The following is a 72,089-nucleotide window of genomic DNA, read 5'->3' as shown; positions in this document are numbered from 1 at the left end:
CACACTGTCTACCAGGCAGCTGGCTACCAGGTATATTGGCAAGCTCTTGGACATGTCATTCCTTCAACGTCCAATGATCCCCTCGTTGAGTTCTTATTAAACCCATATAGACAATTAATTTCTCTGCCTCCTCGCTTTTCTTTTCCCTTGCACTTTACCTTTGCGTAAGCATGACGCCTCTAAACACATCCGCTCATTATAAGAAAAAAAATCCCATTTTTGGTTCCTCCATAATCAAGCAATTAACACTAATATGTTGCGGTGCTGCCATACTACGTTGGTCTGTACAATATTGTTAGTTAATGAAGGTTCACTAGTTCTTGTAGCTCATTTCTTTTCATTCTTGTGGCTCCAACCAAATGCTTGTCTATTTTGATTCCAAATACAAAGAGCTAAGTTAATCACGCCATCCCAAAATATAATCATTTCTAAAAATTTGAGGAGAAATTTAAGGAGCAATTCAAAAGCCTACCTTTCCCCTCGTTAAGGCCCTATTTGACCGGGTTTTTCCCCGTGGCTTCTCTACTAGCTTAATAAAAAGCTCTACCAAACAAGCACATTAGAGAACGGCTTCTAAAGCCAAACAAAAATGGTGAAGTTAAAGCCGTTGACATAAGTCTGAAGCCACCAAAACATAGCTTCTCCTGTCTTCACTGTTTTTTGAGAAATCCAAGCCCTAACAAATAGGCTGGAATAGTATTGACTATCCAATTGATAGGAGGTTTTTTTTTTTGCTAACTCACGCTGTAGGCCCTATTTGGAACCGTTTGTCTAAGAATCGATTTTAATCTAATCATAACTTTATGATAAGTTGCGGTCTAAATAATGTGTAGTCTAGAGAATATGGTTGTTTTGCAATCTTGATATCGCCAATAAATTCTCTGTCTTGAGTGTAAAATGACCTATATGCCTCTAAGGCTAACAATAGCTCATTTGTTGACTGAATATGAGTTGAAAGAAACTATGTTAATAAATTTTTAGTTTGTTCAATAAAAAAAATTATAATAAAAACTAACTTCTCCGTCTTAAACTAAGTGTACTTCTAGCATTTGAAATTTGTCCCAAAATAAGTTTGTACGGTCCATCTAGTCCTAGTAGACTTGTTTTTTTTTTTTACTTTTTCTATCTACTGAGAAAGTGCAATCGCTACATGCAGCTATTTTATAAGGAAAATATGTAATTTCCAAGCATTGATCTCCTGTGAGATTTCTACAAGTGCACTACTTATTCTGAAACAGAGGGAGTAATGCCTAAGAAATCATGAAATTAACAAAAAAAAGCCTATTATTTTCAACTAGAAGATGCCATTCATTGCTCAGAAGATGTCATCTAAATATCTTTTCAATGCCCTGGACAAGAAGCATCAATTAACTGGAAAAGAAAAGAAAGGCCACCATCCTTTGGATCGTGTTGTTGACGCCGGATTGATCCTGGATCACACACCAACAAGGGCTAGCACGCCCGGGCCGCCACAGACTGAAGAACGCAGCGAGGATGTGCACTCTTTTGTGGTGAAGAATGGAGAGGTTTACACGCAAACCACCAAAGAATAACCAACATGCTTGCGTGACGAAGAACCGGCTAGTTTTCAGGCAAACTAGCAAAGAAACCATCGAAGCTCTCGCCCAAGAGAGACCCCATCAGGGCAAAGACGTCATCGGGTTGCCCTAGGTCAGCTGGCAAGCCTAGGGCTCTATCCTTGGTCGTCGGATCAAGAGATGAACAGTATGGGGTTAGAAAAGAGGGTAAAAGGGTTGGAGTAGATAGATTTTGACGATTGGATAGTTGGGGTCCTCAATTGGCCATGATCCTCTCGTTCATATGGAGGGGGTGGTCTTATCCCATCCCAGTAGAAAACAAGTCCCAAACTTAATCTCCAAGTTTTCTACATCCAAAATAGGTCCAAAACCGACTTGACAGCAAAACCGGCTCGGAAACAGCGGGAGTCGGCTTAACCGATTGGGGAACTCGGCTAAGATGACTTGGCGCTGGAAATTCCGATTGAAAAGCTTCCGAAATTCATAATTAATTCATCCAAACTCCAAACGAGGTGATCCACATATGTTTTTCGATCAGCTCAACGAGGGGAACACAATGATGAAGCTCATTCTTGCATTTGAGAAAGTTAGTCCAGTCGGCTTTGCCAACTTAGGCTCTGGCTGATTCAGCACCCGAAAAGCTATTGTCTTCGCCTAAGCTCTAAATGCGATGATCCAAGTATGGTTTTTGACCTTCACAGAAACATGATGGTAATGTCCATTATGCACTCTGGATAATTTTTGGTGTCTATGCCTGTCCTCTGGGATAATTAACTTTTTACCATTATAACGTATGAAACCTTCTGAGATTGCACTCTTAGAATTGGCGCTCCAGTTTTAGTATCAGACACAGAAAAACAAAACAAAATTGCCACTTTTGCTCGCGTGGCACGCCAGCACCTCACGCCAGCGCGGATCTGAGTCAACAGCCCCATGTCAAATGACCGCCCCTGCCCCTGGCGTCTTTCTTCCCCACCGCGTGGCCCACTCATCTCTCCCACCCCCTTCTTTCTCTGCTCTGCAGGACGCACGCGGCATCCGCAGGACCTTCGAGGAGTGCAACGCCATGAGTGCGGCAATGGAGGCCCACGACGTGAAGGTGATTGAGCGGGACGTGTCCATGGTCTTGGGCTACCGCGAGGAGCTACGCCTGCTGCTGGGTGGGCGGGAGGTGCGCGTGCCCGCTGTGTTCGTGTGGGGCAGGCACATCGGCGGCGCCGCCGAGGTGGCAAAGCTAGAGGAGGAAGGTAAGCTAAAGGCGCTGCTGGAGGGCCTGCCCCGGGCGCGGGTGTGGTGCATTTGCTGCGCCAGTGTGCCGTTCGTCGTGTGCCGTGACTGCAATGGCAGCCGCAAGGTGCCCGACGCCGAGCACAAGGAGACGACGCTGTGTTCACGTGGAGCTCCTGCCCCACAACCACAAGCGTCACCACGCGGGGGCATAGGACACGCACTCTGGGCAGGAGCTCGTCGCTGTGTGGTTGCCGTTGGCGGTCTCGGACAACGGCTGCCACGACGAGGCCGTCGAGGTCGGCGGTGAGCTGGACACTGACGACGAACCCGTGGATGACGAGGAGTTTGACAGAGAGCTGGACGCTGACGACGAAGCCAACAGAGAGCTCCCACGCAGCACATGTGCAGACGTAGGGGCGCGCGCTTGGGTGAGGTCACACTCTGCTCCTCCCGTCGCGCTGCCAAGTGCCGACCCGAGCCAACTCCATGTCGCTATCAGAGAGGTAATTCCGGCAGCCTTGCCCGGCCGTGCCTGAGCTCCACCGCCGCCTCCCTACCCGTGCGATGCCTCGCGCCGTCACTGTGCACGCGCCCACGGGGAAGGCCGCTGCTGGCCAGGCCAATGCCCGCCGCTGCGAGCGCGCGTGAGCAGCCCGCCAGCGCCCTCGGGAGCAGCATCGCGGCCAGCGTGCCCCCGACGCCGGCGCCCGCCGTGGCGTTGAAGAAATTGGCTACACGCGCGTCAGGGTCCCCCGCGTGGGCCCAACCACCGCCAGAAGCGCGTCGCCAGGGCCTGGCCGCACCCGTCCTCTGTCCTATTGTCCTCCGTGAGGGGCAGGCCCGGCACCGGAGGCCGGAGGTCGGACCCCGGAGCCACCCACCCTGGAGTGCTAGGCACGGACCCAGGTCGGCGTAGGTCGAGAGTAAACCTGGTAATGGTCTCAAGACCAAGCAATACCCAGACCAAACTTTTCTAAATTAAACGTGAGCCCACTCTGCCCAACACCATTCATCTTTTCTCCAAAACCGGACTCAACCAGACCGCACGTATATCCAAAACCATAGTCTAAACTATTTCATCAAACGATGGTTCCAGACCAGGGTTTACCCTACCGATATTTTTAAAATCTCGGTGGTCACCGATAAACAGAGATATCGGATATATCGGAAATCTATGGGCGATACAAAAATTTTTCGAGAAAATTTAGACAAAAAACAACTCATTTTGTTCAGGAAAGCACATAGATCATTCATAAACCATTTAACATAAACAACTAAACAAACATATTATCAATTGCCTATTCAATGAGGAGGGCAGCGACGCCGCTGGAGCGTGCAGGTGGGTGTATTACGGCGGCGGCAACTTGAACCTAGAAGAGAATAGGAGAGAATTTCAAACATGGATTAAGGTTAGAGTATAGGGTTGACTTTTGGCATCTATTTGGGCAGACAAATTTTAAAAATTTTGGGTGATAGGGTAAAAATTTCGGACCCAGCTAGTAAACGGGATATCTCGGAAGTTTTGGAATATATCGGCCGATAGTTTAAACCCTGTTCCAGACCATAGCAAAACCGTGAACGAACCTTTCAATGGCCGCGGCGACGTCAGGTTCCTGAACAAGCTCTTCCGCTGCGGCCGCTGCCTGTAGCATTTTTTTTTTTATAAAGGATAGTTCATATCTGGCTTCATCTATCTACCGATAGAATCAGGCCAATTATTACAAAGTTCGGCCCGTAGGCTAGCACACGAGCTGTAAAGAGTCTCCAACTTACAGCCAAACACACGAATGAACAAAACGAAATAGAAGTCTTGACTAAATGAGACCAATATGTCTATTTGACAACCACCCATTGGAGCCAAAGAAATGCAAGGCCGACGTCTCTAGATGCTGCCCTGCTAGGATCAGCTGGTCCCGTCGATCATCACACCACTGCAATCTTGCCCATTGCCGGAGCCAGTGAGTTCCCCTGAAAAGAAGCTGCAAAAGAGATTTCGGTCTACATTTGTCAAAAACCACCTCGTTTCTCGTTATCCAAACTGCCCAACATAAAGCCGATGCTGCTGTTAGTAACAATGAATTATGATCGTTAGTAGCCATCTTTGACCACCTATTAAATAGGTCATCTATGCTTTGGGGGGGGGGGGGGATATTCCAAACAGTAGATGAACAGCGTGCCACAAGAATTTAGCATAAAGACAATCCAAAAAAAGGTGTTGAATGGTTTCGGAAGAGTGACAAAAGCTGCACCTCGTGTCACCATTCCAGTTTCGCCGGGCAAGGTTGTCCTTAGTTAAAATCACACCCTTTTTTAGGTACCACTAAAATATTTGTATTCTCGTAGGAACTTTAATGTGCCATAAGTCTTGTGACACTCTCACCCCATTGTTAATCAACGCAGCATACATGGATTTGACAGAAAAACTTCCTGATGAATGTAGCGCCCAAACAAAAGCATCCCTTTCCTCTTGTAAGTTTACATCGTGTAAAGAAGCAACAATTCTGTGCCAATCCCTTAGGTTCGTACGCACTAAATTTCGGCGAAATGAAATATTTAGTGGGGATGAACTAAGAACCTATGCCACAGAGTCTTGTTTTCTTCCTACAACATTAAACAACATAGGAAATTTATCTTTAAGAGGTTTATTTCCCAACCAAGTGTCTACCCAAAACCGGGTTTGCGACCCGTCTTTCACCTTGAACGAACCAAAGCCCATAAAGTCTTTGACATTCATCAAGCTTTTCCAGAAATGAGAGTCTGCTGTTTTTTTGACACGACTCCCTAGAGTCTTATCTTTTATGTATTTATTCCTCAAAAGTTCCCGCCACATGTCATCCTCATTCAACAATTTAAAAAGCCATTTGCTCAACAAGCACTTGTTTTGTATATCCAAATTCTGTATACCTAAACCACCCTGAATTTTTGGTTCACACAAAATTTCCCATTTGGCTAATCTATATTTCCGCTTGTGTTGGTCGTTTTGCCAATAGAATCTTGATCTAAAACAGTCAATTTTTTCTAACACACCTCTTGGGAGTTCGAAGAAAGACATCATAAACATCGGTAAACTAGAAAGCACCGAGTTTATTAAGACCAAACGACCTCCAACCGAAAGCATTTTACCTTTCCACCCACTAAGCCTCTTTTATATTATGTTCTCAATCGTTTGCCAATCTTTATTGTTTAGTTTCCTAGTGTTCATAGGTAAGCCAAGGTAACGAAAGGGGTACTTCCCAATCTCACATCAAAACAGCTGCGAATAAAACACTTCATGGTCTTTAGCTTTACCAAAACAAAAGATTTCACTTTTGTGGAAGTTTATCTTAAGCCCCGATAGTTGTTCGAAAGTGCTAAGTATTAGTTTCATATTTATCGCCTTCCCAACATCATGGCTCATAAAAATCACCGTGTCATCCGTATACTGGAGGATAGACAGACCATCTTGAATAAGATGAGGGATAACCCCTTCAACTTGACTTGCTTCCTTTGCTCTAGCAATCAGTATGGCCAGCATGTCCGCCACTATATTAAATAGTATTGGCGACATTGGGTCATCCTGCCGTAAGCCTTTTCTTGTTTGGAAGTAGGATCCTAGTTGGTCATTAACCTTAATATTAACATTGCCACCCTGCGTGAATTGTTCCACCCATGTGCACCATTTGTGTGAAAACCCTTCCATCCTTAGAGTTTGTTGTAGAAAACTCCATTTTACGTTATCATATGTGTAACACCTCGGTGTTAAGCATGCATTAACATTCCATCTCATGAGCATAATCATCATTTCATTATGCATAAGGTGCATCTATGCATTCTATTCTAAAGAAAGGAAGTGTCATTTCATGTGGTGCTGAAATTGAATTGAAATTCATCATGTTTAAACTATTTGAAATGCCATGCTCCTGTTTGGGTGATATGATTTCTTGGTTTGATCACTAAGATGGCATATAAATATTTAGGATACAATTTGGAGCAAAGTTTATATTTAAAGTTTTGCCAAATTTTGCTGTTAAAAATAATTCTTCAAAATTAGGGTTTTGAATTAATATTGATTTTTATTTTGTAATTCAAAATCTATTTGGAATTTGACTTTGGTCATAAAAGCAAAGTTGTAAAGAATAAATTTTTGAGCAACTTTTATTATTGGGCCAAAGTTTGAAACTGCTTTGAAATTGCTCAAAATTTGCATTGAATGAAATAGGAATAGAAGATAATTTGAAAAATCACATTTTCACCTTATTGGGCCGCCACCTCCCTTTCGGCCCAGTTCGCGAAGCCGGCCCGGCCTGCCCCGCACCTCCCCCGGTCTGCCTCCACGCCGCGCCTCGCCCACGCGCTGCGCCCACGCTCCGACCGTGCCAGAGCGCGCATGCCGTGTGGCGGCCATGCACCGGCGAGCACGCCGCGCGGCACCACCGGCCTGCCCGCTCCGACCGGCCGCGCTGCTTCATGGCTGTCCGACCGCACGCACGCCAGCCCACTCCACACTCCATCCTGTCTCCTCCTTCCTCTCCATTTTGAAGTCCCACGGGAGCTCGCACCACCGAGCGCCGCTGCTACTCCGCCAGCGACGTGCCCCTCCACCCGCGCCTCTTTCGTCGATTCCTCTAGCCAGCAGCTCCACCTCATCAAGCTCCTTCGTTTGCGCCCGTGTGCGGCTACCGTAGTCGAGGTGAGAGGCTGTGGTGGCCGATTTTCTTCTCCGCACCGCCATGGCCGAGCTCGCCGGAGCCCGTGCCCATGCAGGTGACCCACTCCGCCTCCTCTTTTCCCCTTTTGCTCTAGCGCTTCGGCTTCTCTTTGGCACCGCAAAGCATACGCGCCCCTCGCCTAGGCTTGCTGTGGACGCGAACGGCGGTGAGGCTGCCATGTAGCTCCGTCGCTCGTCGGCGTAGCTCGCCGGGGTGGTTAGTGTCTATCCGCGCTGCCCTTTTCTAGCTTGCCGTGCTCGCGCTGCCAAGTGGAATCCGTTGGTGCCGGTGGCACCACCGGAAGGCTCGCCGTCGGTGAGCTCCGGCCGGCGGAGCCTCTTCCCCTGTTTTCGTGCGGCTGACCGGTGGGCCCGGTCGGCTCTCGGGGCCCAGTTGCAGCGACAGGGTCCGGATCTGGTGCACGGAGCTGGGTGCCCGTAGCGTTTTAGATCCGGTTTTAAAGAAAAGGATTTCTAAAATGATTTCAAAAATTGATTAAAAAGCTTGTAAAATGTCTAGCTCGAGTTATGTTGCTCCAAAATTGATGAAACAAATTTTGTTGTGTTCCTTGTCACCAGATCTACATGATAAAAATATTGCATGACATTTTTGAGATACTTTAATGTAGAGTTTTATTTAATTCTTGATATTGCTGATATCTTGTGAAATGTTTAGTAAATCCTATATGTATCAGAAAAATATGATTCTAGTTTGGTTGATCTGTTCTTGAGATGTACTTTCTGTGAAAAATATATGTCATGCATGTTATGTGGAAAAATATGGCTAGGTATGTTATGGGTATTAATTGCTGATTTCTTGTAAAATTGCTAGGGCTAAAAATATGAATAATACATGTAGGTGAAACTTTTTGTACAGTGATTGTTTACTGTGTAGAACATAGGAAAAATACCAAATCTGTTGTTTGACACTTTTCATAGTACAAAGTATTTTCATGCTCATAATTATGCCATAGCTTGTCATTTTCGTGTAGGCTATTTTACTTATCCAAATGCCCTGAAAACTTTATGGTAGTCTACTTAGAGTAGTACTATACTACTGTAATTTTCTCAGATTTTTATGAGCACCAGAAATATATGTTGTTGTTGTAGCCCTAGTTTAAAATGAAATAAACAAATCTTCTTTAATGCATGATTAGTTAATAATTTTTGCGTTGGTGTCTCTTTGAAGCATCTTAGATTGCTGTGGTGACTTGGCATGTTATTATAGTGGTTGTAGTAGTAGTATAGTGGTACATGTTCTTGGATGATGTTGGCTACCTTGTAGAAGGGCTTTACTTCTACTATGTCCAATAAAGTTAAACATGTTCATCTACATTTCATGCCTCTTGATCATTACATGTCATCTCTTCGATGCACCTATGCATTAACACTCATATATTTGCATCATACAGGATTGTAGGAGGAGTTGCTAGCAGTAGTCCAAGAAGAGCAGACCGGGACAGATCCACAAGAAGTCCAGGCACAGGAGGTGCCAGAGGAAGAGGAGTCGGGAGAGGACTTGCCTGAGTGCGTGGATCATCACCCTAGTTCGTTCGAACGAGGCAAGCCCTGGAGCATTCTAAGTCTCCTACTTTATAAAAGCAATTCTTTCTATATATACGAGTTTATATATTGCTGCATTAAGTTGTAGGAGTTGATTGAAACCGTTGATGCATTTATTACTATCCTTGCCTACCTTATTACCTTATTATCCTGTTAGGTCAGGATCGAATAACTGCTTAGCCTTGCTTAGACCGGTAGCGATCAGTGATTTCCGGTCACCTACATTTATAGGTGGTTACTGGAAGAATTTAGCTATGAAAAAAATGATATCCTGGAATTAACCATGTATGATGGATAATTGGAGACCGGACGGGAAAAGTTGGAGGCAACCAGACAGGGTTCTGGGGTGCTGTTAGTTTCCGTCTGTGTCGATTAAGGACCGATCGTTGCTCGTCCCTCTTGTCATGTTGAACGCATGCCTCACGTTTAGCTGGCCGAATAAAGTACCTTTCGACCACGAAGCTAGTGACACTATTTCGAGCCGGGATAAACTTGGATTGGCAGACTGGTGTTGAAGGGGGCCTGATGGGGACACGAAGAGTAAGCCCACGGTGCGTCCTGGCAGTCGGGCGGTCCCTGGGTAGTGCGGTCCATGACTGTTATCCTGCGGCTACTTGGAAAGTGTCATTGGTGATCTGTAGCTCACTTGATCGGGTGAGTGTGGTTTGTGTGAGGAATAAATCACCAGCTGGTTAGGAATTGATTCGAATCGCCATCGCTCCTAGATAGTGAGCACTTGACTCGAGCTACAGCATCGTAGTAATTATGATGGAACAATGATGGTTATCTGGATGGTATGAGATATGCTAAATCTAAGTTGGTAACTGGATGTTATTGGTTAATCAAGTGATTGCTATAGTACAGATGCTTACCTAGATGGATAGGTTATAATAAAGATGATGCAAAGTACTTAAAATGGTTTCTTCATGATAGCTTATGCTTTTCGCAAACAAGTCCGCTAACCCACTAAAGAAAGCCTTGCATAATCCTTGGTGTCGCTTTATTTTGGTTTAAGATGGGTAAGTCTAGCTGAGTACCTTCTCGTACTTAGGGCATTGTTTCCATTGTTGTTGCAGATGGTCAAATATACTACGGCTATTGCATTAACTGCCTGTACCCGGCGATGGGTGACAACTAGGACCAAGGGCAATGGTCACCCCGTATCTCTCATCTGATGCTTTTGTTGGAGATGACTACCTACTGGCATTGTATCTAAACTAAAAGTGTGTGTGTGGCTATAAAACTATTTGCTTCCGCTATTTTAGATTGAACTTGGTTTGTAATAACTTTATATTCTAAACTTTGATGTATCCAACTGTCATTACGAACTTCATGTAACATGTGACGGTACTTGCTAAACTTGTACGATCTTGGTTTGTATGTCGATTGGTTTGAAATCCTTCGTGGTTTCACGGACTACCGGGTTATACGGGCTTAAGTTTGCCAAATTATCTGCTTCGGCAGAAGATTTCCTTACTTAATCTCGTATAATTGGTCGGTTCAGTTATAGCTGGCATCAGAGCAAGGTTTAGCAGGTTACTGTTCATGCGTGTATTTAAAACAAAAGGGTTTTGTGTTACAAAACTAATTGCAAACTATAGTATATAGGTGTTTCAACCTCTAATTAAAAACTTAAGAGTGTGCCAGTGGTCATATCCTTTATGCCTAGTTAAGGACTCTAGGTGGCTTATTTAAGTACTGACTTGGGGGTCTTTGCATCATATTTCTATTTCATCGCTCATACGGCGTGCTATTGTATGAGTGCCATTCATTTGAGTGGTAATGTATGGATCCATTGCCTCTACGCCTCGGTAAGTAAGAGTTGTGAGAGCATGATCGGATACACTGCCGATCTAGGGAAGTGCTTATATGATGCCGAATTATTTACATGCCATACGCGTGTTTGTATGAAGGTATCCAATGTGTGGGGAAAATTCCGTCCTATGGTGACGATGCCGTCGATAGGACGATGGTTCGTGTAGTTGCTTCTATGGTACGCGTATCTGGGGATGCATGTAGAACGAGTAGATTACCTTACTATTTTCGTGCAGATTTTTCATACTGTCAGGGTTTGGGCTGAAGTGGATCTTTTGCAGGTACATAACAGCGCTATCGTGTAGTCCGTATTAGCTACGTTTATGAGAGACCGTTGTATGCCACCATTTATGCCGCTAGCAATTGTTATTTTTCCTAAGTTTGTGAGAACGTATGGAACGTGCATGCATCATGTTGTTACCTATCATTCATGGCATTGTTCCTCCCCTTATAAGTGATTATCTCATTTTGATAAAAATAACAACTTAACCTTGTTCTCACATAAGTAATAAAACAAATTTGCTACAGATGGCACGCACAAAGCAGACCGCTCGCAAGTCCATCGGAGGCAGAGCTCCCTGCCATCAGCTTGCTCCACGTACCCGTCAGCGCCACATGTTTCTTAGAGAGTTTGGGATGCCTACACTCTTGTGGAGAGTGCTCAGCTATGTAGGCTATCCTGATGGAATGGAGCCCCGCTACTTCTGGACAAATGAGCAGTTGGGGGAATGTCTTTTGGTTACTGTGGAGGCCGTTGTTCGTCCCCGAGGTGACGGTTCTGAGTGGACTAGTTGGCGTTATGAGTCAACTGGCAGGACTGCTGAAGAAGCAGCTGACAGGGCAACCTTTGGGATACTAAGGGATATCATGGATCGTTTTCCTCAGGAGTTGGCAGTCGCTTTAGTTGGAGTCTTTCCAAGGGGCAACCCCTTCACTGACTCATGGCAGCAGGCAAGAGGAATATCTTTGGAGATTGGTGCAGCAGAAGGACAGAATAGTGATAACCCTGCCATGAGCGCCATGTTCACAGTGATGAAGGATTTCAATGGAGTAGAAGGTAGCCTGAGACGTGTGTCTGGTGCTCTTGGTCATGCCCGCGATGACCGACGTCAACTTCAGAGGGATCACGATGCTGAGATTGAGAGGCTTAGTGCAGAGATGGCTCAGTTTACTCGTTAGAGGGATCAGGCGACCCAGAGGACTGGAGTCTGTGAGGGAGACGTACATGCACTGAGAGAGCAGGTTGAGCGTCTGACCACTGCCAACAGGAATGCTGAGCGCATGTTGATCCATGTGCTCCACCAGAGGAATGAAGTCTGGTCCGCAGAAGATGTTCTGAGAGCTCGACAGGTTGAGCTAGAGCAGTAGCTGGCCAATGCAGAAAAGTACAACGACAACCTACATGAGGAGGTTCATCAGCTAAATAACCAGCTCCACCCTTATGTTCCGCCTGGAGCCGTAGAGATGGATCTAAATGAGGACGAGGATCTCGAAGAGCTTGAGGCACCAGCTGATGATGACGACGATGATGTAGATAGTGACGATGTCGACATCTCCGACCTAGACAGCGACCACGATGAGTAGGCTAGTAGTTGTTGTGCTAGCTACTAGGGTTTTGTTTACAACGACCTTTTGAATGGTTGACATATCTGGCATGTACTCATGACTAGAAAGACTAAGACCTTGATGTAATGTTGGAAAACTTGGATGTGTTTGTGGCGATATCTGAACATCAAAAGTCCAGTGTATGTATGCTGGCAATTTGGTTGTAATGGACGCGATGTGTGCGCTTAAGTAATCTAATTAGTAATGTTGTGTTAATTGGAATGACTTATTGTGCTCGTTTTTATTGTATGAATTTATTCTCTCTAGTGAATTTAGTACGGCATAATTTTTCATTCACCCGCAAATTCTACAACATCGCTTAATAATTACTATTGCTGAAATATGCAGATGCCGAACACTCACCGTACCATGTATGACGCCACTGAGGCAGGTGGCAGTGCCACTGGGAATGAGAACCGTGATCAACCACCACCACCTCCTCCTCCACCGTACATCACAAAACAGTTCTTCGCACAGTTCCTTGGAAGTCAACGCAACATGGAGGGCATGCAGCAGAACATGGAAGCTACATTGCGCCATATTGCTGACAACACCCGCCATGGGTTAAACCCAGGTGGACATGAAGCGAATCAGCATAGTAGTTTCAAGGACTTTATGGACACCAGACCACCAATTTTTAAAGAAGCCTCAGAGCCATTGGATGCGGAAGAGTGGATAAACACCATGGAAGATAAGTTTCATGTTCTAAGGATGACATAAGTGTTGAAAACTGAGTATGCAGCTCATCAGCTACAAGGCCCTGTAGGAATGTGGTGGAAGCACCACCGCACCACTTTTCCCCCCAATGCCCACATTACTTGGAGGGAATTCACTGAAGCTTTTCGTGGGGTTTACATTCCACCTGGTTTGACAGAAATGAAGTTTGGAGAATTTCTAGATAATAGTCGACATTTACTTCTCTGAACAAATTGCAAATATCCTTCAAACTGATTCAGATCCTAAGTCAATGAAAGAGTGCAAGAAGCGCTCGGACAGGGATAAATGGAAGGTAGCAATTGAAACAGAGATTGCCTCGCTTTATAAAAGGGAAGTGTTTTCGGCCGTATTGCCAACACCCCCTGGTATCTTCGCTGTGGGATACAAATAGGTTTTCGTCCGTAAAAGGAAAGAAAACAATGAAGTGGTGAGATATAAAGTAAGGCTTGTGGCACAAGGTTTTACGCAAAGACCTGGTGTTGATTTTAACGAAACTTACTCTCCGGTAATGAGTGGAATAACATTCCGATCTTAATATCACTGGTAGTACAAAATCATCTATCTATGTAGTTGATGGACGTAGTGACCGTATATTTATATGGGTTATTAGATTCAGACATATACATGAAAGTACCTGATGGTATTAGTATACCGAATCCCATGGCAAATCGCAATATGTATTGTGTTAAGTTGCAGAAGTCATTATATGGCTTGAAACAGTTGGGCAGAATGTGGTACAATCGGTTAAGTGAATTCCTTATTACAAAAGGATACACAAACAATGATGACTGACCGTGTGTCTTCATTAAAAAAATCAATAACAGGATTTTGTATTATACCGGTGCACGTTGATTGTCTAAATATCATTGGCAATGAACCCGATATTAATGAAGCACGTCATTATTTAAAGACGGAGTTTGAATAAAAAGATTTGGGTCAAACCAAATTCTGCTTGGGTTTACAACTTGAGCATTATAATTCTAGTATGTTTGTATACCAAGCTGCCTATGTCCAGAAAGTATTGGAGAAATTCAATATGGACAAGTCATATCTAACAAAAACCCTGATGGTAGTGAGATCCTTAGATATTGAGAAGGATCCTTTTAGACCTCGGGAGGAAGAAGAAGAGATATTGGTACCTCATGTCCCATATCTTAGTGCCATTGGAGCACTAATATATCTTGCTAATAGCACCCGGCCGGATATTGCATTTGCAGTAAACTTGCTAGCAAGACATAGTGCTGCTCCCACCAAATGTCATTGGGTAGGAGTTGAAACCGTTTTGAGGTATCTCAATGGCACAAGAGATCTTGGATGATTTTACAGTAGAAATCAAGATCCAATTTTGTTGGGATATACAGATGCTGGTTATTTATCAGATGCCCACAATGGCAGATCACAAACAGGCTTTGTTTCCTTGCAAGCTGGAATAGCAATAGCTTGGAGGTCTTCAAAGCAGACTTTGGTGTCTAGTTCCACCAATCATTCTGAAATAATTGCTTTGTATGAAGCATCACACGAGTGCGTGTGGCTTCGCACAATGATAAACCACATGATGCAATCATGTGGTATTGGTGCACTTGAGACACCAACCATTATCTTTGAAGATAATGTGGCATGTGTTGTGCAGATGGAATTAAGTTATATTAAGAGTAATTTGATGAAACATATTACTCCAAAATTGTTCTATCCACATGAACTACAAAAGAATGGAGAAATAGAAATCTTGCAAACTAAGTCTTGTGATAATCTTGCGGATTTATTCACAAAGTCTCTACCATACTCTACATTCCATAAATGTGTTGAAGGAATTGGTATGAGAAGGCTAAGAGACTTGCAAGAATCAGGGGGAGAGTCCCTCTGAATCATGACCTGCATTCAAACATCACATTGCACTCTTTTCTTTATATGAGTTTTACTCTTCTGGAGTTTTCTCGTGTAAAGTTTTTAATGAGGCAATGTCAACACATAATAAATATCATATTATCTATTTTTCCCTACAGGGTTTTTTCTAAGATAATATTATTACATATTGATCTTTGATCAAATTGTTTTTAGACTATGTCTTTGGGTACACCTAAAGGGTCTATTAACATTGGGAGTAATATATATCATGGTGTTTCTCCTTATTTTCCCACGGGGTTTTAAGGAGTTTTGCATAGTATATTATATACTTTGGTTTTTTCCCATAGGGTTTTCCAAAGCTTCAAGATGGTGACTGATAAGCAAACAAAGACACCTACAAGGAACCAATTGATCAAGGGAGAGTGTTAAAATTAATGATGGTTCCTGTAGACACATCCAAAAGGCGCCTAGTGACTGTGTCACTGACGCACAACTGCTCCATCTATGGGGCTTGTATAAATATCTTTACTGTTCATCAATACAATAACATCCATCACTTTTCACAGCTCCACTTTTCATTCATAATAGTTTTGAAGAGTCCGTTGGAGGCGATTTTGGATCATATATTAGGTAAATATGGCTTTATATATCCTTTTTGTTAACCTCTTAAAGTTGCTCTAAGATTTTTTAGATAATGATGTTGCTCCAAGATGTATAATGAAATTTTCATATATGAACATTAATTCAGGTGACAACATAATATTATTTTTCTGAATCGTCAATTAATTACATAAAACTATAAATATAAAATGTATAAATAAAAAAAACCGTAGCCTGCATGCTGATTTGAACCACTGGCCATGAAAATAACTGGTACGGCCACATGGCCATGAAAGGGCACCACTGGCTAATTTGATTCTTGATAAGAGCATTTCTTTACAGCAATTGGTTGCTATAAAATATGCAAAAAAAAGTAGCTTAATCAACAATTGCCCATTCTTATTGTTTCACCGATGTACCTCGCTAACCTTAGAAGACCGAGCCGTGCATTTCTTAACGCGGTAGTACTGATCTTGTTTGTGTCTTGTAAAAGAAAATCCTCAAGTCAAACACTGCACACTGTTTTTTAAAAGAAATTTCGCATGCTCTGGGTAACAAGTTCTTCTAAAATTGCTCGGCAGCGGAGTGACAAGAGGGGTCCACCATTTCTAAAATCAAAAGTATTGTCTTAATGTTAAGATTTACATTTAACTTTCACATCTAAGCATTCCGACGGAATGAGAAAATTTGATATCAACTTGAAATTTTGTTCAAATTTAAAAATTAGAAAAACAAAAACAATATAATAAGCAAAAAGATTCGCAATGGCCACGAAAACAATGGGCTGGATCATTACTACTCTTCATGGTCAATGGTCATGAAAATTAGAGGCACCATTCGCTAACTTGTTTGCTTTGAGAGCATTTGTTTACAGCAATTGGTTAGTACTCCTAGATAGGTTAAAAAAAGGGGGGGGGGGGGGGCAGTAATTGTTTTGTCGGTGTATCTATCCCAATCTAGAAACTTATGACTATTAATTAGTGTGTTAATCAAGCAAAATTCTGATATAGAAAGAGCAAAATGATGATGTACCACTGTAGTTAATGAATAGAGAAAGAAAGAAAAATAGTTTCTTATATAGGAAACTATATCTAGACCTAGTCGAGAACCAAAATATGAATAAACGTGATTGGTAGATGATATAAGAGAATCATTTGATTGACCACTCAAATTTTAATTTTGAAAAAACTATCCATTAGAAATGTGGTTTCTATATACATTATTGCTTATTTGACTTGAAAGCATAGAAATCATGTCATAATTTCTAGGTTGGGACTGCCATTATTAGAAAATAGGTCGTGCATTTCTTAATTTACTTTGCGTCTGGCAAATAATTATCAAAAGTAGCTGTCCATTGGCTGTACCTGTTTCTATATTGGTTTTAGTACCAGTATTATGTATAGGAATTATTTTACTTTTGGGCACGCAATATGCCGAGGAAAAAAATATACGTAACTACTAGTAGTATAGAAAAGCCTTCTTCTGTCTCATTCCCCAGTCGCTGTGAGTACGCTGTGGGAAGCAAGCGATCAAGAGCCAGGAGGAAGATAGCAGCCATGGCCGACTACATACTCAGCGGGATGCTTGCTTCGGCAGTCGTCAAGGTGGCCCGTGACAAGTTGGAGACGCCTGCCGCACATGGAGGAGTTGAAGTAGAGGATGGATGCCGTGGCGGTAGCGGGAGTGGCTGATGCGCTCCTTATGTATGGATGGATGCGGTGCGGTAGCGGGAGTGGCTGATGCGTCTCGAGGACGCCGCCTACGGCATCTGGGACATGGTCGACGAGCTCCAAGCCAACAAGTGGAAACCGGTATGTATGTGAAAACACTGACAGTAGATCTAGCTTGTCATGCCAGTATGTAAAGAATAGTTATTCAGATTATTGTCAGAAAGTGCTTGTGCTTACCGTGACAGGAATTCATTGGTCATTAATTTGTATTCTATATTCTACTAGGTGACAGAGGTGCACCGCCCCTGCCTCCCAGTCGCAACTGCACGCAAAGGGACGAGCATTGGCCCTGTTCGCTTCTCTTACGAGCCGTATTATTTCAGCGAACGAACAGTATTTTTCTCTCACAACAAATCAACGAACAGTACTTTCAGACATGGCTTTGCAGCAAAGATGCAGGGGGGCAATTGCATCCTTTCTCAACTGTCAAATAAAGGCGAGCATCAGGATTCAAGCGATGTGGAGCTGATAATGAAGCGCCTCCACGAGTTACTACTACATGGGGGTGGTGGTGTCGTTCTGGACGACCTATGGCCAGATGACAGCTCTGATTTGATGGGCTGCCCTCAGGGTTCAGGGAAGGAAGACCGCAAGGTGATTGTCATGGTGGTAACCACGCGCAGCCAAAGAGTCGCAAGGGGACTATGTGCGGATATTATTCGCCGCGTGGATCCCCTCAATGTTGTGGACTCCTGGCATCTGCTGGAGCGAAAACTTGGCTTTGCAACTAGACTGGAGCTGAAGTGGTTGCTACGCAAGATTGCTATCAAGTGCTCGAGTGTTCCTTTAGCAATTCACGCGATTGGGTCCACGCTGCGCTCCAAGAGTCCTCAAGAGTCACTTCTGGAAGTGGGAGGAGGAGGGCGGATACGTCCTCAAGAGTCACTTCTGGAATTGGTTGGTTATTAATTTGTATTCTATATTCTACTAGGTGACAGAGGTGCACCGCCCCCTGCCTCCCAATTGCAACTGCACGCAAAGGGACCAGCATTGGCCCTGTTCGCTTGTCTTGTGAGCCGTACTATTTTAGCGAACGAACGATGTTTTTCTCTCACAACAAATCAGCGAACAGTACTTTCAGACATATGGCTTTTCAGCAAGGATACAGGGGCGCGAAAGAAAACCTCGATGAGTTATTACTGCTTCAGCATGGCCTTGGGAATAGTCTGGCATTTAGGAGGGACGCCGATAAAGGAAAAATGGAACAATCTGCTGACGATGCTTATCCAATAACACTATCTTTTGCTGGTACTGATAATAATAGTAATGAAGATTACATTGTGGGACGGGATAAGGACAGACAGGGATGGGAGGCATGGGAAAAACAACTCTTGCAAAAATGGCCACCACCACCGTAATCAGAGATTACGCTCGGGCATGGGTCACTGTGGGACGGGGGTTTGATTTGAAGAAAATAGGCAATTGCATCCTTTCTCAACTGTCAAATAAAGGCGAGCATCAGGATCCAAGCGATGTGGAGCTGATAATGAAGCGCCTCCACGAGTTACTACTACATGGGGGTGGTGGTGTCGTTCTGGACGACCTATGGCCAGATGACAGCTCTGATTTGATGGGCTGCCCTCAGGGTTCAGGGAAGGAAGACCGCAAGGTGATTGTCATGGTGGTAACCACGCGCAGCCAAAGAGTCGCAAGGGGACTATGTGCGGATATTATTCGCCGCGTGGATCCCCTCAATGTTGTGGACTCCTGGCATCTGCTGGAGCGAAAACTTGGCTTTGCAACTAGACTGGAGCTGAAGTGGTTGCTACCCAAGATTGCTATCAAGTGCTCGAGTGTTCCTTTAGCAATTCACGCGATTGGGTCCACGCTGCGCTCCAAGAGTCCTCAAGAAATCAGATCGGTGCTCAAGAGTCACTTCTGGAAGTGGGAGGAGGAGGGCGGATACGGCGATGAGCTATCAGTGCATGCCACCGAATCTGAGATTATGCTTTGCTTACTGTGCAATCTTTCCAGAGGGCCACAAGAAGACCGCAAGGTGATTGTCATGGTGGTAACCACGCGCAGCCAAAGAGTCGCAAGGGGACTATGTGCGGATATTATTCGCCGCGTGGATCCCCTCAATGTTGTGGACTCCTGGCATCTGCTGGAGCGAAAACTTGGCTTTGCAACTAGACTGGAGCTGAAGTGGTTGCTACCCAAGATTGCTATCAAGTGCTCGAGTGTTCCTTTAGCAATTCACGCGATTGGGTCCACGCTGCGCTCCAAGAGTCCTCAAGAAATCAGATCGGTGCTCAAGAGTCACTTCTGGAAGTGGGAGGAGGAGGGCGGATACGGCGATGAGCTATCAGTGCATGCCACCGAATCTGAGATTATGCTTTGCTTACTGTGCAATCTTTCCAGAGGGCCACAATTTAAAAGCCAAAAAGATGGCCAGCTCCTCGACCGGAGCCACCCTCCACGTCGCCCCAGATCTTCGCACACGTTAGATCTTGTGATGGACGGTCCAGATCGCTTGGAGCGGATTTGATGGGAAGCGGCTGCACGTGCTTCTCCTACAATTCTTCTGCTTCTATTCAGCTTCTCCGGCTTCTCGTCCGAATCCAGCGAAACAAATATATACCCAGCTTCTGCTTCTCCTTCCGACGCTTCTTCTCTCCCCCTCCACTCTCTCCTCTTCGCTCTCTCTCTCCCGACCTCTCCCAACGCGGCTAGGGCAACGGCCACCTGCGCGAGCGGGCCGCGGCAGCGGCCGCCCTCCTCCTCCCCCGGCGTGCTGGCTGTGCCAGCACTGCCGGCTCACTGCTCCAGGCGCTGGCGGGGCGCGACGGTGCTCCCGGCCTGCGGCACGGCGCCGTGCGTGGCCACCGGCCGTCGTTGTCCCCAGCCACGGCGCGGCGCGATCGGGCCCCGACGGCGGCTGGCCGCTGGCGTGGGTGCCCCCAGCGTTGCCTCCTCCCGGCGGTCCGCGTGCGCTCGACGAAACCCTAGCGGCGGCGGCTCAGATCGGCGGTTGCATCTGCCGGTACGTCACCGTCTTCTTCTCCTACTTCCTCCCATGCCTCCTCCTCCAGATCCCCTCTCCCCAGTCCGATGTCGGCGCCGTGCAGCGAACGAGCTTGGCCCCGTGAGGCCCGCTCGCTTCACCTCCCCTCGCTCCGCCTTTTCCTCTAGGCCCCGACATACGGGTGGAAAGAGCCATCCTCCTGGACCTCTCCCTGGCAGGGCCGACCATGTGGTGGTTTGAGGAGGCGGAACGGCCGAACAGCGCTGTGGCGCGGGGCGGGTGTGTTCATCTCATTTATGCTTTTAATTGATGCGTTTTTAGATTGATTTGGTCGATCTACATTTGATTTGGTGAATCTGTATTTTATTTTGGTGGATTGCAGTTTGGTAACCGATTTGGCTCCTGCTGCACCGTGCTGCTTGGTCTCCTCTCCTTGCCTGAGGGCAATCCTCCATTTAGAACCTCCGTAGTCTGCAGTCTCCGACCTGTGCTGTGCGTTCTGGCTGCGACCATCGCATTTCTGCAGTGTCCTGTACCCAAATCAGCACCTATGTATGCGCCTTTGTGAGATTTTAGAAAGTAATGTTGTAAATTTGCTAGGGTCTGCTCATTAGCTATTCAAACCACAGTGCTTCAAATGAAATTAGGCTCATTATTTGATCATTGTTAACCACAAATAGAAGTACGACTATCAGGCTAAAAAATTCCTTTTCCCGCTATAAAAAAGGACCATCTGCTTAGCATACTAATACTATCTAGGATATGTTAATTTTAGTGTCTGCAATTCTAGCTTCAATGCATTTTTTTATTAGAAGTTGTCCTGAATGTAAAGCTTCAGGGAAAAAAAATAGTGGCTTAGTATCCCAGAGGAAGCACAATGTTCTTAAAAGTGACAATTGTCTTGCTGAATTCTGCCGCAATGTCCTAACTTGGTGTTTCTCTCACATGGTTAGTAGTTTTGGTCTTGTCCTGCTACCATTCTTCTATGGTCTTTCCTGAGCTGACAGATGTTTCCTATGAATCATGTGTCTGAATTGCTAATATGTCCATGCTTTGGTTGCCATGTAATGAAAATAGATCTCTTTGTTCCGTCTCTGCGGATCCATGGCATTAGCAAAGCATTATTCTCCCTTTTATGTTACAAAACCCATTAGCTCCTGAGATAGAAGCCGTGTCCACATCGGCAGAAATTTTTTTGACCGTTAGATCTCCCGATCCGACGGCCCAGGCCCCCAGCAAGAATTTTCTAGAATCGGCTTCGGATTACACTGTGGGCTTTCTCCAGCTTCTCCACAGATTTCTTGTGTTACGACCGTTCCCTCCTAGCTTCTCTACAGAATCATAGTCAGGATTCCAGCTTCTTCCGTCCTCGGCCCATACTCTTCCCGATGTTTCTCTTCCCGACCCCGACGTCTTCCCGCACCACGGCGCCTAGGCCGCTCCCGACGGTGCTGGGGCCCGGCAGGCATGCCGCGACGCCGGGGGAGAGGGAGAGGAGAGCCGCACGGCGCGCTGCCTGGGCGACGGCGCAGCCGGTTTGGTGCACGGCGGCGCGCGTGGACCCCGGCGGCAGCCGTCCCCACCATGGCACTACGCTAGCAGGCACCACCGGTGGCTGCCGGCGTGGCTTCCCCACGGCGCTGACTGCTCCCGCTGGTCCGCATGTGCTCCACGAAACCCTAACTCCCTGTGCTTGACGACCGCGAGCTGCTCCTGGCGACGCGACCGCTCGGATCCTCAGCATTGGACTGTTAACAAGTAATGTGGTCATTGAATTATTGGTCTCACAACAAATTCTGTACAGTTAGTCAGTCTGCTAATGGTCTGTAGTGGATCTTGTGTAGGTGCAATTTTTGCCTGACTATGGTGTATAAAATCGACTATTCAATTCTTCTGCTTTTATTTCAAATTCATTTTTTGTTCCCGATATATCTAAATATCTGCCAACTTTTGATTGTAGGTGTGTTCCCAAGTTTATGAATTTTGAAACTTTGATTTCACATTGAGGCAGTTCATGTACACTTTTTTTATTGCACTATGCGATGTGCAACCGAATAAGACCTAAAATGAATAGCGTAGAGCATCGACCTGGCTCCATCTGTTCTAGCACCAGTTAATACATGATTTCATTTGTTCTGACTAATTTTATGTGTTCCGCCTAATTTATGTAATTGTTTTTTTATGTGTGCACAGGTTGTGCTGAATCTGCTTCCTTTGCAAAGCACTGTTGCTGCAAGTATACATATATGTGTTGAGCCTTTGTAAATATGCCCATTTATTGCTGAATGTTAAATAGCTATTGCACTTATTTGGGGACTTTTATACCATACACAGTACTGTGAATTTTTTTTAATTTTGCTTGCAAGATAATCCATTTTGTTTTTTCATGTTGTCCCATTGTAACACATTATGATAGGATAGTTCCTGCGATTAATTGGTTCAGAGCCTTTTGAAACCAATTTTTCTGATAGTCTGCTACTTTTTCTTTTTTATCATTTTCGACTGACCCTCCTCCCTTTAAAATATGATGTCAGATGAAAACAGTGCAGACTAAAAGGTGTCCGCGGAGAAAACTGTGCTAGGGACGGCAAGCACAAGGTGATTGATTTACAGGTTGGCAACTTGCTTAATGCCTCATTTGTAGTAAGGAATGCTTCTTTTCAATGCATGGTGTTCATACTAAGTACAAAAAATTCAGTCTCATGTCATCTAACAGTGGGGGCTTCCCCTGCTGTTTTCCTGGTTAGAAAAAAAAGGGTTCTGTTTTGATTCCTTATATTGATCTAAGTTACCTTATGTTACCAGAATAGGATGTTGTTTGACTACTTTGTGAGATTTTAAAAAGTAATGTTGTAAATTTGCTAGGGTCTGCTCATTAGCTATTCAAACCACAGTGCTTCAAATGAAATTAGGCTCATTATTTGATCATTGTTAACCACAAATAGAAGTACGACTATCAGGCTAAAAAAAATCCTTTTCCCGCTATAAAAAAGGACCATCTGCTTAGCATACTAATACTATCTAGGATATGTTAATTTTTGTGTCTGCAATTCTAGCTTCAATGCATTTTTTTATTAGAAGTCCTGAATGTAAAGCTACAGGGAAAAAAATAGTGGCTTAGTATCCCAGAGGAAGCACAATGTTCTTAAAAGTGACAATTGTCTTGCTGAATTCTGCCGCAATGTCCTAACTTGGTGTTTCTCTCACATGGTTAGTAGTTTTGGTCTTGTCCTGCTACCATTCTTCTATGGTCTTTCCTGACCTGACAGATGTTTCCTATGAATCATGTGTCTGAATTGCTAATATGTCCATGCTTTGGTTGCCATGTAATGAAAATAGATCTCTTTGTTCCGTCTCTGCGGATCCATGGCATTAGCAAAGCATTATTCTCCCTTTTATGTTGCAAAGTGATCTTTCAACAACAACAACAACAACAAAGCCTTTAAATCCCAAACAAGTTGGGGTAGGCTAGAGTTGAAACCCAGCAGAAGCAATCAAGGTTTAGGCACGTGAATAGTTGTTTTCCAAGCACTCCTATCTAAGGCTAAGTCTTTGGGTATATTTCATCCTTTCAAGTCTCCTTTTATTGCCTCTACCCAAGTCAACTTCGGTCTTCCTCTGCCTCTCTTCACGTTACTATCCTGGCTTAGGATTCCACTACGCACCGGTGTGGATTTTGTACTACATATGTTGGATTATTGATGCAATACTTTGCTTGTTACGCAATAAAGTGTTAGTCCATACTTAGTTCATCAGACGACCTCAAATGGTTAGACCAATTGTTTAAGTTTGAGTTACGCAATTACATGCTTTCCAGTCGACTTTGAGCCTAAAATAAATTGTTACTACTTAAATAATTAGCCAATCCTTCTGCAACCAAACAGTTCTGTATGAACTGCTAATTTAGCAATGCAATTTTAGGGCTCTGCAGCCTCGACTTATTCTTTTTTCTGGTGATGCAAATTTATATCTATTTCTATGCACTGGGTGTGTTTTTCTGGTTGAATGGGCGTCCTAAAGTCACTGCACATGCTTCATAGAGTACCGTTCACATAATCAAAACCAATGATTAATCAGTTCTTAGCTATTTCATTTTTTCCAACACAACAAACAATATTCAGGAATTGACCAGTTGAGTTTTTTTTAATGGATATTGTTTTTACATTTCCAGTGCATACAGAAAAGGCATTAATGCAGACTTGGAATCTCATAAGCCATTGCAGCGTCAAACGAAACATATTTGGATGTCTGGCAAAACATATTTTAACAAGTATAGATCAAAGAAATCTATGCCTAAATTGTATGCATGTATACAAGTTAGTCCAGAAGGGATGCATATGTTTGCTGGATTAGTTTTTAAATTCGGTGCTGAAACTCGAAATGTTCAGAACTCTGCACTGGCGCCATAATTTAGACAAATAATCAGTTATAACTAATCTTAGTTTGTTCCTATACAGTGATGCGCCTCAGAATTTTTCCATGCCTGTATCACTATGTTTTCTCATTTGGGGCTAAAGCAAACTCGGGTTCCAGCTTATGAAAATAAGTTGTTGGTGGTCTGGTGGAGGATTTCGCAACAACGAAGTGAAAAATCCAGAAATGAAAGGTATGTGCTTCTCTCCATTATAATTCTTCACAGGCTCTTATTTCGTAGAGTTCCTGTCAGCGTCACATGGCCTTGTTACGAATTCTCCGTTCTTGAGATCATCAGGTTTTATGCTTTCGGCGCAAGCTAGAATGACATCGTTAATAACATGTCAAGCCCTTGTGAAAAAATCAGCTCTCCAGAAAGTGATTAGTGACACACCTGCTTTTTCACTTCTACACAGTTTTTCTTATTTTGTTATGACCTTCCATTTGCTTGAAATATTACGTGGTTGCATGAAATAGATATCCATAAACAACCCTCAAAGGGACCTTCTTGATCTGGTTGGTACCAAGATTGAGGAGCCTAAGAATGGTTCTAATGTGTTTTAAGGAGTCATGTTCTAATGGTACCTTTTAAAAAAGCGATGAGAATAGCAATTTAAGGTTCTGCCTTACTGCTATGGTAACCTCTAAAAAAACGATGACTTTAGTGCTTTAGGCTTGCGCATTACTGCCTCTGTAACTTATTGCTCAGCAGTATTGCAACTCTTCTGATGTCGTTCACACTTCCAGTGACCACACATTCCATATGTACTTATCCCTATGCAGGAGGCGACTTATAACCCTATTATTGGCCTACTCTACAAAAGCCTAATCTCTAAATTTAATTTGCACAACCTTAGCCGTTTACTTATCAACATCATCAGCCTCACAACATGTTTACATCTGTGCAGACACTTCTAACAATTCCTCAATGGACACCTCAGACGACGACAATCAAGGCTGGGAACGCGGGATTTTTTCCTGTGAATAAGGGTCTTCATAGCTCAATCCGGAATGCGTAAATGGTAAGGGCCTGTTTGGAACGCGGGATTTTTTCCTGTGAAAATGAACTGATTCCTGTAAAATTCCTACGCAATTCCTGTGAAATTCCTGCGTTCCAAACAGGCCCTAGGTGTTATAGCCTCAGAATAAATGTGCTTACACACGAAAATTGTTAGAAGGTGTACGTGTAAGGGTAATTTAACAAATTTCTATCATGAAGGGAAGTACCTTACGGTTTACCACCCTGGCCACTATCAACGACTCACATGACCCCACTTTTAATTCTTTAGGCATTTCTTTGAATAAAGTTGGTACCAACCGTACGGGTGACAACAAGATTGTTTATTTGCTGTCACTTCTCTTTGGATGGAAAGTTACTAGCTGGTGCTGCTCATGAGAAGGAGGTAAAATATTCTTTCAGATCCTACGTCTTGCTCTGTCCTTTGGTTTTTGACCCACACCTCCTCACGGTTCAATGCACTGTTTTGTTACACATGTATTGCTGCACGGGACTGATCATTTCTTGTCTGAGTTGGGCTTTATCAGTTGATGAAGACCAGTGCTATGCCCCTGGGCTTTATCAATACAAGATAATTTCTATGCAGTTATTGTTCCCGAATGGTTAATCAGTGTGCCATATTTTTTTCTTTCCTTCTCAATTCTTGGAATTCCATCTGCCTGTCGTAATATAACTGAGAGCTTTCTCCTGCTCGTAGCTATTTTTTATGGCCTCGCTTTTTATGATCTTATTTTTTTGCCATTTGGTACAGATAGAACAGTTAGCTTTTTTGGACATTCTGCAGCCACTTTCCTCTGATAACACATATCGTGTCCATATTGGAGGTGACAATTTTCAATTTGTATAAATCTCAAAGCTCACTTCCGAAGAATTCAAGGTGAGAATTTCCAATCTGTATAATTCTTAAATTTGATGCTACTTAGCATCATCTGTATACTGCTTGTCTTATTTCAGTAAGCCTTCCGTCCTAGAGTCCAGTTGAAGGTTGTGCCATGGCTTAACCATATCACATATAATAGCACAACCGCACAAATTATGTTCAAATCAAATCTTCTTTGCTCCAAAACTATTTTTCTATGAAAAGGACTGGATTAATCCCAACTAAATCTTAAGAATGTTTAGTTTTCTGATAATAGGTACCTTAGTTTTCATTGACATTTTCATATCACCTCATCGAATGCTTGGTACAACAAAGAGGAATAGAGTGAGCTCAAAGTACACTAGAATTAAAATTACAGTGTGGTTCTCTTTGTCAGATTCGTAGCCTTTATGTCATAGGATTGTAAAATTCACCTCTCCCTGCTCTATATGCACAGTGGTAAACCATGTGTTTCATCATCAAAGATACCCAGTTTAGTATACCTTATAGCATTCAGGCTACAGCTCGTTTGACATATGAGTTGTGCTTTCAGCTCACTTAGCACCATCCAAACCGAGTTGCATAGTTCTGGTGCAATGGTTTTTACTCAACATTTAGGCTACACTTCCTTTGGAAATGTTGGAAGCAAAAAATCAGTACCATGTACAGGGCTTTTAATACAGCACAGTAACACTTGCCAAACCAATCTTAGTCATAGATACTTGGCCAAAGAGGTAATTTCAGCCATGGATGACTCCAAACATAGTGGTCTCAACAAATGCGTTGACAACTCTTTTGCTGTGCATTATGACCTATGTAATTTCAAGGCATGGTCAGCTACTACTCATAGAAGAAGATAAGAGGACTATAGAAAATCTACAGCTACATTCTTGTACTTCTACCATTCATTTATGCTACCCAAATTCCACGTGTATTTCTATTGCAATGCCTATTTTCATGTAGTTCTATCAACCATTTATGCTTACCAATATAGTACGTTCCCAGGCAAGATACTACCACTATGCATTATTACTCGGCTTGTTCGGGTGTTCTTAAAAGCAACACTGCTGCAGCCAAAATTCTCACAGTTCACTATACGAAAAGCAGCTGCTGCTTGTAAATTTCCCATTATATCTGCTGAAATTTCCCATCTTTTTTAGCAATATACTGTCTAAAGATCTATCTTACTCAGGTAAAGTATGAAGTCTATTCTAACATTGACACTAAATAAATTACATATAAGAAAATTACAGCTGTATTGTGGCTACTTGGGGGCAATTGTAGATGAGCACATTCAAATTATTAAGATTTATTGACCTCTGATCCCATAAATAAGCACATACATGATTAGTAGACTATTATTTTATAACTGTAAATGAAGAAAGCTTCAGTACAATAGAAAGATAACTAGCTTTTTAAACATCATGGGGTAGATGTAGAAGAGTTTAGCAGCTCAGATTGTGCAAATGTCTTCAGCTTAGTTTAATCAATATTCCATCTATTTATCCTTCTGTTTATTTGACAATCAAATATATACATGGTCAGCGGGACAATAGGAAGCATGCTGCTAAGCCTTCCAAGTTAGGTGACTGATTAGCTTCCCACATCCACATGTTCAGTTGACCAAATATTAACTGATTTGTTGCAGCTTATTGACATGGCATATTTACATAACGCAGATATAGATGTGCTTGCCTATTGTTAGTCCTGATGATTATAATTACAAATATTTTTTACTCTACACATGGATGTATTGTCTATTAGTCCCTTCTTTTAAAAAATGAAATTGCAGTATAGCACCCATTCGGTATTATAATGACCTTCAAAGGAAAAATGACTGACAGGTTCATACTTGTTTTTCCCCTGTTTTCTATATGGAATTTCCCTTTTTCATTTTAATGTGTTATTTCTACACCTTACCACCCTGAAGCATTTATTTTTAGAGTGCTCCGCACAAACTTTATTTACTGAACCACCCAAACCTTAAATGGCCTTCAGAGGTATTATCCTGTATTTATCGACTTCATCACACAACAAAACAATTCTACTGTTTAGATCTCCATGCTATTTTCCAATCCAATTATGATATGTCTATATTTCTAGGTTGGGCTCCCTTGCTGATCTAGGAGCAACACTTTCTCAATCCTGTAGAGAACACCTTCCAAGTTCAGTTCATCCTTTGGGTGAGTTATCCTCTTCATTTGCCTTTCTTACATGTTATCCTGAGACTGTCATATGAACTTAATTGCTGTTGTGTGGTATTCGTCATGTATAGGCGCTGCTCATTGGTTTCCTGGATGGGTAGGATGACAGCCAGGGGCCTCAAGTCATCGCCCCAACCATCTGGTCAAAACTAATGCCGACCTCACACACCAGTTAATCTCATCTCTTCCAACCGAGTTTAGACAGGCAGCAGCTCATATACCACAGTCACAGGAACTATGCGATCCACTGGACGAACTAACCCTTACCATAGACTACTACCACAAAAACGTGCAAAAGCTGCATGGATACTACGAAACCAACAAGGTACGCTTCTAACATCCAGCTATATGTCCCATCTACTACCGCTACCTCACGTATTCAGAAACAATGGATGCCTATGCTTTCAGCAAAAATACATCTCAACCAGACTGCAGACAGAAACGCCGAGCCTAGCAGGCAACCGCTGGGATTGGATGAATGCAACAGAAGAATGATGTACATCAGCATCATCATGCATCGCCTATCACCAGACCTTCACCAGCACCACCACACATCGACAGCGCTACTACCACCGAAGACAACTATTTGTGTACACCGGCTTAGAGATCAGCTACCGTGTATAGCTTTCCTACTATAAAATACTTATCCCTGTAATATATTTCAATAGACCTGTATAACCTCTGAACGTGCTACCGCGCGAGCGCGCGGAATCGCGCGCCAATCCACTAGTATATACTTAAAGACGACCTGATTCACCACTGGACGGCTCTCCAGCTTATCGGGCCATCAGACACACTCTCTACCAGGCAGCTGGCTACCAGGTATACTGGCAAGCTCTTGGACATGTCATTCCTTCAACGTCCAATCTTATTAAACCCATATAAACAATTAATTTCTCTGCCTCCTCGCTTTTCTTTTCCCTTGCACTTTACCTTTGCGTAAGCATGACGCTTCTAAACACATCCGTTCATTATAAGAAAAAAAAATCCCATTTTTTGTTCCTCCATAATCAAGCAATTAACACTAATAATAATACCTACTTATATGTTGCGGTGCTGCCATACTACGTTGGTCTGTACAATATTGTTAGTTAATGAAGGTTCACTAGTTCTTGTAGCTCATTTCTTTTCATTCTTGTGGCTCCAACCAAATGCTTGTCTATTTTGATTCCAAATACAAAGAGCTAAGTTAATCATGCCGTCCCAAAATATAATCATTTCTAAAAATTCGAGGAGAAATTTAAAGAGCAATCAAAAGTCTACCTTTCCCCTCGTTTAAGGCCCTATTTGACAGGGTTTTTCTCCGTGGCTTCTCTACTAGCTTAATCAAAAGCTCTACCAAACAAGCGCATAGGAGAACGGCTTCTAAAGCCAAACAAAATTGGTGAAGTTAAAGCCGTTGACATAAGTCAAAGCCACCAAAACATAGCTTCTCCTGTCTTCACTATTTTTGGAGAAATCCAAGCCCTAGCAAATAGGCTGGAATAGTATTGACTATCTAATTGATAGGAGGCTTTTTTGGCTAACTCACGCTGTAGGCCCTATTTGGAACCGTTTGTCTAAGAATCGATTTTAATCGAATCATAACTTTATGATAAGTTGCGGTCTGTCACACCCAATTTTAAGGATAAAATAGGATGCATAATCTTATGTGCGCCCAGAGATCAGTCACACACATAAACCGATAAATTATAAATAGTATCATCACAAGTGTTTATTACATCACGAATAATAAGACATAGTCTTCACAAAAATATAGTGGAAGTATAAAGAAAAATCTCTCGCGGAAGCTCCATATCACAGGACGTCAACTGGTTGACCATAAGTCTAGTAATCCTCAGGAAAGTCGTCATTACCATAGCCATCTGTTACCCATCCGGGATTTTTATCCAAATAATAAAAATAAACAAGCGTAAGTACGTGTCGTACTCAACAAGTGTAATATGTGGTTCTTGAGGCTCAAAAGGCTTGACATAGGTTCAACAACATTCAGCTTTTAGTTGTCACCATTTTAGCATAAGAGTAGCAACAAGTTGTTTCAATCCCAAATTAAAACACAAGATCAATGTAACATGAATAATGAAGAGCATAAACGGATAATTCTTAGTGATCATCTATTCCATAAGGGTTCCAAGGCCGCTCGTGACCGTGAGCACGACTGATATACCAGTTTTAACAACTGCAGAGGTTGTACACTTTTACTGTGAGTCGTGATACCCATATGCCCGGATTTATAACTCCCAAAACACTTCCAAGGTGAGCAGGCAAGGTTCACTATGAAACCTTTCAAAGGTTTGTCTAACAAGTTAGGGCCGCTAGGTTTCTGTGCCCTGCAAATGTAGGGCTCCCCTGTGGCAGAACCTCCAAAGGAATCAGGCCCACATGCACCTATCGTTGTCTTAACAGACCTCAGATAGCGTACACGAGTTCCCAACAACTCAACAGGTCTGTCGGGTGTCCTCGGGAAACCCGAATCATCCACGTTTCTCTTTTCAAACAGGATCCCAATCACAGTCATTGCAGATTACAACAGTTTATTCAAATATATACCAGAGTAAAAGATAGCGGAAGTCTTAAGATAACATAATTACAAACCAGTTGTTTTCAAACTTACAATACCATAAGTGTTATACAACCATAGTAGTGGGATAATATTACATTAACTTTATTTATCATACAAACTAACGCCTTGTCCAAAGGCCATTCATTATTCCTCATCATCGTTGACATCAAACACCGACATGCAGTAGGGACCAAAACAAGCCTGCGCATGCGACTCACCTGCAACAAGGGTTAACAAACTCTGAGTACAAAAGTACTCAACAAGACTAACCCGACGTAACGGGGTTTAAGACTTTGGAGATGCAGGGGTTTGGGGCAAGGTAAGGATGTAGCAAGATTCAAAAGTTCTTTGCCAAAAGCTTACTATTCTTCATTCTATTTTTAAGTTTTACCACTAAGTACCTTTTGTTTATTAACTCAAACTAAATGTACATTTCTTGTATTCCATTCATTCTCATTCCATTCTTTTCTCGTATTTTAGTAATTCACCAGTACTACATTGCTTCTGTAATGAATCGAGTCTCCATATCCGCGGAGCACCGGCAATTCAAATTGATTCAAGTCCCAGCTGGGGATTCCTTATCACACGACATATGTAGAACTTAATCTTGCATATATCAACCTCGCTACCGGATCCTCCTATACTAAGCCATCTCCACGCCACCCGAGAGCACAGCACACCTCAAATCCGGCCACATTCCAACCATGAGGGTACACGCTACTCCCGCCATCTCTCCACTCCCAGTGCGTGGGCATTCGTCTTAGTATCGGATTAGCCGAAGTAGGCTTACCGGAGTATGTGACCAGTACTACAAAGTCTCGTTCAGAAGATCCACAATGAGTGGCCTTTAAGCGACATAGTCGGCAACATTACCCAACATTCAAGATAAGTCACCCGACTAGTCTCTAATTCATTCTACTTTCTTCCTTTCTTTCTTTGGCCAGTATGCCATCTTTGATTGTATCAAAACTTTTGCTTTGAAAGCCTATCATAAAGCATACTAAGCATTCTACGCCTTTGTAAATGAAAACATCTTCAAGGATGGTAAACAATTAACAAGGTAGGCAGTGCATCAAGTAGGTAACATTTGACATATCAACTTAATGCAATAAGTAACATAGGTGATAAACTTTTCAAAGTAACAAGGTAATGGTTTAATGCATAAACCGGGGCTTGCCTTCGTTGACGATCTCAGGTTCCGGGTCAGTACCACAATTATCGAATCCCGTGACAACCGGGGATTCTTCCAGAACTTGCTCAACTAGAATCGTTTCATTCTCAGGTTCTACACGAAATGATAACATATGCTTTAACATGATGATAATGTAAACATGATGCTATCACGATACATGAAATGTAAAAACACCCGCAAATGATTTTATTTCACGGTACAGTTGCAAGCCAACAAAACCAACCTGCAACACTATCATTAAGAACCACACATGTGACTTGACCAAATGGATCTTGGAACCCTACTAGTCACAAAACATGACCAAAACAAGATCCAACACTAATCAAACTCTTAGGGTTTCGACGAGTTAACTTGTTAATGACCTTTGTTATCACATGAAATGTCATTAAGATTTACTAATTACAAATTAGATATGAGTTCAAATACTAATTAAGGTACTAAGGATCATTATAAGTTAATGACCCAAGGTCAACAATCAATTCTAAAGTCAAACAAATCTTAATTGATTAAACATTAATTAAATGAATAATTAATTAAATAATTAAGTCTACATTAGGTATAAAATAAACTTTGTCCAATTAAGCTCAAATTTTTATGTAAGCTTCCTCATGACAAATTAGTGTACCAAAATAAATTTCATAATTTTTGGAGTTATATAGTGACTTACAAAAATCATGGAAATTGCATTTATTAATTAATGGACTAAATATTTGAACATTAAAAATTTATTCAAATTTCATGTTTCAAATTTTTAAAACATACTAGATCATGTACAGAAGCTACCCACAATTTTTCAGAATTTTTGGATGTGTAAATAAATTCCTATAAAAATGCAAAATTGGTGCACTATTCAAAATTCAGAAATTAGCAAAAGCTCACTGTTCTCTCTCTCTCTCTGACAGGTCGACCCCGCGTGTCAGCATCACAGAGACAGGGCGCGGCGGCGCTGCCGACTCCGACCGGCAAAATGCACCGTCGGCGAGGCTCCGGCGAGGGGGCTGGTACCAACATGATCACCACCTCACGGCGGACCTATCCCGACCCTTGGACAAGCAGCAGGCACACCGGAGATGACACTATGACGACCATGGCGGCCACGGCGGCGATAAACGCGGCGGCACACGGCGTATCACCGGCAACAACATAGTAGAGTCTAAAGCGAAGGGTGAAACACGATCAGGGACTCACCACGAACACGTTGATGTGCTCGGTGGAGTCGGAGACACTCTGGAACGTCCTGGCCACGACGAGCTTGACGGTGGCGGAGCTCCGGCTGGGCTCGGGGAAGAAACAGTTGCGCCGGGCGACTCCGGCCAACCCAAGCGGCATAGGCAAGCCGCAGAGAGGCGCAAGGCCGAGGCGATCACGTAGGCGTAGCTGGGCACGACGGATGCAGCTCGACGGAGGCTACGGCGAGCGGCGGAGCACGACGGCGGCGGTGCAGAGCAGAAGGGGAAACGAGAGGAACGACGGTGGCAATGAGGCTATTTATAGCCGGGATGAGCTCGCCCGGCTGCGACAGCGCACGATGGAGGCGCCACGGCGACGGTGACATGCCTGCGCACGGGAAAGCGGCGAAATTTGATCGGCGGTGACCCCCCGCGTGGCGCCGGCGGCAAGCAGTGAGGTGGAGATGATTTTTGAAATAATTACAGAACTGCCACTGCTTCCATTTTTCAAATTACTCCCAAATTTTCTAAAGAAGTTGAAAATCTCCAAAAAAGAAAGTTGTTCAATTTTTCAAACTCTACAACTTTGCTTCTAGAAATATTTTCAAATTCTACCTCCATTTTAAAATTTGAATTTGGGGTGCATTTGAGCATTTGAATCATTTCAAAATTACTCCAAATTTTATATGTAAAATTGAAAAACTTTGAATACCAAAGTTGATTCTTAAAAAATAATCTCCAACTTTGCTTTTTGCCTCAACACCAAATTCCTCATGGATTTTGAATTAGTCAAAAGGGGCAAAAAGGACTTTTATAATTTGAAAATGAATTCAAATTTGATTGGTCTTCATTTTACTTAGATTTTGATTTTTGACCAGTAACATGGCCCATTAGGGTTATTTGAGTCAAATGACACATGGCCTCACATGAACACATGAAATTTGACCCTTGTGGTCATGATCTTTGTTTAAGGTTTTTGAAACACATCACAAGAAATAACAACATTATGAAATAAACCTTATTTAGTGAATGCATTCAAAACTTTATACTATATGAATGCTTTGCAATGCACAGGATGAGATGTCAAATTTTAGTATTAGGTCAAAACACCAGAGGTGTTACATCCCCTTCCGACAGGCACAATAGCCTATACACTGACGGTCAGAGGACGCACTATATCCAACCCGAAACACACCCCTCTTGCGCCATAAAGGTAACCTCTAACAAGCTAGAAAAGATCCTTGTGCTGAGCTAAAGCCAGAGCCATGTAGCCCTCACAACTGTACTGTAAGTTCCGGATGATCACTTATGGATAAGTCCTTGGGGAGAGGAATCTAGAGCATTTAGAAAGTAGCTAAACACTGTAGCCCCCTGTTTCCAAGTTGCTAAAAAGTCATGTTTTAATGTTTATTGCATATACCATTAGTCAAGTTACAAGATCATGGTTTAATTGAGCACTAGGAAAGCTACCGAATGCATATCCCACAGGAGACAAGGTATAAGTTCAATTCTAGGGAATCCCTATTAAGGTGACACATGCAACATGAATTAAATGTATTAAAGTTGATAGGAAACAAGGATAATCCCATGCTATACTTGCCTTGAACAAAGTGCACCTACTGATCCTGCTCGTCAAAGTAGTACTCTTGATCACCCACGAATTGCTCACCGTCTATACTCGATAATCACAGCAACATACAAGCATCTAGAAGCAATCATGCATTGCAAACAAAGGCTATAGATTAGAACTGTACACCAATAGCATAAAATCAAGATGAAAAGTTTGTAAAATGAATCTACGTCTCGCTATGAACACAGACGCAAAGATCACATAAATCGGTGCAAAAACGAAGAAGTTATGAATTAAACAAGAGTTCCTTTAACAAAATAATAGATTAAATCTAACCTTGAATTTTAAAAGTTGGAAACATACTTAACAGTAGTATGAACATGTAGATTACGCAATTGTAAACCTAACGCAACTTGAACGGGTTAAATCAGACCTAAAACATTAAAGTTATGGCCTATAGAAACTAGTAGCAAAACTGTAAATAGATGAAAACGTATTGTCAATCTAATCCGAAGGAAACTACGCTTTCAAAAGAAGAAAATGCATTCTAAGAATACATTTTGGACCGTGGGTTCTAATGCACAAAAGTCTAGGGTCTCTTTAGCAAATAAGCCAGGCGAAGGGGTATCTTTGAATCTGGGCCGTCAGATCGGGATTAGACGGCACGGATTGGATAGGGAGGGGGAGGGAGAGAGTGCTGTCGCCGGAGAAGAAACCGACGCGGCGGCGGCCATGAATGGCGGCGAGAAACTCACCGGCGTTCGTGGTTTAGGGACTACGAAGCACCGGAAAACAAACCAAAGGCACTGGGAGGTGGCGGGGAAGACAGCGAAGTCACTTAGGGGGTTTTCGTCAGCGAGGAGCGGTCCGACAATGACGCACAGCGCGGAATGGAGGACGACGTCAGAGGCAGCACGAGCTGCAAGGGTTTTGCTACGCTATGAGCTTAAGCGAGGGCGGCGGCTTGCTCTAGCATTAGGTGGAGGCGGCGTGGCTCGGGGGGCTATTTAAGGGCAGGGCGTGCGTGGACAGCACGCCAAGCGGCGTAGACGGTGTGGACACGAGCTCTTAGTGTCTGGCTCGGACACGAGCGGAGGAAGGAGACACGCCTAATGAGCGGGCCTAGGCTATCAGCGGGATAGGAGGCACGGGTCATGATGTCAGCGAGAAAGAGGTAGTGGGGAGGCAGCTGCGTAGGCCTTCGGCTGGTCCGGGAAGACGGCATGCGCGTCTTGCTTGCTAGGCCACGGGGCGCGGGAGAACTGGGCCTACGGGGCGGGCCGAAGCGGGAGAGAGGGTAGGCCGCACGGGGAAAGCGGCCACGTAGGAAGCCAGGCCGAGCGGGAGCTGGGCCAATAGGCCGAAAGCAAGGGAGGGAGAAAAGAAAAATAAAACTCATTTTCTATTTTCTTAACACAATTTCAAATCCAATTTAAACTCAAATTCAAATTCTTTTGCAAATTCCAATCAAACCAAAGCATCACAAAATAAATATGCAGCAGCATGAATGCACACACATGTATGTAGACCTATATTCGATTTTATTTTTAACAAAATTATTATTTTCCTAAAGTTAAATGCTCACAAAATGCATAATTAATTCATTTTCTCCTATTTTAAAATTATGCAAATTTTTAGGGTGTTACAATTCGACCCCCTTAAAATGAATCTCGTCCTCGAGATTCGAACGATGCTAACTCAAAAAACTGTGGGTATGTTTGAAGGGTCGAGATGGCGACTAGAGGGGGGGTGAATAGTCCTTTTTAAAACTTAATCACGTTGGCCAACCGAAACAAATGCGGAATTAAAACTATCGGTCTAGCCAAGACTACACCCCTCTATCTATGTTCACTAGCACCTTGCAAAGATATTAATCAAGCAACAAAGGTGCCGGGCTAGCTAGAGCTCACCTAACCAATTCTAGAAGCAAGGTCACACAAACCTATGCCGCTAGTACTTTAAGCAACAAGGGAGCTCCTACACATGCTAGTAAGCAAAAGCACAAAGCCAACTAAGCTCACTAGCAATGCTCAACAACAAGGCAACCAATGCCAAATTAGAGAGCGCAAATACTTAGCTACACAAACTAAGTAATATGACTAACAAGGTTACACAAACCAAATTAGCCACGCAAGGGAGCTACTTCTATGCTACACAAGCAAGAAGGCAATTAGCAAGCTACACAAGCTATCTAATTACAAGAGCAACTACACAAGCTTAATATGTATAAAAGTAATTGCAAGCTTGTGTAACGGGGATGCAAACCAACGGGAAGAACAAAGGTTGACACGATGATTTTTCTCCCGAGGTTCACGTGTTTGCCAACACGCTAGTCCCCATTGTGTCGACTGCTCACTTGGTGGTTCGGCGGCTAATTAGCATCACCCGCTAAGCCCGCACGTCGGGCGCCGCAAGAACCTACACCTTGAGTGAGGGTAGCTCAATGACACGCTTTACTAGAGTTGCTCTTCGTGGCTCCCACGGGGCGAGCACAATGCCCCTCACAAGCACTTCTCCGGAGCACCGCATAAGCTTCTTGCGCGCTTCGACGGAGACCACCACCAAGCCATCTAGGAGGTGGCAACCTCCAAGAGTAACAAGCACCACCGGCTTGCAACTCGATCACCTAGTGCCACTCGATGCAACCTCACGATGCAATCGCACTAGAATCGCTCACTCACACAATCGGATGATCACTATCAAGTATGTGTGAGATGGAGGGCTCCTAAGCACTCTCAAGCATGGACACAAAGTCCCCCAAGGTGCTCCACTCCAGCCATGGCCGAAGGCCACTTCTATTTATAGCCCCAAGGGCTAAACTAGCCATTACCCCTTCACTGGGCAAAAATCGGGCCGACCGGACGCTCCGGTCGTGTTGACCGGACGCTGGACCTCAGCGTCCGGTCGCCCACAGACGGCCACGTGTCCCGACTCCAACAGTCACTTGACTTGACCGGACACAGCAGCTTCAACTAACCGGACGCTGAACCCTCAGCGTCCGGTCGTTTCCAGTAAGGTACCGACCTCGACCGGACACGTCCGGTCACACATGATCGGACGCAGCCCATCGTCCGGTCACACTCCAGCTTCTGCGTCATCGTACGTCAGCCTGACCGGACGTAGCCTGCCAGCGTCCGGTGCTTTTAGACCCAGCGTCCGGTCAGTTGACCGACGCCAGCGTCTTTGCGACCAACTCGTTTTCACTTCTAACTTCTTCACCCTTGCTCCAATGTGCCAACCACACGGATTTGCATCCGGCACAATAGAAAATAGGCATTCCATTTTCCCAAAAGCGCCGAATCCCGCCGAGCTTGCGACACCATCAACCCTGCAAACACCACCTCCTTTGTAAATTTTCCCGAGAGAGGGACCCAAACCCATCTCAACCCTGCAAACACCACCTCCTTTGTAAATGTGCCAACACCATCAAGTGTACACCACCATGTGTATGTGTGTTAGCTTTTTCACAATCATTTTCCAAAGGATGTTAGCCACTCAACTTGCCACGCCACTCAATCCTAGCGATGATGCAAAGTTAGATCACTCCAGTGGCACTAGATGATCGATATGCAAACAAGTTTGCCCCTCTTGATAGTACGGCCATCTATCCTAAACCTGGTCATAAACTTCTCTACACACCTATGACCGATGAAATGAAATGCCCTAGGTTATACCTTTGCCTTGCGCATTCCATTCCATCTCCTTCAATGTCGATGCAACACATGCACCAACACGATCAACAATGATATGATCCACTTCATATCATCACGTGATCATATTGGTTCATCGATCTTGACTTTACTTGCTCTTCACCGTTGCCATCGTCCATCGGCGCCAAGTCTTGCTCAAGCTTCACCGCCACGCGGTCCATCACTCCAAAGCCTTTGACTTGCCCTTCACGCTTGCAACCGGTCCATCAAGCCAAGTCTTGTCTTGATCTTCTCCACCTTGATCACATGACTCAATGTCATGTCTCATGTGCATTTAAGCTCCTTCATCATCACATGTGTGAGCTTTGCAACATTTCTAAGCCATTTTCACCTTCATGGCATATGTTGCTCATACACATGTACCTGTGGACTAATCACCTGTGTATCTCACATAAACACAATTAGTCCACCTAAGTTGTCACTCAATTACCAAAACCAAACAAGGACCTTTCAATGTTTTCCTTAGATCCTCTTCTCTTTCCCAAGTAGCCTCATCTTCTTTATACCGATTCTACTGAACCTTACACATCTTTATAATTTGGCTCCTTATAACCCTTTCTGCCGTCTCCAAAATCTTTACTGGAGACTCCTCAAAGATCTTCCTTAACTATAAGCTCTTTTAAGGGTATCTGCTCCTCTGGTATACGCAAACATTTCTTTAATTGGGACACATGAAACACATCATGTACACCTGACAAGCTCTCAGGCAATTCCAACTGATAAGCTACTTCTCCACGTCTCTCTAAAACCTTGAAAGGCCCAATATACCTTGGTGCTAACTTTTCTTTTATGTTAAACCTTCTCACACCTCATAGGTGATACTTTTAGGTAAACATAATCCCCTATTTCAAAAATTAATTCTCTTCTCCGAGTGTCAGCATAACTCTTCTGTTGAGACTATGCCACTCTCAAGTTATCCCTAATCATCCTTACTTGCTCTTCTGCATCTCTTAAAACATCCGGTCCGAACACTTGCGTTTCTCCTGTTTGATTCCAAAACAACGGGGTTTACACTTTCGTCCATACAAGCTTCAAAAGGTGCCATATTGAGACTCTTTTGATAACTATTGGTATATGAGAACTCTGCATAAGGCAAGCTCTTGTCCCAACTTGTACCATACCGCAATGCACAAGCTCTCAACATGTCCTCTAATATCTAATGAATCCTCTCAGTTTGTCCATCTGTCTGAGGATGATATGTTGTACTGAAATTCAACTTTGTTCCCAATGAACTATGTACTTGCTGCCAAAAATGAGATGTAAATTGAGTACCTCGATCAGACACAATTTTCTAGGGAACTCCATGTAGACACACTATCTTCTCCATATATAATTGGGCCAACCTTGGTCCATTATAAGTAGTCTTGATCGGTATAAAGTGAGCAACATTAGTTAACCGATCCACTATCACCCATATTGAATCCTAACCTCTCTGAGTGAGTGGTAACCCCACAATAAAATCCATACCAACTTCTTCCCACTTCCACTCAGGTATCTTCATTGGTTGTAATGATCTTGTAGGTCTTTGATATTCAGCTTTGACACTTTGACATGTATCACATATAGCAACATATTCAGCCACATCCCTCTTAAGTCCATACCACCAATACTTCTCTTTCATATGCAAGTACATCTTGGTACTCCTAGGGTGCAGAGAGTAAGCAGACTCATGTGCCTCACAAAGAATTTCATCTCATATAGCCTTAATCTCAGGTACACATAGTCTTTTCCCAAACCACAGGGTTCCATTATCATCTATACGAAAACCTGGTGCCTTACCAATCACTATGTTCTCCGCTATCTCTTTCAACTTCGCATCCTGTAACTGACCCGTATGTATTTCTTGCTCTAGTGTGGGTTCTATCACCAACTCCACAGCATTAGTGACAAAACCCAAGTTCAGTTGCTCAAATTCTGCACACAACTCACTTGACATAGTTGCCACTTGCACCTCCTTAGCGTAACTCTTCCTGCTAAGAGCATTGGCAACAACATTCACCTTTCTAGGATGATAGTGTACTTCCAAATCGTAATCCTGAATCAACTCTAACCATCGACGCTGCCTCAAGTTTAGATCCATCTAAGTGAAGATGTACTTCAGACTCTTGTGATCAGTATAGATGTCACTCTTATGTCCGATAAGATAGTGCCTCCATATCTTTAGAGCATGAACCACTGCTGCCAATTCCAAATCATGAGTAGGATAGTTTAGCTCATGCTTTCTCAACCATCAGGATGCATAGGCCACTACTCTTCCTTATTGCATAAGAACACATCCGATACCTTGACGAGATGCATCACAATAGATAGAAAAGTTCTTTCTCAAATCTAACAAAACTAATACTGGGGCTATAGTCAACCTCTTCTTCAATTCTTCAAAGTTAGCCTGACACTTCTCGGACCACACAAACTTAGCATTTTTCTCCAATAGAGCTGTCATAGGCTTGGCAAGTTTAGAGAAACCTTCTATAGTATCCAGCCAATCCCAAGAAACTATGAATCTCTCCCACATCAGTTGATGGTTTCCAATTTAACACATCTCTCACCTTGCTTGGATCTACTGCTATTCCACCATTAGAGACAACATGGCCTAGAAAAGAAACTTCCTTCAACTAGAACTCACACTTGCTTCGCTTAGCATACAACTTGTGTTCTCTGAGTTTTTGCAAGACCAACCTTAGAAGTTCAGCATGCTCTTCTTCCGTTTTGGAGAATACCAATATATCATCGATAAATACCACCACAAACTTATCCAAAAACTCCATGAACACCTTATTCATCAAGTACATAAAGTTTGCAGGTGCATTGGTCAAACCAAAGGACATAACGGTGTACTCATACAAACAATACCTCATAGTAAAAGCTATCTTAGGTATGTCAGTTGCATGAATTTTCAACTGATGATAACCAGAATGGAGATCAATCTTAGAGAAAACACAAGCACCTCTCAACTGATCAAACAAGTCATCAATTCTAGGTAGCAGATACTTGTTCTTGATAGTAACCTCATTGAGTGACCAATAATCAATACACATCCTCTAGGTATCATCCTTCTTGTCCACACATATAACCGGTGCTCCCCAAGGTGACGAACTAGGATGAATGAAACCTTTCTCCTATAACTCCTTTATTTGTTTCTTAAGTTCCTCTAGCTCATTAACCCCCATTCTATATGGACACTTAGCTATAGGTGTAGTTCCAGGTAATAATTCAATAATAAACTCAATGTCACGGTCGGGTGGCATACCTGGCAAGTCATCGGGAAACACATCTGGAAACTCATCCACCACTGGGTCCTCCTTGTTGATGCGATCATCAAGCTGGTTCACTATGGCTGTCGGTTGTGCTTGCACTGCAACATCGACACTGATTCTATCTCCATTCGGTGCAGTCACAACAACTAACTTCTCTTGACACTGAGTGACTACTTGTTGTTGCTTCATCCAATCCATACCCCAAATAAGATCAATTCTAGATGTTCTCAACACAATAGGGCTCACTTTGAACTCTACCCTCGTTAAAGATAGACTAGTCAGAAGGCAACAATAAGAAGCTTGCATACTACCTCCTGATGAGTTTACTAGTATAGGATCTTTCATGGCCCATAAGGGTATGCTATGCATTCTAACAAATGCTTGTGATATGAATGAATGCGAAGCTCTAGAATAAAAAAGAACAGTGGTAGGAGTGGAATTGACATCAAAGGTACCTAGCATGACTTCTGGTTCCACAAGCACCATCTCTGCGGACACATGATTCACCTTCCCATAATGCGGTGGCTTTAGGTTGCTATTCTGTCTCTGAGGGGTTTGCTGGTTCAGCTTCTCTAGGTAGTTATACGATAGGTGACCCTCTTTTCCACAGCGGAAACACTTGTTGAGAGTGCTAGGGGTAGTGGTCTTCATGGGAGTGTTGTTAGGCATTCCCTGTCGTGGTGTCTACTGGCCACTCTGCTACTAGGGACGTTGATTGCCATTCTACTGCTGGTATGGTGGACGTTGCTGGTTCTGGTTATGATTCCATTAATTAGGTGGTCCCTGGTACCTCTGCTGGAAGCCTTGCTGAGGATTGGTGCTCAGACGAGTATTGCTTCCAGAGGCCTATCCCTGCAGCCTCCTCTTCTTAGCCTCCATCTCTTTGTGCTTATTATCAATAACAATAGCGCGATTCACCAGCGTTTGGAAATTAGAGGTATGTATTGGACATAAGCTGGAGTTGCAGACCATCAAACAGACCCTTGAGAAAGCGACGTTGCTTATCAGCATCATCAGCCACCTCATTCGGAGCATAACGTGACAACTGAGCAAATTTATCACGATACTCAGCTACAGACATAGATCCCTGTTTCAGAGCTCTGAATTCCTCCTACTTGAGCTCTATCAATCCTTTAGGTATGTGGTAGGATCTGAAATTCTCTCTAAATTCCTGCCAAGTGACAGGAGGAGCATTAGTGGAACATCCATATTCGAATGACTCCCGCCAATCTTGAGCTTCTCCCTGGAGTAATCCTGACGCGTATATCACCTTCTGCTGGTCATCGCATTGCGCTATGTTGATTTGCTTTTCCACTGCACAAAGCCAATCATCTGCTTCTAGTGGATCAGTGGCATGAGAAAACACTAGGGGCGGCCCTTCAAGAATTCACCATGCTTGTCACGCGGTGCTCCACCAATTGGATGATTCCGCTGATTCTGCACCAGAGCTTGCATAAGCTGTGTCTGCACTGCCAGAAGCTACTCAATAGTAGGTGGCGGTGGTGGTGGCGGATGTGGGGGAATACCTCCATGACCTTGGCCTCTTCCTCTTCCAGACATCTGACATCCAACAAAGTATTCAAAATTTAGAGATTTCCAAGTTATATGCACATATAGAGATATAGAATACATTCTGAAAATTTTCTGGACGAGTTCCAACATCAGCAGCTCGGTAAAACAGTCATATCTCAAGTTCCAGATATCCAAAAGAGGCGTGTTTTACATGGCTGGAAAGCTTAAGAAATTATCTAAAACTTTTATTCAGACCACATGCCCAGATTCTATGGTTAGTTGACTCAACAACAGGATACAACCGAAACTGTCACGGATTCCAGATTGCGCAGAAACTTCAAATTTAAACAGCTATATCTCTCAAATCAGATCGGGTATAGGGGTGATTCTAGAGGCATTAGAAAGATAATTAAGTCTAATTGTTCCCATAAAAAATTCATAATTTTTGGTCAAGTAGATTTAGATTGGCATTGAGATGAGGGCAGACTGCTCCGAAAAATAGGTCCGAGAGGACAAGATGTACCAAACCCAACTATTTATTTATTGACTCAAACCTTAATATTCTTAACTATAGAACTTGCGGACACGCCCACAATGTTCCAAAACTCATTACCAAAATCCAACTCACCCATAAACATAATAATAATCCAACTAGGCACACCAAAGTTCACACCGCACTACTAGACTCGACTTGACTCAACTTGACCCGTGTTTCTAACGTCTTATTACATAGAAAGAAACTCCAACACCTATGTGCAAAATTCATGGGGAAGCTCCTCATAGATCCTTGGCAGGTTGAGGCACACCCATTGCTCATCTATCACTTGTCGGTATCTCTTAAGGGTCGCCTCCTATGCCTTCAATTGATCTCCTAGCCGTTGATTCTTGTCTACTAATTCATAGGCATAGTGCACCATCACTTGAGTAGTGGGATCGTGCCTTCAGGGTCCATTATTGCCCATCCCAAGTCAGGGTGTTGGTGAGGGAGGAAGCGATATTGATCTTCCTTCATATCATCAAAGCAACGACCACGGAGACCCATGCAGGCTACAGCGGCTGCATCTTCTATGCTATCTTCCATGGTGGCACAGTGAGCGTGATGCGCATAGTTCGAGTCTAGTTGGTACGCTTCCTTCTCTCCATCCCAGATGGAGATGCACACCTTGGTCTTCCAATAAGTGCCCTCCAGAGGGTGCGTATGCTCGTTGCTGACGTACTCCATAGCTGCGTCCCAATCAGCGTAGTAGGTCTGAAGAATCCCCATAAGTCGGTGGTGTGAAATAGAGGATCCACACCCCGACTTGTACCAGATCTTTGTAGTCTATCCCATGACAGGGGTAGGCTGATCTTCTTGAACGGCGTCCTCCTCCTCATCATCAGACAATACAATGACCTTCATTTCTTTGGATTCTTCTTCTTCGGGCTCTTCATGGAATAGCTCAGGCATACATGCAGGTGCTCGTGAGTCAACTTCTTGCTCCTAGGGTTCCTCCTCCTCATGTGGCTCTATGGACTCATACAAGCCACGAGGCGGGTAGTAGCCTCCGGTGCTAATGCGAGCAGTCTAATTGGCACGAGACATCTACAGAATTAAATTTAGTTAGAATAGAAGTAAAAAATTTCATAACAGAGTGAGGCAAAAGAAGCATAAAATTTAGCAAATAACAAGGGTGAGATGGGAAGCATGAAATAAGTGAAGCAAAGGAAGCTAAGACGACCATTGCTAACTAGTCTTGTGTCCTATAGTCAACATGGCTCTGATACCAATCTGTCACACCCGATTTTAAGGATAAAATGGGATGCATAATTTTATGTGCGCCTAGAGATCAGTCACACACATAAGCCGACAAATCACGAGTGTTTATTATATCACGAATAATAAGACATAGTCTTCACATAAATGTAGCGGAAGTATAAAGAAAAATCTCTCACGAAAGCTCCATATCATAGGGACGTCAACTGGTTGACCACAAGTCTAGTAATCCTCAGGAAAGTCGCCATTACCATAGTCATCTGGTACACATCCGGGATTTTTATCCAAATAAGGAAAATAAACAAGCGTAAGTACGTGTCGTACTCAACAAGTGTAACATGGGGTTCATGAGGCTCAAAAGGCTTGACATAGGTTTAACAGCATTCAGCTTTTAGTTGTCACCATTTTAGCATAAGAGTAGCAACAAGTTGTTACAATCCCAAAGTAAAACACATGATCAATGTAAACATGAAAGTTTATAGTTGATAACTTTCTCATTTAAAATCATCTTGTCATGGAAAACTACGTTCGAATTTCTCAAATTTAAAATTCAAATATTATAAGTGACCTCGGATGGAGAAACTACCAAAATGGAAGTTATAGATCTCGAAAAGTTATAAAACTTTGTAGTTGACAACTTTTTCATTTGAATTAGTTTAGGGCCTCAAACAATCAATTTATGCTCAGTTTTGTATAATATGTGAGGAACCAACACAAGTGAATGTGAGGTGCAGTGGTAGAGGAGTTTGTGCGCGAGGGTAAAGTATGCAAAAATCATAAAAAATGCTGATAACACCAGCCGCCTCTACAAATCGATTTGTAGGAGCAGTCTGGGAACCGCTCCTATAAATCGACGATTTGTAGCCATGCTTTGGTAGGGGCGGCTGGCCAAACTGCTCCTACAAATGCCCATGAACCGCCCTACAAATGATATCTATAGTAGTGGGAGGGGCAATGGATTCAAACACATCGTGGTGGAAGAAACGCGAGCCCTCCCTGGAGGTACTACACTCTAATGCTTATTTTGGAAGATCTAAATTATTTCTCATGAGACGCTCTAAAAAAGATAATCATAGAAATTCTTATAAAATAAAAAGATACGACCATCAATTCACTCGACTCTAAACACCAACGGTAATAATGGACTTCAGATCTATTCTATTAAAAAAATCCATAGCCATCATCAAAACAACATAGAATAATTCCCATTTTTCTAGAAAAAAAACATAGAATAATTCCCTAAGCCTACATTTAAATTACCCATCTATGCCATTATGAATCATAATCTAAAGTAGCCTGCTAAATTTATATTCAAAATTATCCAGTATTATTATTATGGAGCTAAGATGTTGATTTAATGCATATTTAAGACACATGGAGGTGCCATATTCGGGTTTATCCTTGTAGGAGTTCTTCCTTTGTAAACCCCACTTGTATGATTCCAGGTAGCCTATTTGGATACTTCTTTTAGAATATATCTATGGTCTTCCACTCTCTTTGTGCTAAAATACTCGATGTTTTAGAATTTTTAATACGTCCAATTAGTGCTTAATGTAAATTATCCATGTACCCTTATTTATTGAAGGTGATCCAAGCTAACTAATGAATAATTCGATAATTATAAGGTACATATACTCTCTAACGCAGCTTGTTTTACCTTTGATGCAGGATCATAGGTGTGCAGTGTCCTTCACTTTGCACGATCTAGTTGATTGTTCTGGATAGTACAAACAGTTATGAGCATTCCATGATTTAAAAAAGCAGCTACCGACGAGCATGGCTCACTAATTCTGACATCAGTCCAGCGAATTTATCTTATATATTGTCAGCCCAGCTAGAGGTGCTCCTTTTTTTATGGTTGTAGCGATAAGCAGATAAGTGATGATTCGTTCTCGTCAGCCAAATACCTTCGCGTCTTGGATTTAAGAGACTGCCAGCTGCAGAAACTACCAGATTCTATTTTTTAGTTGAAGCAGCAGAGGTATCTTACAGCTTGTTCGTTTCGGCTGGTTTGGCTTATAAGTCATGGCTGAAAATATTATTGGCTGGTTTGATATGAGAGAAAAATATTGTTCAAACCATGACTTATAAACCGGATACGAGCAATCCAGCCAAAACGAACAGGCTGTTAATTTGTCAGGCTCCACTAGGCTTGTAAATCTACCGGATTCATTTGGGAATCTAATAAATTTGGGGCATATCGATCCACTAGGCTGGTAAATCTACCGGATTCATTTGGGAATCTAATAAATTTGGGGCATATCGATCTATCAAGCTGCTCTCGCCTTTTGAAACTGCCGGATTCATTTGCCAATCTCACAAGTGTCATGCATATCAATTTATCAGGCTGTGTTGGGCTAAAATCCCTGACCGAATCATTTGGCAATCTCACAAATGTCGTACATGTCAATCTCTCAGGCTGTGTTGGGCTAAAGTCCCTGCCAGAATCATTTGGATTGCTTGAAAAGCTGGAATATCTTGATCTATCTTCTTGCTCTTGCCTTGAAGGGATCTCGAGTGTTGTGGATGGCCTGACCAATCTCCAGCATCTCAACTTGTCAAACCCTTGCTGTTATGTTGCTCAACATAGGTTCCATCTCAGAGCGTTAAAAGATGTCTGGGTCAAGCTCACCAACCTCCGGTATTTGAACTTATCCATGTGCCTGAATCCTATCTTTTGCTATCTGCCAGAAGAGAGGATCGAATACATTGAAAGTATCAGTTGCCTTCATACAGTGGAGCATCTGGACCTCTCTTACAACATATTTCTTTTTGACATACCTCGAAGTCTAGGTCAGCTCAGCCAACTACAGACACTAAACCTTTTTGGCTGTGCTAGACTCTTGAGAATAGAAAAATGGATGGGAGAAAAGAAACTTCTAGGTGTGAGTAACTGCCTGGGTCTGGAAACATATCAGTTCGTTGTTCGCACTGATGGAGGAACAAAAAGCAGCAACCTTGCTCAGCTCAAGGATGTGAGTTGCAAAGAGTTGGAGATAAACTGCCTTGAGAAGGTAATATCTATGGAGGAAGTACAGAGCATAGGATTGGCGGAGAAGAAGAAGCTGCAGAAGTTGACACTTGTTTGGAGTACGGCCCCTGATGATGCTTCTTTCGACGACCACACCAAGCTTTGTTAGCGGTCCTAGTTCCACCACAAAATTTGCAGTGCTTTGAGCTACATGGTTATAGCAGCGAATACCTCCCTCTGGTTGGTTGACATCGAGATTATTATCTTCTTATCTACCTAATCTTGTGGAGGTTAGCCTGGTGGACATTCCGAGTTGCAGCAACCTACCGCCATTTGGTGTACTACCCAACCTGCAACGGCTGATTCTCAGAAGGGTGGCTAAGGTCACAAGAATCGACGCCGGTTGCTTGAGTGGTGGCAGCAAAGCTGCATTCCATCGACTCTTGCATGTCACCCTGGATGATATGGTAAACCTGGAAGAGTTCAGGAACTGCAGCAGCAGTGATGAGTTGGTGCTGTTCCCCACCTTAGATGAATTGGTGATAAACGCTTGTCCCAAGTTAAGGTTTGGAGATTCCCCACCTAAGGCCCGGATGTTGGTGATTTCAGATTGCGACCACCTGATGTCGTCTCCTGTGAAGAGAGGAGAACATGATGCTGTGGAGGGTCCTTCTAGTTCCACTTCTACTGCCATCACATGTGGTCCAGTAACTGAAGTGGTGATTGAGAGCTGCAAGGTGCCTCTGGATGAACTGAAGTGGAGTTTGCTCCAAGGTTTGGCAACCCTGCATAGCCTACATATCAGGAATTGCAGTGAGAAGATCATATCACCAGAGATTATGAAGGGCCACCTATCGTCCCTCAAGTTACTGTGTTTCTCTCATTGTGACAGCATGACTAATCTACCAGAACATGTGGCTCAGGACACCTCTCTTCAGGAACTCCTCATCCATGGATGCCGTGGCATCAAATCTTTGCCGCAGAGTATATGTGAGGAGAAAAAGAAACACTATCCTCATCTGCGTATTCGGCAGTGTCCAGAGTTGGAGAAGTGGTGTGATGGATGTCACACCCCAAAATTTCCGATTTTGTGTTGTGCATAAAAAACACTAAATAAAATAAATAATTTCAATGTTGATATAAAATTTCCCAAGATTAGTTTAAGGTAATGCAAATTTAGTTATAGAAAAAATATGAACTTATGAACTTTCAATCTTTTCCAAATTAATGTGATGGGTTTTGCTTGATGTGATGTTTGCTTGTTGCATGATTTTGTGTGGTGAGTGAGTAACGTTTTAAAAACACGTTTAGTAAGTCGTTTATCCTTCTCTGGTATGTCTCTGTTTTGTCAATCAAATACCTGCTCTCTCGATCTTAATCTTTTCATTTGGAGATTCCTAAGATCCTTTTTCTTGTGCTCCAAATCACTTCTTTGAGTTCATAATCCATCGGCCTATCTCTAAAAACTTTCTGGGAATTTTTCTGGCTGTTTCAAGAACCTTTTCCTATTTTCTGTTAGCATAATCTAATTTTTAGATGCTCCAAAATATCTTTTCATGAGCTCCAAATATTTTATTTGGGTTCGTCATATTCCAAAGTGTCTCTAGAAATTTTCCCCAAATTTTTGGAGCTTTCGGAGTATTTTTCGCGGCTTAAATATCAATTTTGGACTTTTCTGCAATTATTTTATCCACGAAATTAATTAATTTCGAAAATAATAAATCTCTCATTTTTTTCCAACGCTCAAAGCCCATGTGCAATAATCTTAATAAATCCTACAGGCACGTGCCTCTATTTACTAATGGGCTTTAATATTTATTTAGGCCTATTAATGCAGGTGGATGGTGCAACATCAATTAGTATCATATCGCTAGTTGATATGGATGTAGGAAGTTTTTCTCCCTATATATATATTATATATATATATATATATATATATATATATATATATATATATATATATATATATATATATATATATACCAACCCCTTGTGCAAAGCACACCAAAACTATCGTAAGAAGAGACTCTAGTTTGAAAAATCCCTCGTTTAATAAATTAGAATTTTCTCTCTTCTTGTCATGTTACCGTCGGCATACTCCGACGATTCTTTCCACGAGTCCTCTCCACCACGAGGTAGATCTCATCGTTGTCTGCACCCCAGTGTCTTACTCACCGTTAGACCGTTTTCTCTTTTTTTTTCTTTGTTTCCGATGGCCTTTCCGGCAAGGTCTTCATGGGCGTTATCTTGTTCTTAGTTTTCCGGTGAACTCCGGCCACTTCCCGTGCAAGCAGTACTCCGGCCCCACTGCGCCGGCCTCCTCCCCGCCACCTGCGCTGCCGGTAGCCACCATCCCGCGCCTCCCGGGCCGCCTCCGCACGCACGCCCTGCCCCTGCCCGCGTGCTCAGCCGAGCAGGCAGGAGGTCGCTCGGCCATGCGGGCCCATGGCCGTGGCCCTCTCCCGGCCGGCCGGCAGAGCCCCTGGCCAAGGCGCCCCTCCCTCCCCTGCCGAGGCTGTGCCTCTTCACCTCCGTGATGAACAGCAGCAGCAGAACCCAGCCGAGCCCCTCTCTGTGACGTCCTGTACGTGGATGGATGGAGGTAGAAGATGCCGATAATTACAAAATTGCCACCGGTTAGTAACCTTCGCCATTTATCCGTGTTAATTCCGTTTTAAGTGGTTCAAGTTGCGTTAGATTTGTGTCGCCGAGATCTATGCAGTAGAGTTATTAGTTTATATTTCACATGTTTATAAATTTATTTTATCAAAATATTAATTGTGTTTATAATTAATTAATCGTTGTTTAATTAAAGTCGATTTAGGTTTTTGATTTCGATTCGATTGCCCGAGTTTCATCGCAACATGTGATACGTGTTCATGACGATGTGTTCCATGTTACCTTATTACGCTTTCATAATTAAATATTAATTTGATTAACATTTATTTAATAGTTTGTTTAATTAAAATCAATATAGTTCTTAATTATGTCTCCGATCTACGCTCACTTTGTAACGTTGTATGCTAGGCGATGACGATGTTATATACCATGTCCCATGTTTATAGTTTTCAACACAAATATTAATTGGATTAATATTATTGCTCACACCGTTTTTCTGAATTAAAAGCTAATTAGTGTTGTAACTTCGTTCTTGTTGAGTTGCGACCGTGCCGACCATAAGATACATGTTAGTAGCGATGTTTAACATGTCTCACATCTTTGAAATTTATAAATTAAATATTAATTTGATTACTGCTTTATGTAATCCGGATTTTAATTAAAAGTAACATAGGGTTTAACATTCGCCTTTTCATATGATAATATTAATTTGATTAAATATTGACATAAATGTATTTTAAATCATAATTTGCTTAGCTTAAACACGTCGGACATGTTAAAATCGAATAGTTACTCTCACATGTTTATTTCATATACAAAGTAAAGTTTAAATGGTTTAAATAATATGAGATATGTTGGTAAATAAAATAGGACTAGTTTAATCCGGCTTCTAAAATAAAATGTGAATTTATGTAATCCGAATTAATATGCTTCATATGATTTTGCTAAATTAAAATAAATCAAGCATATAGGCTTTTCTTTACTTTTATAATATAAATTCTCGGTAGTCGTTTCTTTCAACGGTAGTTCCATTCTCGACGTTTCTTGTGATCTTGTGACCGTAGTGACGAGCTCTCTTTTAGTATGTAGTTTTTTCTCTCGTGTGGTGAATTGTTCTTAGTTGCTTTTATTTGTTGCTTGTATGATTGCCTATGTGTGGTGCCTGCTACGAGTAGACGAGAACCGTTTCTGGACGCTGAAGATCAGAAGGTGATGACCAAAAGCTGATGGTATGAGAATTGAGCAAGTGTTTAAGGCAAGTATAGCATGTGATCTTTCTTGTTGTCCTATTCACCTTAATATCATTTTAATCATATGCATGTGTCTACCTTAGCAACCGTAGTAATTTTTCTAGCTATTTGATATCCTGGATTCCTTGATTCCTATGGATTATTGCGTTGGGTAGTATGATGCTAGTGCTCAATTAAAGCTATGATCTTGTAACTTGACTAATGGTATATGCAATAAACATCAAAAGATGCTTTTTAGTAATATGGAACAAGGGGGCTAGAGCATTGGGCAATTTATGATGCTCTAGATTCCTCTCCCTAAGGACTTATCTGTAAGTGATCATCCGGGACTTACAGTACAACTGTGAGGGCTACATGGCTCTAGCTTTAGCTCAGTATAAGGATCTTTTCTAGTTTGTTAGAGGTTATCTTTGTGGCACAAAAGGGGAGTGTTTCGGGTTGGATATAGTGTGGCCACTGTCCGTCAGTATATAGGCTGCACATTATTGTGCCTGTCGGAAGGGGAGCCCTACATTCGCAGGGCACAGAAACCTAGCTACCCTAACTTGTTAAACGAACCTTTGAAAGGCTTCATAGTGAACCCTGCCGACCTTCCTTGGTAGGGGGTTAAGAGGCTCGCGACCTCTGACGAAAGGGTAAATCACGACTCACAGTGAAAGTGTACAACCTCTGTAGAGTGTAAAACTGTTATAACAGCTGTGCTCATGGTCGCGAGCGGCCTTGCAACCCTTACGGAATAGATGATGAACACTGATGATACTAATGATGAAGATGCTCACTAATGATTTGTTTATGCTATTTATTATTCATGTTTACCTGATCATGTGGTTATTTGGGCTTATGTTAAACTTGTTGCTACTCAATTGCTTAAAATTATGACTCACTAAAAGCTAATTGCGGTAAACCCGTGTTAGCCTTTTGAGCCTCATGAACCCCGTGTTATATTTGCTGAGTACGACATGTGCTCACCCTTGCCATTTCCCCATACCCCCAAACTCTAGGAAAAGTTGCTCAGAAGATTGGTGAAGACAACAAAGGAGTTCTCAAGATACTATTAGAAGTGCTTAGCATACGTAGCCCCAGTCAGCCGTCCCTGTGAAGTTGGAGCCTAAAGAAAACAGGAATAACAGTTCCGCTATTCTCTCATGTAAGTGTTAATTATAAGTATGTTTCCACTATATAACATTGTTTCTGATATCCTCTATTCTGTTGTTGTATGTGTGGACTTCCTGGGCACACATATGGCAAGCCTGATTTTGTTTTTAAAACCGGATGTGACAATGGATTAGAAGAGAACAAAAGGAAGATCGCTCGGGAACACATAATATTTGAAGGGTATGTGCCAGGAATTACAATCTCTTTTACATATATTATGTTCATATAAAATGATAATATGTTCATTCCCTGTTTTCTTTACAAATAGAAATACTCGTTTGCTATCTAAAGTCTTGACCTGGCCTAATTGCTTTGGAAGAGAATCTAGCAGCAGCGAGGCTGGGACAAGCGCGAAACGTACGTCAGATTGAGCCAATGCATTCGTTTGTTTCCACAACTGCAAAGTGAAAAGGAGGATGTTTAAATCAAAATTAATAATGTTAAATTGCGAGCAGCCAAGCCTCGCTTTACAAGCCTTCCAAACAAATCTGCCTTGCGGTCATGATCAAAGAAGAATTGTCCATTGCTGTCTTGCAGTGATGTTATAGCATTTTTTTGAGTGCTTGATAGAAGCATAGGTATGAAAGAATTTGGTGTCACGCTCGCCAAATTTCACCCATTTAATTGTACCTCTTTGTTTCCAATAAATCACTTGTTGGTGCAGAAGTGAAATAAGAGGTTTATTTTAAGATGTCTCTAAAAGTTCCATTCATACAGTGAGAGATCTCAGAATTCTTGAAGAATATCCAAGAATTGAATCTGTGGTTAAATCATTTGTTGGTTACTATTTATGATTTTTCGTTCTCTTTTATAGTTTCTCCAATTTGCATCGCACCACTACTTCAGTTTAATATTAGATATTTTATAGAAGACCCTATACTCGGGCTTAGCTACTTGTACCTAGTAATGACAGTATTATTGTCATTCCTTTTTAAAAAGCATTGTCTAGAGTTCCAAGAACTTGCTCTGCAGGGTGAAAACTCATGAATCATAATATGGTTCTTGTTGGTTGGCTCATAACAACAACGGTGCTGCACGTGCCACTCCTTTTGTTGGAGGCCTTTTTTGCGATAAATGTTACTCACCAGTTGTGGATGAAGCTAAAGCCCCTGATCTGTTTTGTTGCTCGCTGTGACATGATATTTGGCGTCATATCATTATTTCTTCGAATTAATTACTGTGTCTCTGCATCTACATAGATGTGGGCAGTGGTCTCAGTGTAATTGTATCATCTTAATGTAATTGTCTGAAATCAATAAATCTTACTTTATCTATAAAAACATAGTAACATCAAGTATTTGCAAACTGGAGAAAATAAATTTGGTAATGACTTCCTCCACCCCTCCCTATGGTCAAATCCAGGCTCCGCCTCTGCCACCATGATACTGCTTTCCCCTCTCCATTAATCAACTGTAAGTCAGTAAAAATTCATATGTGCCAAATAATTTTGTGTAGGATACTGGCACTAGGATTAGCCTGTCAAACTTTCATAGGAACTGTAGCATGTTCTTGTGAAAATATGTTGTTTGGGACACATACTTTCATAGCACTCTAAGAAAACCATATATATAGGCTGTGTAAATGTCATCAAGTAACTTGCGAAAAAGCATGGGTAAGTTCATCACTTGCACTAATTAACGTGAATAAAGAAATACTGAGTTTAAAGATAAATAAACACTTAAATACAACACCCAGAATAAATAAATAATCAAGTTAAGAATTCCCAACATGCACAAGTGACAATAGGATGATACTACACAGGACTCAGAAAATTGAACCCAACCAAATGGCATTAATAATCTTAATCTGTCTCGATGATATGAAGGATTATCCTGGACATGGACTCCTTGGCAGCAACTCCCTTCACTGCACTCCTCACCTCTTCTGCAATATATTTGGTCATAGCTTCATCGTTTTTGTCATTTAATGTTAAATACACCTCTTTGAGTGATGCAAGGTTTTCTGCGCCATAAATGCCCTCCAACATTTTGAACCGCACCTCAAGCCTTTCAAGCTTTGGCATGGCATTTTCTGAAAATGTCAGCAATGGAACGAGAGGAGCACACAAGCGAAGGAGCTTAAGGTTCCCAAATCCACCATCTGGAATTATGATCTGCCCATCCGAGAACAACTTGTTTTTTGCAAGAATGGCCATAGTATCTGGACCATTGTCGACAGAATATCGTTGGCAGTCCTCCGAGGGGAATCCCACGAAGGTAGATTGATCGGCAGAGAGACGTGTAATCAAGAACAAGAAGGCAACAGAGACACACGAGTTAGACAGGTTTAGGCTATCAGTATGACGTAATACCCTACTCCTGTGGTCTGTTGGATTGTACTGGCTATCATATGATATTGCGTGAGTTTGGAGGAGGTCCCTGCCCGCCTTATATAGTCTAGGGGGCATGGTTACAAGTCTGTTAGATCTCGGAGATAACCGGAAAGGAATAATAGATTACAGGAATCATGGGATCATACATATCCTAACAGATCTCGTAGCATCTTCAGGATATCTTCCCGGTATCTTGCGGGACACGCCGAGCAGCGCCGTGCCTCGCAAGGCTTTGTCTTGTGGGCTGGGCCGCCACTGGGGGCGCAGCCCATGTGGTCTGGCGTGGGTATCAGGGGTCGTACCCCCACAGCTAGTCCCCGAGCGCCTTGTATTTGTTGTGCAACGCTGTCTTGAGCTTGTCCGAGCAGGTGCGAACGAGGCCGAGCAGTCAAACTCATGGTTCGACCACCGTGATGAGTTGCCGAGCAGTCGTGAATAGTCACCGAGCAGTGTGAACCATCGCCGAGCAGCGTGAAGCGTTGCCGAGCAGCGTGAACCGTCGCCGATCAGTGTGAACCGTCGCCGAACAGTAGTGAACCGCTGCCGAGCAATGTATCCCAAGTACGGCTTGCCACAAGGATGTAAGGAGCTTAAGTCCAAGATCGAAAATTTCCTCACGATGGACCAAGTGTGCTCACTTAGAGTCCAACCATGAGAAAGGAGAGAGTCTTCTTCAACTTCAGGAGACACGGTGGGCGCCAGACAGTAGGTGACGTAGGTGACCTGGTGCCAGGGTCCAAAGTAGATGAAAAGCAGAAGACCAGCCGAGCAGACAGCCAGTCCCCGAGCGGTGCCTTAAAAGAAAAACTCACATTCACCGCAAGGTGAAGTGTGCCCACTTAGTCCCCGAGCCAGCTAGAAGATAAAGAATGAATCTTGTAGCAGGGTCAAAGAAAAAGAAGTCTGAAAGCTTGCCGACGTCGTCTGATATGCGCGTATCAAGACCCTAGACGTGCTGCCCAAGATCAGCACCCTGATCCGAACAGCATGGAGCAGCTTGATAGTACACTGATGAGACATAGCAAGATCCGAGCACCAAGAGAGTCATCAGCTTAGCTGGCGACGCTTGCACAAAGAATCCAAACACTGAGGAGTCCCCAGCATAGCTGGCGATGTCCGAGCGCCGAGGAGTTCCCGGCGTAGCTTGTGATGTCCGAGCACCGAGGAGTCCCCAGCATAGCCGGTGATGTCAGAGCACCGAGGAGTCCCCGGTGGAGCTGGCGATGTCCGAGCATCGAGGAGTCCGCGGCACAGCTGGCGATGTCTCCCTAGCGTAGCTGGCGGTGTCCGAGCGCCAAAGAGTCCACGGTGTAGCTGGCAATGTCCGAGCACCGAGGAGTCCCCGACATAGCTGGCGATGTCCGAGCACCGAGGAGTCCCCGGCGTAGCTGACGATGTCCGAGCCCTAAGGAGCCCCGGGCGTAGCTGGCGATGTCCGAGCATCGAGGAGTCCCCGACGTAGCTGGCGATGTCCAAGCACCGAGGAGTCCCTAGCTTAGCTGGCGATGTCCGAGCACCAAGGAGTCCCCGGCATAGCTGATGATGAAGCACGAGCGACGAACAGTCCGGTCAACTGATCGGCGGCGAAGTGAGCATTGAGTAGAAGCGACCGGCAAATAGTCCGATCAACTGGTCGGCGACGAAGTCCATGAACCTAGCGGTCTGACCAGTTGATCGGTGGCGAAGTCCGAGCACTAGGTGGTCCAATCACCTGGACAATGATCCTGCAATACAAATATGTAGAACGGGTAGTACATGATGTAAAAATATATGAACTCCGGAGAAGAATCAGCAATGATGATGAAATAGCATATGCAGCTCGGCGATCAGTTGCTGTGAAGATGTATTTATATTTAATACAGACCGCCCGACCAGTTAGTGTGTACCTGAGTCTCTAGCCCTAGCTAGCCTGTTAACCATAACGAGAAGCGCGGAGCCCATGTGCGTGTAGGAAGAACAAAGCGTCGCTAAGGAGCCGCTGCCGACCACCCATAACGCAGAGGGCAGACACTCGTGCACGTGTAGGGAGGAGCCGGAGATAGGGCCATCTCTAGAGATATCCGAGCGTCAACATGACTGTTCGGGGATTTGCCTTAGGCTTAGCTGTATGCCATCAAGATGGTATACATGAAAGAAAACCGTTTGGAGAATAAACATGGAGAAAACAGCTCGGAGAAATATTATGGCGATATATGAAGATTAGAGAATATTTAGAAGAATGTTAAAGCATGACTTAGCTTTAGACAGAATGTTTGGTCGATGGTGTATGATGTTATCTGGTCGGCGACGTGGGCAGCTTGCTTAGCGGCTCGCTTGAGGGCTCGGACGGTTGCGTGGAGTCGTAGTCGAATAGGCGTAGTTGAAATCTTAGCTTTTCATGTATGACATCTAGGTGCTCGGATCGATGCAGGGCCTCGGGCATGATACGAAAGGAGTTGGGTCAATTAGATGCAACTCCGTACATACATGTCCATGGATCCAAATGCACTCGACACGACGGCGATGCTAGATGCAAGTTCGGTGATATTTATTCTTGTGCGGATACGTCTTGACCTTGCTGTCCCGATCAAGATTCGTCGGTCTTCCAGCACACGCCGAAAAGCACGGGGCTGCTGCCACAAGCCCAAAGTGCTACTGTGAGTTCCGTTTGGGCACCGGGGCTTGATCGTCGTAGTCAAAGAATGTCACCGCGAGAACCCAAGCATCTTGACAGTCGGAGAGAGCTGGTCGGCGATCTGGTCGGCGAGAGGATGGATATCCCCCACCTAGTCGGTGAATCTACCCCTTAGGGCATCTTGATAGACGGTGGCGGTGTTGGTGAGCCCGAAGGGTAGGGCCGTAACCCCTGGAGTTCTCCAAGCAGCCTCCGATAGATCTGAATCGGAGGGTGGTCGGCGCTGAGCTAAAGTGGTCAGAGCTGATTCGGTGATGGAAAGGCAATCAACGAGCTTCTGGCCATCCTGATCTATGGATGCGATCAGATCGTCGTTGTTGATTTGCCTCCTCGGGTAGCGAGGAAGCAGGCGGCGAGTAGTTGATGAAGGCGACCCTGGAAGCGGTTCCGAGATCGGATCTCCAGTCGCAGGTGTTGAGGTGATCGGCGCAGAATCGATCTGCACCGTCTCGATGAGCTCTCCGACTCCGTCAGCATTGATGACCCACGAGATCGATCCGACCGTGAAGATCTGGCCGGGCCGCGGGAGAGACGAAGAACCTGCGGAAAAAGCCATCTTGTTTGACAAGGAAACAGCACGCACACCCCTACCTGGCGCACCAACTGTCGACATAATATCGTCGGCAGTCCTCTGAGGGGTATCCCACGAAGGTAGATTGATCGACAGAGAGGCGTGCAATCAAGAACAAGAAGGCAACAGAGACACGGGTTAGATAGGTTCAGGCCGTCAATATGACGTAATACCCTATTTCTGTGGTCTGTTGGATTGTATTGGTTATTGTATGATATTGCGTGAGTTTGGAGGGGGTCCCTGCCCGTCTTATATAGTCTGGGGGTAGGGTTACAAGTCGGTTAGATCTAGGAGATAACCGGAATGGAATAACAGATTACAGGAATCATGGGATCATACGTATCCTAACAGATCTCGTAGTATCTTCAGGATATCTTTCCGGTATCTTGCGGAACACGCCGAGCAGCGCCGTGCCTCGCAAGGCTTCGTCTTGCGGGCTGGGCCACCCCTGGAGGCGCAGCCCATGTGGTCTGCCGTGGGTATCCGGGGTCGTACCCCCACAACCCTGCTTTTCTGCTGCAAGTATAAAAGTAAGGGAGAATAATGTTTTGAGATTGCTTAGCTTGCTTAAGTTGTCTTTCCGGAGAGCTGTCATTGTCAAGGTCAACTTAGTGACAGCATAAAGTTGTGCGATCCAAACTGGGAGATGAACCATCATGCCAGATAATTCGAGGGTAACAAGGGATTCTGGTGGGGTTGTCATCTCATCCAGACATTTGAAAAAATCGGATGTCTCATCGTGGATGACAAGGGTGTGCAGAGAGTAGCCACAGAGGTACTGGATAGAGGAACTTAATTTCAAATCTGCATTATCCCCTGTGAGTTTGAGCTTATAAATGGCAAGTTTCCTCAAATCGGTCAAATGATGCAGGTCCTCTAGCTCCCCAATAATCTCAATCCCTGACAATGTGCGCAGGCCCTTCATCTTTTGCTTCTTCACAAACTCTTCCGGAAGCTTCAGTGCCCTGCGTAATTCTTTATCCCCACCAAGTATGTTGACCAGTCGTTCAAGACCACAAACTTCCTTAGGAAGCTTAACAATTTTTGTCTCCCTTATGTCCAGTGTCTCAAGATTCTCAAGTTTTCCAATCGTTTTCGGAAGCTCCTTAGCATCTGTTCTTCGGAGGCTGAGATATTTGAGAAGAAGCATGCGGCATATTTCGTTGGCGTGTTGCTCTTTGAGATCCGTGCAGCCGTCAAGATCCAGGACCTGTACAATTGTTCCAAACTTGAAAGAATTGGTGGGCAGTTGCTTCAAGCTCTCAAACATGGTGAGTGACCGAACATGGGACAGGTTCATCTTTTCGATATCCTTTGCACGCTTGGGATCACTCCCTTGGAGGGACAGCCGACGAACCTTGCTGCTTGGTGTGTTCTTAAGCCAGTGGCCGCCAACCACAGTGATGAAATTCTCTTCACTCGCTTTAGATACAATGTGCTCAAGAACCATGTCATGAACTACACATTGCTTGATCCTGCCGCTGCTGCTGTGCTCCACTGGTCGTATCATTTTCCTCCTTACCAGATGACCGAAGTATGTCTCAGCAACATCCTCCACGCTCATCCCATCCTTCTCACTAACAAAGCCTTCATCTATCCATCGTCTTATTAGTCGCTTCCTGATAATTCTGCTGCCCCTGGGAAATATGCCCAAATACCGGTGATGATTTCGGCAGGCATTTCATTGTAACAATGACTAACTATCCTGGTTAACTCCTGAGTGAGACCTTTCCTCGTGTCCTTACCAACCTCAGCGGATGCAGAACTAAGGATGCTCCCACTCTTCATATCTTCACGCCTCTTCTTGTCAGGAAATAATGCAGCATAAATGTCTTCCCAGATGAGATGTTTGTGTGCGTTGCAGGCCACATAACCAGCCATGAGCACTATGGCTAACGGCAAATCCCCACAAGTCTTCCAATATGCATCATCATCTGGAACAGTTCTATCTTCAGTTGGTTTGGATTAAGAGTGAGCTTGCTTAAATAACTCGCGGGATTTTTCGAGGGGAAGAGGGACAACTTTATGAACACGGTCGCCTTCTTGTCCTCTGCGTGCTGTAGCAACAGCCGGAATCCTTGTAGTAACTATTATTCTACCTTCTTTAGTATGCATATTAGTTTGAGGAAATGCCTTTCTAATATCCTCCAGCGTCGATGCAGCCCAGACATCATCAATTAGGACCAAATAACTGCCAAGAAAAGAACATTACTACAAACATAGTTGACCACACGAATCATCTATCCAATGCTAGAAATTGTTACTAGTATTATGCAGTAGTAGACTCGTACGTAGTACCTGTGTTTCCATGAAGTGTTTCCTGGACGCGGCAATGGCACTGAGGCTCAGGAGGAAGCACGCCCCGTCAAGGTAAAACAGGAAGACTAAAATTAATGGGAAACAAGTGATGAATGTTGTATTCTCTCTTTCTCTCTCTCCCTTTATGACTATTTCAAACATCCTTATGTAAGGAAGTCGAATGGTCGCTACATTCCTAGCATATTCGGGGGTAAAATAGTCATTTGCCTAGATTTGACGACTCCATGGTCCCCGCTTGCCCTGCTCCTTGCTCTCTGGTCCGAGGTGCGCTGCTGGGTTTCCTTATCCCTCACGCACATAGTGTACCTTCGGGATACTCTGTGGAAACCATTGGAACTTATCTTTATGTAGGTCTTTGTCTTCTTCGCCCTTTTAGAGCCACTCTTCACTTTCTTCCTTGTCTTCATTATACCCTATCAATCTTCAAGCGGACTGCACAGATGCAGAACTTAGCGTACCTTTTTTTGAGGAAACAGGAGGGTGCAGGGCCCTACTGTGCTTTTTATTATAAAATGGTAAGTGTTTACAACAAACTTCACGAAACAAAAAAGGTTACAAAGAAGATCAAAGTAATGGATGACCGAAAGAGGCAATGGATGAAAGGGGGTGGTGTCTCCGAAGATCTTGACCCCGACAATAACCCGGCAGGGGCAATAACACACTAGAATTTTAGCTTAACACATTCATAAGAAACTAGAACAACTAAAAAAGATCAGTAGTTAAAAGATTTATGATGTCACTGAAACAGTTGAAACAGGTGCAACATAGGCTTATATAAATTAACCTTAAGGTTTCAAATAAACACATATCGAAACCCCACTGATGGTGCAATGCAAAGAATGATAAACATATATCTTAACATTACTAATTAGAGGTCCTCGATATCCTCCTTGTTAAGTCTCATGAGATGCCTAAACACATAAATAATCAAAATCTTGTAAAAATTAAAAAAAAAATTGGCCACTACTTTTACAGACTCTCATCACCATTGATAATAGGGAAGAGTCCATTTTTTGTCATCGAATTATCACTCAAGTATGATTTCGACCATCACTAGTATAGGATTTCTTTTGCGTGGCGTCGGCATATTTTGAATGGAGGCGGGCACACTTTTTGCCCGCCACCATTATTCCATGGCAGGCTAGCCCCCCGAGCGACCGCCTCGGTTAAGGTTTAACAGAGGCGGTCGCCTTAAAGGGGACGCCTCGGTTAATTGCACAGTAACGGAACCGCCTCCGTTAATGAATTAATGGAGGCGGTCAATGTTGTCCAACTGCCTCGGTTAATTGCTATTAACCAAGGCTGTCATCTTACTACAATCACCTCCGTTGTTCTATTAACCAAGGCGGCCGTTGTAAAATAACCACCTCCATTAATAGGTGATTAACGGAGGCGGTTTTGCTTACATTGCCCGCCTCTGTTATTTCTGTGGCTATAAATGCACCCAGCCACCGCCACCTTCTTCCTCGCGGCTCCTCTTCTAATTTTAAGGTTTTGAGCTGCAAAACCCTAAAAATTGTGCAAAATTTAGGGGGAGAAGTTTTGCTCTTGTTTTGTTGAAGGAGGACACCGCAAAAGGTAGATGCACACTCTCCAGACCTCATTTTATCGCTCTTCTTCATCAGTTGGGTCTCTACATCTAGATCCACCTTTTCATGGAGGAGAGAGAAAACTGCCATTTATTTAGCTCTAGATCTATTCTCTCTTCTCGGCGGCTATTTATTTGTAATAATATATGCTTTTTGGAATATGGTTTTGAGGTATGGACAATAGGTCCGAATAGATGTACCAGATGAAGAGAATGGAACCGTAGTACCTGGTTCATGTGAGGAAGTTTATTGCGGCTGCGAAAGCTCACCGTGAGAGTCTGAATCGAACAACAACCATATGCTCGTGTTCTCATTGTAAGAACATGAGAGCCCAAGCAGACAACGAGGTGCAATCTCACTTGATCAGGTTTGGTTTCATCAAGGATTACACGGTCTGGACTTTTTACGGTGAAAAAGTAGATGAGACTGGCGGTGCATCTGGAGGGAACTCCTCGTCGTCGACGACGGTCAATGCAAAGCATGTAGGACGACAACCCACCTCCTCATCAGCAGCAGCCAGCGACGACAATGCTCGTGATTACATCACGATAGAGGATTTATTCCAAGACATGGCTGCTGACGACGACAGTGGTGGGGATGGTGATGAGGATGCCATTGTGAGGGACCTAGAGGGTGCGGAGCTTTTGGAGCAAATAGCTAACGGCCTCGACAAAGATGACATTCTATTTGAGAGCCCGAGGTGGTTGGAGAATTTCAGAGAGATGAAGTAGGCGGCAATTGACCCGCTCTATAAGGACTATCCGAAGCATTAAACGGCACTACGTTTTAACCTCCAGATGCTGATGTTGAAGGTTCAGCATGGCTGGTCTGACTCTAGCTTCAATGAGCTCTTAAGTGTCCTTGCTGACGCATACCCAAAGGATAACAAGGTGCCCGCCAATACCTATCGGGTGAAGAAGCTGATCCGGCCAGTGGCGATGAAACATAGAAAGTTCGACGCCTTCCCTAACCACTGTATCCATTATCGGGGTGAGCAGTATGAGAAGTTGAAGAGCTGTCCGCACTACGGCACGCGTTGATATAAGAGGAACGCCAGTTGTCACGTGGATGCGAACGACGATGGAGCCTTGGGTGGGCCAAAGAAGAAGGGGGCCAAGAAGAAGGGGGCGAAGAAGAAGCAGATCTTGTCTCAACAGGACGAGGAAGAAGGGGGATACATGTAGAGGAAAAGTCCTGCACTATCGATGTGGTACCTGCCTGTCATTGATTGTCTACGGGCTATATTCGGCAACCCCAGGATGCCAAGCTGATGTCGTGGCATGCATCTAGTGATCGCACGAAGGACGATGGCAAGCTACGGCACCCTTCCGATGGCAAGCAGTGGAAGGATTTCAACGCCATGTTCTCAAAGTTTGGCAAAGAGACACGGAACGTTAGGTTTGCGCTGAGTACCGACGGGATGAACCCGTTCGATGACCTTAGCAGCTCGCATAGCACTTGGCCAGTCATCCTCACTATCTACAACCTACCTCCTTAGCTATGTCAGAAGCGCAGGTACCTTCTGCTGACCTTGGTTATTTCCGGACCAAGGCAGCCCGGCAATGATATAGATGTGTTCCTGGAGCCGCTCATGGAGGGCATTAAGACACTATGGGAAAAAGGGGTCGAGTTGATTGATGCGTCCCTAAGGAAGAAGTTCACTCTAAAAGCCATAATCTTTGTGACCATCACCGATTACCCTGGTCTTTTTTCACTATCGAGGCAGATCAAAGGGAAGACCGGCTATGTAGTTTGCATCGACGGAACCTGCTACACTTACCTTAAGGGATCCAACAAGATGGTGTACACGAGGCACAGATGATTCCTTGTAAAAAAGCATAGGTTCCAAAAGGATACGATGAATAAATACTTCGACAACCAGGCTGAGCCACAACTTGATGAACCAGAACGGACTAGGTACGGGCAAAAGGTGTTTGGCATGGTCAAGGACATGGAGGTCGAGTTTGGAAAGAAGAAGAAAGAGACAGAGGGGACAACGATAAGGAAGAGAAAGCATGATAAGATGGAGGAACCATCTATCGCCATTCCTTTCAAGAAGAAGTCGATTTTCTTCAAGTACCTGTCGTACTAGAAAACACTAGATACACCCCATGCCATCGACTGCATGCACCTGAAGAAGAATGCATTCAAAGGCATGATCGGCATCGTGTTAGACATCAAGGGAAAGACGAAGGATGGTCTGAAGTCACGGATAGATCTTATCAACCTGGGCATTAGGCATGACATTCACCCGCAACCATCAACGCAGAATGGGAAAGTCGACCTCTCGGGTGTGGCCTACAACCTAATGAAAGACGAGTGAAGGGCTGTGTGCTAGTGGCTTAGAGGTGTCAAGGTGCCGACCGGTTTCTCTTCCAACATCAAGAGCTTGGTCTCGATGAAAGACCTCACAATGACCAACTACAACTCACATGACTCCCACGTCATGCTGACAGTGTTCCTTCCAATTGTGATCAGGGCCATCGGTCCAAAGTACGTGAAGATGGTGATCACACGGATGTGCTACTTCTTTAACCGCATCACCTAGAAAGTCATCGATGAAGTTGAGCTACCCGCCCTGAAACAATTCATCGCGGAGACTCTTTGCTAGCTTGAGATGTGCTTCCCACCGTCTTACTTTGATATTATGCCACACCTGATGATGCACATGGTTGATTAGATACAGCACGAGCAGTTCATGTTGACCCTCAATAGATACGTCCGTAACCTTGCCCACCCAGAGGGCTCTATGATCGAGGCATACACAACCAAGGAGGCCGTGAACTGCTGCACAAAATACATCGGAGATGGGAGGGCGATTGGGCTGCCCGTCCATCAGCACGAAGGCAGAACCTCAGGGATGGGGTGCACGGGGCGGAAAGTACGCACCGATGTACTAAACAAAATGGTGCAACAAGCTCATTACAACATCCTTCACAGTTAGTGGTCATGGAAACCTACGTTGAGAAGCACCTGGACGAGATCCATGCCGCTCATGATGGGCAGCGCAAGAGCAGTTTTACAGCGTGGCTCCAAGAGCAGGACATACCCCATGGAGAAGCCGATGAAGCGGAGACTGTTATAAGGCTTGCGTCTGGCCCGTCCACCCAAATCACCACGTGGCAAGGGTATGACATCAATGGATACAGGTTCCACACAAAAGAGAAGGACAAGAAGAGCACAACATAGAATAGCGGTGTTTGATATGAGGGCATCGACGAGTCCACAAGGCAGAGGAGGCAATACTATGGGCTGGTTGAAGAGATATGGGAACTTGACTACGACGGTGAACTACAGATACCCATCTTTCGATGCCAGTGGGTCAAACCAAAGGGGGTTGTCGTGGACGACTATAGGCTCACCACCATGGAGCTCCAAAGTGTTGTCTACAAAGATGATCAGTGGGTACAAGCAACCGAGGTCACACAAGTATCCTACTATGTGATGCTAGAGGACAACAGGTGGCACATGGTTATGTCAGGAAAGCAGAGGATCGTGGAGCTGATGGGGTCCAGAGTCCCGAAGAATACAACAACTATGTAGAGCTCGGGCTTTTTACCGATCATCCAAGGAAGATCATGGCCATCGAGGACCGCTGCAACAAGTCCAATGTCATGCTCTGGGCCCGCCCTGATGGTGAAAAGAGGACCGTGGGAGCACCTGCAGCAAAATGGTATATGTATGCCACACATTTATGTAATAATGTAGGGATCAGACTCATTTGAAGACAAGTTTTTGTAACTTATTATTATAATGGAACCATACATGCCACACATTTATGTATGCATCGTTGTGTTAAGTCCTACTATTACTACTCTACTACCTCTGCTAGTCCTACTCTACTACCTCTACTATAAAACTCTAGCTACCTCTACTACTGGTCTACTACTACATCCTACCATTTGCTACTCTTCTACTACTACTACTTCATTCCTACAAGTGCTAGTGTACTACTACTACTCTACTACTGCTCCTACAAATCAGCTACAAATACTATACTCCTACTACTAATACTAATACTTATTTTGGATTAGGTAATAAATATCAATTTTAGATAAATTAAAATGAGTGCAATTACCATTTTAGTTAATATAAATGTCAACTAACTTAAAAAAATAACCGAGGCGGGCAATTTACAGTGCCCGCCATGGTTAATATTAATGGAGGCGGGCGGTATTAGGGCCCGCCTTAGTTAATATTAACCGAGGCCGGCGCTGTAATTTGCCCGCCTCGGTTAAGCGCTCGCCTATATAAGCCACAGCCCCCTCCACAAATGGCTAAGTCCTTCGGCGCGTTCGTTTCGACCACGAAGGGCTGCCAATTTTTTTCTCGCCGCCGCCGCCGCCGACATTGCCGGTGTCGTGCTCTCCCTTGCCCCGACCCTGCCCCCGACTCCGAGCACTTCCCCCACTGTTCCTCTTCTCCCTCCGCGCTGAGGAGCTCCACTGGGGGCACTAGCGAACCCTAGCGTCGCTGTCATCGCCGCGCTGGTGCCATGCTCTCCCTCACCCCGACCTCGACCCCGACTCCGAGCTCTTCCTCCACTGTTCCTCTTTGCCCTCCGTGCTGAGGAGCTCTGCTGGGGGCACTAGCGAACCCTAGCCGCTGCCGCCATCACTGTCCGCCATGCTGAGGACATTCGCTACCGCGCCCCCGTTCATTGTCCTAGGCGTCGTTCCTCGTCCCTAGTGTTGGCTTCCTTCCCTGCGCCGAGGTGACTCTGGGGTGGACTTGCTTCTTCGTCGTCCACGCCGAGGAGCTCCGACCTTCTTCCCTATCCCTATCCCTGTTGGTGATTCTGATTAACCCTATCTAATGTTATGCCCAGTTTTGGATTTTTGGATTTCTATTGCTGCCTGTGATGCCAATTTTAAATGTTTAGCATATGGCATTGCCTGTGATGCCAATTTTATGATGATGCTGAGCATATGCCATTGCCTGTGATGCCAATTTTATGGTGATGCTAAGCATGTGCCATTGCCTGTGATGCCAATTTTATGATGATGCTGAGCAAATGCGAAATTTTGTGATGTTGAGCAAATGCTGAGCAAATAAACTGATCTTAATTGCTGCTTTCCTATTAACTGAGCAATTGGTGCCTGTGATGCCAATTAACTCATCTTAACTGAGCAAAATTTGGGATGTTGAGCAAATGCTGAGCAAATTTTGAATTCTACTACTACACCTCTTGTCCTAATACTATACTTCTCCTAACTTAATTCTACTACAACTCTAATGCCTACTGCCTACTCTTAACTGAAATTTGGTACTACTCATCTTAACTGAACTTTATGAATTTGTTTGAACACTGTCACATTTTTGCTTCTAATGCCTCTACTACTCCTACTACTTATTAAGCTGTCCTATACTATTCTTCTCTCTTCTCTACTCTATTACTACTGCTACTTACTGCCAACTATACCTCACTGCTGCTGTTTGCTACTCTTACTACTACCTGCTACTTACTACTTACTACTGCTACTTACTACTTTTACTACTACCTGCTACTCCTACTCTTACTACTGGCTGCTCTCCTACTCTTACTAATGGCTGCTCTCCTACTACTCTTACTCTATGCATGATCTGGATCCGGATTTACTCTGCTTTGGTAATGTTTGAGCTTCTCTGTGGCATTTGCAATGATGAACTTTTTTAAATTTCAAAAAATGTGCCGAGGCAATGACATATGCAATGATGTGAATCCCTTTTATGCTGAGGCAGCGGCTATGATGATTGAGTGCCCCCCTACTTGTAAGCTGCTAAACTAGGATGGCTTGTATACCATATACAAGCAACCAGTTTAGAAGCGATGTGATGACAATGGGGCAAATCTGAGCCAACTATGTAAATGATTTTTGTACTTTTCTTCTATAATTTTGTACTATCCTTTTATTTATGTATCCCAATTCCAAATGTTAATGAAAAAGAATTCTATATTAAGTTATGAGATGAATATAATCATTCCATTGTCTATACAAGTGAATTGTCCATATAACCCTATTCTTCATAGTTTCTAATGGCTAATGAATCGGAGGCTGTGCATGAGTGGTGTGAGGCTACCCCTGATGATAGTGACGAAGGGTCATCAAGCTCAGGCTCAGGCTCAGACGGCGGGAGCACCGAGTACGAGAGCGAAGAGCTGACACCGAGGCCGCAGAAGAAAGCATGTGGAGAGGAAGCAAACGATCCGGACTTCGACCCATCGGTCGAAACACAACGTTCTCGCAAGAAGCCACTGCAGATTCCTCTGGATGAGGATACTAAAACACAAAGGCTCGAGGTACTTGCATCAATGCACGAATTAATTAACATAGCGTTTGATGTGCTCCTGCAAGTATATAGCTAATGCGAGTTTTTGCCCTGGACAGCTACCGCAGGTGCCTCGGAATTTGCAGTTCGCACTAGATGATGAAGAAGAAAGGGCGCCCCCAGGAGCACCCACTCCCTCCATGGCGACCTCTTCAACCACAACGGTCGATGAGAAGCCAAAGCGGAGAAGGGGCCAACATGGAAGGCACAAGAAGCACGATCATGTGCACGTGATAGCCTGGTGGGCCCGTAGGGAGAGCCTTTGCAGCTAACAGGGATCCTTGGCAAATTCAGCAACCAGTGCTCCATTTTAGTCAGGGAGAAGGTGCCTATCACGTATGAAAATTGGAAGGATGTCCTAGAAGACCTTAAGAACATGTGTGGAATGAGATGCTGAGGCAATTCATGTATCTAGAGGGCTATGATAAAGTGAAGTGCAGGGGCATGTCATGGTCCTGGTAGGAAAAGTGCTTCGAAACTTCAGGTACATGCTCAACAAGGAGTATGTGCAGAAAGGGGAGACACCCTTCACCTGTTACAATTATGTCTTGCCTAAAGTTTGGGAACAGTTCGTCAGACAAAAACAAACCCTAGAAGCAAAGCTCAAGAGTCAGCAGTTCTCCAAGCTTGCTAAGAGGAACCAGCACTACCACCACTTGGGCGTGACAGGGTCTGAGCTACAGACCGAGGAGGCGGAGAAGAGGATCCTGGAGGTCGCTACGGTCGAGAAGCGCAGGTCATTCGAACTTCGCCGAGAGAGGGACGTACTAACAGGGCGCTGGGAAACCCCAAGCACCACAGCCACGTCCGTGGCATATCCTCAAGGCAGAGCTAGAAGACCGTGGATTCCTGGCAATCCGATGTAAGCACATACCACACGAGGCAAAGATACAAGGAAGCGCTCATCCAGAAAGGGAAAGATGAGGCAATGAAGGACATGATCATGGGGTCGAAACAAGATGCTTTCATGAGCACCAACCCCAAGATAGTGGTGCTGAGGTCGCAGCTATTTTGCCAGGCTAGCGTGGTGCTACCATAGGTTCAAGACGATGTACAAGGGCAGATGGTGCCGTCGACCAAAGGACTCCGTAGGTACCCGGTCGATGACATCGTGGAACCTACGAGCTACACACTTTAGGTGCCCTTTGGTAGGGCACAGAGGAAGAAGGATGTGGCCACGGGAGTGGCACTGCCACCCAAAAGTGGTGCCTTGTACGACGGTAAGCCGATCCCGCCCGACTATGCCATGGTGGACGTGACGTGGACCAACAAAGAATTTGATGAGGATAAATTCGACATTCCCACTGAAGAGGGGAGCAGATTCATTGGCGCTACTCTTGGCATGCGCGTGCAATGGAATAAGGGCGACATTGTCTTGGAAGTGCTGATGCCGGTGTCGGCACGCTCACAGCCGTCTCCTCCTGTTGACCCGGGTGACGACAACGACGATGACAACAGCAACGATGACAACATCGGCGACAACGACAATGCTGGCGGCCCAGACAGTAGTCCTCTGGGCAGTCTGGCTCCTGGCAACAGCAGTCCACAGGGAGGCACAGGGCCAGCACCGAGCAATGTGACACCACCACCTACAAGTGGTTTGAACAAGGGCACAAGCCAATGTCCTCCCCCACCGAGGAAGCCTATAGATGAAGAGGAGGCCATACCCTGCAACCACACCAAGATGAGTTGGGCGGCCTATAAAATAGCCGGCAAGCACCCATACTCAACTACATTTGAAAGGTTTGCTACTTGCGAATATAGTCAATCTATAATTCAATTGGTGATGAAAGCTGTTTTTTTCACTCCCTAACATCTTAAGCCCTAGTGTTGCAGGCCAAAAACACCCCCGTTGATTTGGGGCCTGTCGGATGATTGCCCCAACAACTACGAGCATGGAAAGTTCATGATGACCTTGGGCGACCTCCTTGAGGAGAAGTGGGAGGTAAGGAAGTTCCATCTATGGTACATCGAAGCGGCGAAAGCAGGCCTCCAAGATTTCATTATCAAGATTCCGGCGGACTACTTCCACACACCCACGGATGGTGAAATCCTCATAGATTTCCATGACATGTATAGACTACTGCGACGAAAGGACCTCGACGTCGCCCAAGTCACCTTATTTGCTATGTAAGTTAACTATGACTTTGACACCACTGCATCGCTATAGGTACTTTAGGAGCAAACTAATAATGCCATGATGACTTTTCCTTGCAGGATGCAGGTCCATGTAAGTAAGGAATTGGGCAATGGTATTATCTATGTCTCTCCGATGCTTAATACAAAGAGAACCATCATGGGTTACAATATACCGGACACTCATGAAGACATGGTGAACTTGAACCCGGAGGAGAGAAAGAAATTCCAGAAAGATCTAGAAATCGAATATAAGTATCGGGCGGGAATGTACATCTATGGAGCCATGAAGAAGGTCCAGGGAAATTGGTGTGTCATGGCCGCCCACTAGTTCGGGTAAGTCAAAAATCTTCTTGGAACATATATATAGCTACTTGGATCATGACTTCTCATATTTGAACATTTCAAATCTCTATTGTGTGAATGGTGCAGCAAGGGCATCATGGGCCACTGGATTGCGTTTATAATCTATCCTTAGGATGGAAGGGCCTGTATATTTGACTCTTTGCGGGATACAAACAAACCAGGCTACAAGCACTTTGAAAGTGTATTGAGATAGTAAGTGATGGAACTTATTCATTAACAATTAACATACGTGTTCAAATTGTCGTTGACACTAGTGTTTTTTCGTACAACGCTTATAAGAAGTACG

General features: G+C 43.9%; 2 long non-coding RNA genes and 1 pseudogene across 11 annotated transcripts; 2 read left to right on the top strand and 1 right to left on the bottom strand.

Annotated features, from left to right (window-relative positions):
* Positions 1-19,937: 19,937 nt before the first annotated feature.
* LOC136496404 (uncharacterized) lies at positions 19,938-29,475 on the top strand. 10 transcript variants are annotated; one of them, XR_010769043.1, is made up of 9 exons: positions 19,938-20,313; positions 20,463-20,574; positions 20,678-22,908; positions 24,753-24,901; positions 25,617-25,730; positions 25,998-26,603; positions 28,689-28,768; positions 28,861-29,114; positions 29,198-29,475. It is a non-coding gene; the product is annotated as an uncharacterized lncRNA (long non-coding RNA). The 10 variants fall into 10 exon arrangements; XR_010769049.1 differs by having other exon boundaries at positions 19,938-20,574; positions 20,678-22,531; positions 22,830-22,893; XR_010769046.1 differs by having other exon boundaries at positions 19,938-20,574; positions 20,678-22,531; positions 22,830-22,908.
* A 21,196-nt stretch (positions 29,476-50,671) lies between these two features.
* On the top strand, positions 50,672-54,265 carry LOC136496405 (uncharacterized). Its single transcript, XR_010769050.1, has 4 exons — positions 50,672-51,119; positions 52,278-52,357; positions 53,354-53,687; positions 53,776-54,265. It is a non-coding gene; the product is annotated as an uncharacterized lncRNA (long non-coding RNA).
* Positions 54,266-55,308: 1,043 nt separating this feature from the next.
* Positions 55,309-61,810, bottom strand: LOC136498293 (disease resistance protein Pik-2-like; annotated as a pseudogene).
* Positions 61,811-72,089: the final 10,279 nt, after the last annotated feature.

The sequence above is a fragment of the Miscanthus floridulus genome, chromosome 12 (assembly GCF_019320115.1).
Source record: "Miscanthus floridulus cultivar M001 chromosome 12, ASM1932011v1, whole genome shotgun sequence".
Classification (NCBI taxonomy): domain Eukaryota; kingdom Viridiplantae; phylum Streptophyta; class Magnoliopsida; order Poales; family Poaceae; genus Miscanthus; species Miscanthus floridulus.
The sequence above is the reverse complement of the archived record's forward strand: the minus strand, read 5'-3'. Positions and strand labels throughout refer to the sequence as shown.